Source organism: Micromys minutus (genome assembly GCF_963924665.1).
Source record: "Micromys minutus genome assembly, chromosome: 2".
Taxonomy (NCBI): Eukaryota; Metazoa; Chordata; class Mammalia; order Rodentia; family Muridae; genus Micromys; species Micromys minutus.
In genome coordinates, this window is record NC_137971.1 from 98349384 (window position 1) to 98421472 (window position 72089).

Below are 72089 nucleotides of genomic sequence, written 5' to 3' on the forward strand. Positions count from 1 at the left end.
ATTTATCTGAAGTCACACTGCAAGTAATTAGCCACCTCTCTCTGGATCTCTCTCTGTAGCATTTTGGGGTTTACTCCTCCTAGCCAGGCATGACTCGCAATGCTTCATCTAAACTCTCGTCTTGAGAAACAGCCATCCTTAAGGAAGGAACATGTAACTCCATCTTTTCAAAACCAAGAGCCACTTTTGGAAGTGAATGCTTGATTCCTGTTTCAGATCACAAATGAGACAATAGAATAGAAAGGGCCAAAGCCAGACTTGACACAACTATTTCTGCATGAATTTTTCTAAGTGGTTTTTGTTTGTAGTAGTGACAAATTGTATTAAGTATGAGCGTTCCTTTACTGATGATCCACAAAGAATGGTTTTGATGTTCTCTTAAAGCAAGGTCAGATACTTCCACCCAGGGTTCATGAAGGTACTCAGGCAAATAACACTCAGCATATGGTACTCTCCTCCTATGTACTCGCTGCCAATAGAGGATAATAAATGAGGACTCTTGAAGACCCTTTAATAATCCACAGACAATTGTAATTTTATCTCATCTAGGTTCACTTAAAAAGAAAAGCATTCAAAATATCACAATTTTTTTTCTGACATTTAATTTTTATTAGATATTTCCTTTATTTACATCTCAAATGTTATAGCCTTTCCCACTTTACCCTACAGAAACTCCCTATCCCATCCCCCTACCCCTGCCTCTATGAGGGTCTTCCCCCACCCACCTGCCCACTCCCTCCCACCTCCCGGTCCTAGTTTGCACTCTCAGATGAATGTTAGTAAGGGAATGGCCCAGGAGAGAATTGTTCTTTTGTGCAAAGTTCCAGATGAAGCCATAGAAGGTTTCTTATTGTGAGGACAATATAAAAGCCACAGAAGACAGAGAATTAATTGCCTATTTAGAGAGGCAGGGAGCAGCGAGGCTAGGTAAAGGGAAAGCCCATGTGGGCAACATTCTTGGGAAATGCAAGTGTAGGGTAAGAAAGTTTGAATTGGCTGTCAGTATCAGACAGTGAGAAAGGAAGTTGTTTGAAATGAATGTGATTTCCTGTCTCCTATAGGTTTCGGTAAAATTAGGATGACTTGTTTTTGCTTTTGTTTTCTACTGCGTTCTGCAATGTGCTGTCAAAGTTGGCTGAAGCATATAAAGTCTCTAAACCTGTACACGTTCCATGGACAATTCTCTCATAGATTCAGGTTATGAGTGGGAAAGCCAAGGAAGTGACAGATGACATAATTCTACACAGGATTCTCAGTCTATCTCTGTCACAGCACATTTGCTGAGCTGGAACTGGGGCCAGCACTAGGGCTTGTGGTAGCATTCCTTTCTTGTCTGAAAGGTGATTCACAGACTGCTTTGGTGGGAAGAAATGTACAAGCCAGTGTGATAACAGCCATCATGAAGGGAAAGGAGATATAGAAAGTGGTGAGATTATATGTTGCAGAAGAGGCTTTGCAGAAGATGTGAGGCTTCAGATAAGGTCTTAGACCTGGTTCTGACAACGATGAAATAGAAATACATTCAAAGAAGAGCCTTTGAAACTGTATAGAGGTTGGACCACTACGGTGACTTTACAGGTGAAAGTTAGGATTACCTCTGACTTCTGCAAGTACAGATAAAACACAGCCTGCAAACCCTCTTTCTATATCACATAAAATGATACCAAGAAATGTGTGAAAGTATGTGATTATATGGGTTTGTTGAGAAGAGTTTGCTGTATTACTTTTTAAATATTTATTTCTTTGTTTGTATGGTATGTATAGAGAAGCTTGTGTGTACCATAGTAGGTGGTTGGAGGTCATTGGACAACTTTCAGGATTCAATTACTTGCTTCAACCATGTGAATTCTGGAGTTAGAATTCAGGTTGTAAACATGAGCAAATTAGTGCTTTTACTCCAAGACATCTCATTGGCCTGCCAGCTACTTACCTATGAATGTTCATTAAAATTTCTGATGCCTGTGTTTCAAAATGGAGAGCCCATTATCTCAATGGCAACAACTGTATCAAGATGTGAATGTAATACCCAAGAAACAATTCACAGAGCTTCTGAAGTTCAAAAAGAAGGAAGGCCAGAATGTGATGCCTCAGTCCTTCTTAGAAGGGAGAAAAAAAAAAAACACTCACATACATGGGAGGAAATACAGGGACAAATAGAGGGGCAGGGATTGAAGAAAAGATCAACCAGAGACTGCTTCACCTGGGGATTTATCTCATATGCAGCCACCAAGCCCACACACTATTGCTGATGCCAAGTAGTGCTTGCTGGCAGGAATGTGATATGGATGCCTCCTCAGAGGCTCTTCCAGAGCTATACTGATCCAGAGGAGGATGCTTGCAGCTAACCATTGGACTGAGCACAAGGACCTTAATGAAGGAACTAGAGAAAGGACTGAAGGAGCTAAATGGGTCTGCAACCCCATGGGAAAAACAAAATTATCAACCAACCAAACCGTCCAGAGTTCCCAGGGACTAAAACACCACCCAATGAGTTCACATGGAGAGACCCATGGCTCCTGTTGCATAAGTAGCAGAGGATAGCATTGTCTGGCATCAATGGGAGGAGAGGATTTTGGTCCAGTGAAGTCAAGTTTTCCCAGTGTAGAGGAAGGCCAAGGTGCTGAGGTGGGAGAGGGTGGTTGGGAGAGGGAGCACCTTCTTGGAGCAAGGGGAGGGGGAGAGAATGGGATGGAGGGAAACAGGATAACATTTGAAATGTAAATACAGAGAATATCCAATAAGAATGAAAAAATGTGAATGTACTCTTAAAAAAAGTAATGGCAATGAATCTGACACAGATTCAATTTTCAATAGAGACCATGCATATTGGGCAGATAGTACAAGAGTTAAAACAGCAAAATAATCAGCCCAATTAATATAAACATCTTGAAACTTATTCTGCTCTAAAATGATACAGCAATACATTGTTGTAATCTATGGCTTTCACATTTCTAATAGGGTAAAGTACCACTAGTAAATAATTTTATATTTTTGGTATCAGTTAAATATTCTAATGTATAGACACAATGTGTAGGTGTCATTCAAGTCCTCATTTATGTGCAATGTAATGAGCTGAGTTGTGTGTGTCTGTATGTGTGTGTGTTGTGTTGTGTGTGGTATGTGTACATGCTAATTTGAGTGTATGAATACTTGCAGGCTGGTAGGTGTGAGCAGGCATGTGAAGGCCAGAAGATGATTACCAGTGTCTTCTCTTGATGGCTCTTTTTTTTTTCATTTTGAGACAGGGTCTTTCAGTGAATTGGGACCTCTCGAGTTGGGCTAGCTTAGCTGTCTCTGTTCTTTGCCCCTCTACTAGTCTGCAGCACGCGGCTTAGTACTTTAGGTCTAGGGATCCAGACTCAGGTCCTCATAGTTGTCCAGTAGGCACGGTACCAACTGAGCCATTTTCCCAGTTCCTATATGTACACGTTGACAACAAAACGGTGGAGTTGTTTAGAAGCAAGAGCCCGAGTCAGCTCTCTAAACTAATCATTCTCCCCACCTATGGAGCATTTCCTTCTGCTTGGCCAATTAACCTTTACCCTTTCAGATTCTCCTCTCAAGTATGGTTCTTTAGGTAAGTGAGAGAAGGGAGCAAATTAACATAAAAATCGTCCTTTAGGAATGTGTGCTGAACATGGCAAATGATGGGGATATATTTTTCTTAGGGCTTGTTTCTGGAGTTGAATTTTGGGAGAAGCTGAAAATGATACCGATACCTTGGGCTGATGGAAGTGACATCATTTTAATAGATATTAAATGTCCTATGCAGGGAGCTGACAAGCCTAATTGAGTTTTTTTTCCAGATATTAATCAAATTAACTGATACGAAGAGGTTTTTAGGCATAATGAACATAGGCTGCTGTCCAAACCAGTTATGATCCAAATGCACGGGAGGATGGACAGGCCTGTGGTTGGGGAGCTGAGTGTTCTAGAACTGGAGGAGAAGGTCCGGTTGAACGAAGGACCTTGGGGTTTTTGAATCACAGCTGGCTGCTCACAGGATATTTGCTCCAAGCTGAAAACGATTTCCTAGACAGACCCTCCCTCCCGGGTCCTCGGAGTGCAGGATTGCTGGTAGAGTAGTTTGCCCTTTGGGAAGTTCTGATGAAAGAACAGTGAGTGGAAATGAGTTTCCTACAGTAATCTCAGAATTGGAAACTCCCCTGCAGCTTACATTTGTTACGCTCCTCTAGGCTGTTGCAGGGGGTAGACCAGGGTTATTTTTGTGTCTCCCATCAAAGTCCATGCTGGATATTTTGTGTTTACCACTGCAGATTCCCTCTCTATCTCTTGCTATCCCAGTGTGTGCTTCAGGCATGGATGACTCAGTGGCCATTACAACAACAGTTTTCTGTGTACTCTAATTCCTGGACAGGTTGTCCTAGGGATGCATAGGAAGAGAGTGAGAAGGGTAAGCAGGGTGATAAGCTCCTGCGCCCTGACGCCCTTCACTGAAGGTCTTCCTACATTGGTCCCTCCAGTGAGGAATCTAGGTCTATCCTGCTATCTGTCTCCATCTTCATTGCAGAATATTTCCTGGTCATTTCTCCTGCAGGCTCAAGGATGACAGTGTCGGCTGTTATCAGCTCAGCTTGTGACCATCCGTCCATCCCACTGAAAAGAGTTTCTTCATTAAATCGGCTTAGATAAGTTTAACATGCCACTTTTATCCTATTGAGAGTATTACAAGTATCAAGTCTTTAGACAGTAAAACATCCAAGGTTATAGTCAGGGAATAATATGCATTGGGATATTTCTTTCCGTGAGTAAACAGGTGGGAAGAAGGACTGTGATAGCAATTCCAGGGTGTCAGAGAGATAGGACTTAGCTTAGCTGTTGAAGGTACCAATATTATTTTTGGTGAGTGGGTTGTCACCACTCCTATCTTTGAGAATTTTCTTATCTATTTTCTCCTTTCTTTCTTGTCTGTTTTATTCAGGTTATCACATCTTCTGAGCAGGTTCTTGGTCCATTAGACGTAGAGTTTATTACAGGGAGATAGATAAGGATGAAATTTCATTCCTCTTTATGTCATTATCCAGTTTGACCAGCAGCATTTGTTGAAGATGTTGTCTTATCTTTGGTGCATATTGCTGGCCTCTTTCTCAAAACTCTGGTAGCTATAGGAGTGTGGGCTTCTATGTGGGTCTTTGATTCTATTCCACTGAACAATATACTTGCTTTTATGCCTGTAACATGTTGTCTTTATTACTGTAGCTCTGTAGAATAGCTTGAAGCCAGAGGTACTGATACCCCAGGCATTGGTTTTATTTCTCAGAGTTGTTTGAGTTATCTTGGATATTATCGGGTTTTTTTAATATAAATTTTGTGATTATTGACTTCTTCCTTTCCTATCTTCGTCTGATCTACCTCCTTTTCTTGTCTCATTGCTCTAGGTAGAACTTCATGCACTAATTCACAATGTACCATCATTTGGTGGATGTCATGTTATCCTCTTACTCATGAGCAAATCCATATGTGAAAAATCTTTATCTCCCTCATCCTATCTATATCCTTCCTCTTTGCCATTTCTTTGCTATCATCTCATATCATTCCTGTGATCCCATATGCTATAGAACCATATTATTCTACCCACTTCTCCACTTGAATTGACATTTACTCAAGAGAACAAGAACGTAATATAACAGGATTAAATGTTTGCTTCTCTTCACGAAACAACCAGATTTCTCTCCAGTCAGATTGTTAACCTAGTAATAATAATGCAACTCTGAATTTTATGACTTGATTTTGGGTTGAATAAAACAAAGGATTATTCAGAATCTGGATTAAATTTTATCATCTAGTTCACCCAGATTTTGACTCTAATGAAAAGCTTACCTTTTACCAGTGAACAGGCCAGCTATCTTACAGTTAGGTTTGCCTTTATTAGTGACCACAATGTTTAAGAGCTGCCAGAACAATCCCTGCAGACTGGAGAGCTGGGTCTGGCTCCGGTGTCCCACATTACTAAGCTCACAGTTGCCTGTAGCTGTACTTCCGGAGTATCTAATGCCTGCTTTTGTCCTCAGTGGGCACTTACAGATATGTGGGTAAAAACACAGACAAGCAGGCACCCACATAAACACATAAATAAAAAGGTAAAAGAATGACTCTGTAAACACTTGCCTTAGTTGACTTGAACTGTCACCTTGACACAGCCTTGTCATCTGAGGTGCGAATATCAACTGAGAGATTTCCAGGTCAGATTTGCCTGTGGGTGTGACTGTGGGGAATTATCTTGATTACTAGTTAATGTGTGCAGGAACAGCTCACGGTGGGCAGTATGATCCCATTGGCATGTTCTCCTCAACTGCTAAGGACTTAGCTGACTATGGGAGGACCAGGAAGTAGCATTTCCTTTTGGTTTCTTCCTTAAGTTCCTGTCCCTACTTCCGTCAATAATGGTTTGTGAATTGGAGTGTAAGGTATAAACTTTCTCCCCAAAGTTGGTTTGGGTTAGTGTTTTGTCACAGATACTGTTTATTTTCTAATTTACAAAGTACATTTATACCTTTTTGCTTCTTGTTTGGTTCCAATGTTACTACCAGGGTTATTCAAGATAGAGCCAAGGATTCTGATCCAGGCATTATGATTGCCTGTTATTTTTTTCTCAGATAAACTTTTGGTTTTCATCATTTCATTCTGCTTCACTAGAGTGACAGGCTTTAAAAATGGTGGCCCTTCAGTTGATTGATAGATTCAGTCCTCAACAGGAAGGCAACTTGAATTAGTACCATCATCAAGCCATTATGAGAAACAACATATTAACATAACATCAATACCTCATTTTAAAAAGCTCGAGTTTAATAGGCGTGCATTTAAGGCGCTTCATTCACTCCAATTCATGTTTTTCTTCTTTTTCTAGCTATGAAAAGTGAGACACTATCTTTGGCATACTGAAAAAAGGTTCCTTGCAGAGAGGAGTGATGAAAGAGAGCAAAACAGAGGGGAGAGACAGAGACAGAGGCAAAAACCACGATGAAGTCCAGGACAGCATCAATACACATTTAGAAAATTTGGAGCAATCTTTGGGAACTTCTACTTCTAAAGCTAGGACTCTTGGGTTTCATAAAATATAAGGGTGAATTTTCCTGCTTCTTTGGGTGTAAGCCTTGTGAGCTCTGTGATTAATCTCTATGTTTATACAGTGGAAACAGTAATGTATTTCTCAAGCTGATGTCAGTATTTAACATAATAAGACTTGAAAGTTCAGTGGTTGGTCATATTATAGCTGGAATCTTACAGGATCCCCACAATATGCCATATGTTACACACTGCTGAACAGGCAATGCTCTATAAACATGGGGAGCTGAGAAAGCTCTGGCAGGATCAACTGCTGAGCATCTGAGCATCCTCGTCTCCCACCTGTCCCACCCTAGTCTCTCCTAGGTTCTCAGCCATGACGTCATCCCTTCATGATGCATTCGTGCCTCCCTGGATGACACAGAACTACGACTGGGTCTTGGCTCTTTCTGCCTCTAACTTTTCTCTGTTTGCAAACACAGCCCCATTGTCAATGGTTTGAGACTCAGTTCTCTTTGATGATGTGTTCAGATTTTGGTTTGGTCCGGTATCAGTTTTAGCTTATTGCTCTATAGACTTAAAGTATATTGTAGCAGATATTTTGTGATAGTAGAATTAAAAGGGATTTATGTTTTAAGTTTTCTCAAACTTCTGATTTCACTTGATTTCTTTATTGATAATGCCCCATGTTGTGTTACCTGTGTCTGGTCTATGACTTTATCCAGATTTTCAGTGTTGTTTTGTGTTCATAGATTCTAATATTTATGGTAAAATTTAATCCTGATGAGGACTGTGTGGCTGCAAATGGTCTTCTATTCATATATATTTTAAATGACTATCTTTTCTTAACCAAAAGTAGATTTAAGACTGTCTGGGGGGGTGTCTTAGCATTACTGAATGTGACCACTAACTGTAACTCAGTTCTGTTTCAGAGTTTACCCAAGGTCTTTTCCTTGACCAATAAAATGAGGATATAAGAGATATCTTCTGGGTTTGTTATAAAAGTCTAACAAACCATTCATTGCTCAATCTTCTTTATCTCCATGATTCTCAATGGCCTGTTTTGATGCCGATCACAGCATTGAAGATGCAAAGGATGAGAATGGAGCCAGAATAATAAAAACATCTGGAGAGAAAGAGAACATCAGTGAGATATCAGGATTCCTGGAAAGATGCTCTGCAGTGGAGAAGTGTATGTCAGGTACCATGATGAGTGTTTATACAGACCATTCATCTACGCTGGATTTCATCATGATAGTGGCCTTGCACCCTTTGCTTAGTCACAGGGCAAAGTAGTGAAACCTCTTAGGGTATGGGGCATGAGGCTGGACTCCAAGATTGCTTTTCTCAACAACTATGTTAAGCTACAATATAAACCAAAAATAAAAGGGAAAAGATGTGTCAGTAAAACTTCTTAACTGAAGAACACAGAAGCAGCCAGTTTTAGGCGTCTGAATAGAGCAGGGAACATCAGCAAAAAGAGAATAATAGAATGTCTCCACTCTGTAGGCATCCCTACACAGTTTTGAATAGCAGTGGTACTTCTTCATTAAAACATAGCAACAGCATTTAAATCATAATCACTAATCTTGTTTAGTCATGGCTATTAAATAACATGCTTTTGTTAACTGTAACAAACTGCTAAACATAATTAACTTACAAAAACAAAAGGTTTGCTTTGTCTTACAGTTTTAGTGGTTTCAGGTTTTGCAGTGTATGACTGGTTAGATTCACTGTCTTGGGGCATGTAATGAAGCAGTACATCAATGCAGTACTGTGCACAGAAGAAAGATTAAGATCGAATCAGGGTCCTACCACCTCCTCTTTAATGACCTGAGGACTTCATGAACTTGTTGAAGGTCCCAGCTCTTATTTTTGTGTCACCTCCCAATAAGACATATCTGGAGCCTAAGCCTTTAACACATAAACTTTTAGGAGGTCTGTAAGATTCACACTGTGGCAAGAGTATAGCTTAGAACTGTTTAGGAACACTTCACAGACTGTGCAGACGAGAAGCTCCGTTACCACTCACCGTATAACCTCATCTGTACCCAGAAGGTGATAGGCTGGTCTTGCTCTTGGGTTTCTGAGGCTGTGGGCACTATCTGTTTCCTAGGGATACCCTGAAGGGCAAGCATTCTGAGAGATAGATGCTTCCCAGTCCTGGCCCTTGCTGTCTTACTAGATTTAGCTTTAAACATGGGGCTACTCACAAACTACATATTAATTAAATTTTATTGAAAACCCATTATGTTCATTCCAATGTAGTGTTCATAACACTTGGAGACTAAATTCCATGAGACTGTTACCTGATCCCTTAAAAAGTTGTCATAACATTATTTAGAGTTTGCTTGCAAAGAAATTTTATGAGGTTCAGGATTGGCATGAGTCAACTTAAAAATCTTTGAGCAGTTTAAAATCAATCTTTATCTTTCAGCTTTTTACGAAGTTGGGTAAAAACCATGTAAAAGAAAGGCATTTTCTTTCTCCTGCCCTCCTCCTCCTCCTCCTCCTTCTTCTTCTTCCTCTTCCTCTTCCCCTTCCCCTCCTCCTCCTCTTCCTCCTCCTCCTTGTTCTACTTTTCCTCCTTCTTATTCTTCAAGAGAATTATACATTTAATAAACTATAATTTTGTATTTCAGAACATGTGCCTATTATGAAAACATCCAAAATCAAACAATCCCTACAATTCCCATATAGTAATTGTTTTTTTTTCTACACATGTGTCTAAACAAAATAATTGGCTAATTAATATGAAAATCCCATGGCAAGAAAGAGATCTCATTTTCTTAATAGGCAAGAGACTTTCAAATTGTTTAATGTTTTCTTATCTCTAAAAATGTTATGTATAATATTTAAATTGACCTCTGTTATGTTTGTTTTGGTCCATATTTCTTTTTATATAACTATTTATCCAATAAATAGGTTCTGTTTTGTGGCAGTCTTTCATTAGTTTCTTCCTTCCCCACTTGGATCTGACTGTTTCTTCTGCCAGTTTTTCTTTTAAGTCTGGGAGTGTTTTTCTCCTTGATATTAAAGTTTCTTTCCTATTAAAAAAAGGCTTCTTAAAATAATGCCTTCTGCTTGTTTGGATCTGAGAGCTGTGGTGCCGTGCCAAGATTAAGCAAAAGGAAATTGTTGAGCCTTTCTGGATAGCAGACCAGAGGAAGCAAGGCTTCTATTTTGCTTGCTTTTCATTAGCTCTAGTTGACTTATTGCTGTGCTCCGTCTTGTGAAGCAGGTTGCTATTGGAGGAACTGTCCCCAGCTGATGGAATCTGGGATACATTTCTCTATCATTCTTCTCTTCCCAAAGGGATAACCTTACTCATGTCAGCCAACAAGAGTTCTCCATGTCCCCTGTATATGCAAATACCACATTTAAGCTCTGTGAATACATCATTCATCAAGCTGACCTGGTCCAGCCCTTGCACATAGAGAGCTCGAAGCACAGTGGCTCCCAGTTACATGAGGAAGAGTACAATTCTACTACCTAAGATTATACAAAGGACATAGAGTGATATGCATGGGTTATGCATGGCCTGTTCTCCCCTTCTTTTCCAACTCCTATTCTTCCACCTGTTTGGCTCTATGTCTGAAAACCTTCCTCTCTAATCTGCTAGTTTTGTTTCAACCCTTTTCTTGTAGGCCAGCCACTAGATTTTAAATCAATCCCAAGGCATATGCTTCCCTGACTTCAGTTTTTTTCTGAATGATGTCTTAATTACCTTACTGGCCTAGTCTGTTCACAAGCCTTAGCAACTATCAGTACATTTTACCTCTAACATGCACTTTTTCAAAGCCCAGAAACAATAGATAGTCTTTTGTCAGCATGTCTCAAAAACTGTGGCCATGTCCTGTCTGCCTAATCCTATTTGGCTGCCTTGAATATCAGTGACTGTCTACATTTTAGGGGACTTGACTCTTCAAGAACATTGCTACTGAAGTTGCTAGTCCATAGCATCTAGAAGCACCTGTAGAAATAATTTCAGTCTTGAGCCATTAGTGATAGGAACCCTAGGAAGCAGCTAAGTGGTTAGGAAATCCTTGTAGCATCATTGAGGCTCAATGAGAGTATTTGGATGAGTCAAGGCTGCTCAGAAAATTTCAGAATAGAAAGGATTCATGACAGACTTAATGGCCTGTAGCCAAGGCAGGCTCAGCAGATACAAGCACTCATAGTAGGGAGTAGGAAATGGTTCCTGTGTTCTGTGAGCTTTCATTCTGCACATTCTACAGTGCTGTCACCAAATGTATCCTCAACATCTGTTCTCAGTGAACTCCTACTGACAGCCTCCAGAAAGACTGTACTTTTCCAAAACCTCTCCAAATAGCACCACTAATTCCAGTGTTTGAGACCCTGGGAAACAGTCTTTATTCAAACCATCACACTCATGTTGGCCCTCATACCTTACACAGATTAACAAATAAGTATAGTAACTGCATAGCGACCTTAGGGCACTATCTGAACTAAACACTTCATGCTATTTGGTTCCTTCTGAGTACCTGGGCTAGAACTGGTCTATGGGACAGGCTCTTATCACCAACATGGAACCTATATTTTTTGTTGTAGATAACTTCCTGATGTAGAACAGAATGCCTAGCAATAACCACGTGCCACAAGCACTCCACCTCCTTCATAGCTGTGTGCACCAAAGCCTCCATGTCCTTGATCACTGTGGATTCCAGGGCATTTAGGAAATTTTTCTTATCATTTTAATCAGGAAGCATTCAATTTGAAGGATGGTGATCATTTCATCTCCTAATATGAGTTTGAACTTTCATTCTAACTGCTCCCTAAAGTTAAGCTACATTACAGTAGCAAAGGTATCCAGAACAGATTTCGATCCCCCACCGTCTTTTATCAGAACATGGTAATTAGGTAGCAGCTTGTTTCAGATAGTTTGGAGAGAAGGGATTAGAACCTCATTTAAGGGGGAGGTTCAGCTCTGCTATGCCATTCAGATCACACCAGTACAGAGCACTTAGATTATAGTAGGTACCCAGGAAATGATACAGGTTGTTCTACTTTGAGACAGGAATTCAGACATCCCTTGCTTAGCATTAACTCTACGGAGCCAAACATAGCCCTGAACTTTTAATTGCCCCGCCTCTGCCTTCTAAGGAAGTGTTGGAACTATAGGTCTGTACCACCATGCCAAGTTTATGCCATCCTGGGAACTGAACCCAAGACCTCACAAACACTACACCAGCACTCTGAACCAGATCTCTGGTTGCAGAAATGATAGTAGTTTACGGTGGCAAGCTAGAAGCTTCACCTTGTTCTATTGCTTCAGGTACATATCATTCTGACAGTTATCATTTCTTAGCTTCCCTGGATATCATAAAACACGTTGGTCGTACACAGGACACAAAGCACATAGGAGGCCTTTTCTCCACCTCTGACTCCTTAGCGCACTAGCTTTTTTGTAATTCCTGCTTACGAAGCATCCTGGTCTGGGGCCCCAGGCTTAGCTTGGTCGATTCTGTTGCAGTATGCAGACCAGAGGAAAACTCTCAGGCGAGGAAGAATAGAGTGAAATTAAGTGTAATGTCACTCTGTAACCCAGGATAGTCTCAGAACTCATATTTTTCAGGTTACCTGGATCTCTTAAAAGTCCCCTTGCTGCAGCTTCCAAAGTGTTGTGGTTAAGGTGTGAGCTGCAGGCTCTGCCTGGATCCACACCAGAAAGTTTTGGTCTCAGATTCTTACAGGGTGTGTGTTCTACAGCACTCCAGCTGGATAGCAGCCTGCTCCTAACAGTGCGCTTTACTTTCTCAGCACCCCTGAGAAAGTCCTAGAACTCTGTGCTCTTGTCATTGACTTGGGTGGATTGTATTTGTCCCCATCCTGTGCACTCAGTCAAATGCAATAACCAAAGTATCAGAGTCCAGCAGAGAGAGAGGGGGAAAGAGAGAGACAGGGAGGGACAGAGGGAGGGAGGGAGGGAGAAAGAGAGAGGGGGGGTCAGAGGGAGGGAGGCAGGGAAGGAGGGAGAGAGAGAGAGAGGGAGGGAGGGAGGGAGGGAGGGAAGGAGGGAGGGAGAGAAGGAGGAGAGAGGGACACTCACAGAGAGAGAGAGACAGAGAGAGACACACACACATAGATAGATAGATAGATAGATAGATAGATAGATAGATAGATAGATAGATAGAGAGGGTCGGAGAGAGGGAGGGAGGGAAGGAGGGAGAGAGAGAGAGAGAGAGAGAGAGAGAGAGAGAGAGAGAGGGAGGGAGAGAAGAAGGGAGAGAGAGAGGGAGGAAGAGAGGGAGGGAGGGAAGGAGAGAGAGAGAGGGAGGGAGGGAGGGAGGGAAGGAGGGAGAGAGAGAGAGGGAGGGAGGAAAGGAGGGAGGAAAGGAGGGAGAGAGAGAGGGAGGGAGGGAGGAAGGGGGAGAGAGAGAGAGGGAGGAAGGGAGGGAGGGAGGGAAGGAGGGAGGGAGGGAAAGAGGGAGGGGGAGAGATAGAGGGAGGGAGGGAGGGAGGGAGGGGGAGAGATAGAGGGAGGGAGGGAGGGAAGGAGGGAGGGAGGGAAGGAGGGAGGGAGGGAAGGAGGGAGAGAGAGAGACACACAAAGAGAGAGAGACAGAGAGAGACACACACACAGATAGATAGATAGATAGATAGATAGATAGATAGATAGATAGAGAGAGAGAGAGAGAGAGAGAGAGAGAGAGAGAGAGAGAGATCCTCTGTTAGTTGTTTTAGGTCTAGTAATACTGTAGGATAAACATATCTTATAGAAGCAAGGCAGGCACAGACTGCAGGACACCAACTCTCTAATTCTGTTGATTTTAGTTCTGTTCTCAGAATTAAGTTGATTCTCTAGAAAGAACCTTTTTTGGGGGGAAAAGATAGTCAATCTGGCTGAGAGCATTATGTGTTTGATTTTTTTTAAAAAATAATTCTTTATAGAAGTCCTAGGCTGGGTATTCTAAGCCTGCTACTTATCAAGTTTAGTGCCTCAGGAAACTTTAGACATCATCTATTTCATTGACCTGCAAGTACTTGCCCTGAGGTTTTTCACTGGTGCTGCATCTTTACCTAGAAGCTCCGTAAGTCAAAGGAGACTGATATGAGGAAGTAGGAGACATCAGTCGGGTAAAGATCTAGGATGTTTGCATGTAAAGTCTAGCCCTGGGTACAGGCTAAGTCAGTCTGTGTGCTTAGAGATGATTTGCAGGTACCAGACTGCTACCTATGGGCTTCCAGTGTGTGATAATTTTATCCCAGAGAAGATCACTCCTTCACAAGCACATCAGCTTGGATAGTCATAACTGCATTCCTTCTACATGGCTCTCCTAACAGTCATATTACTGTGTGAAAGGTGGAACCAGCCTCTGGAAATAGCCTCTTAGTCTAAGTACCTGAGCTAGGCAACAGAGAAAGCAATCATCAACTGAGTCCTTTTGCATATTGATTTCATTAATCCATCTTTCTTCTCCTAAACATTTATCTGGGAACTGCAGAGGTCTTCTCAGTGAGGCCTGTTCTTCAGCCTGTCATGCCACAAGTGTTTCTTCGTCCTCGTCTCTGAGTCCTTGTCTCTGAGAGCTATTACACAACACTCACTGAGTAGGTGTGGATACGATAATTGCCTACGTCCATCTGCGAAATGCATGATGGCAGTTGGATAGAAGACAGAATCCTCCTGCTCAATAATAACACAGTAAATATTGTTTCTCCTATTTAGATGGAACAACAAATATTTTCCAGTTTTCAGATTAATACTATCAAGAGGATGTTGGCCGGCATGGGACAGTCTTATCATTTCTTAACCCAACAGTGAATGTTGAAAGCAGCCTGTTCAAGCAAGCATCTTTTCGAGAAGACAAATGTCTTCCTTAGGATTAAGGAAGCCACCCTGTGGTTGGAGTCTCCGGGAATGGAGATGTGTGGCAGGTACTTCCGGGACAAGGTGAAACACTGCTTTTGTGAAGCAGAATGGCAGTCCCCATTGACTGCTGCTCCTTCTCAGCCAGAATGACATCTCAGACACCCTTCTAACCCTACCTCAGCAGACTGTCATCTGGGCTGAAGCCTCAAAGGTGTTCCGTCAACAAGGCTGGGCTGCTCAGCTCCTCCTGTGTGTTATCTCTGAACTTCAGCACTGGGGATTCTTTGTTAAAGGAAGGAAGTAGTGTGGAATAATTTTATGAATCATTCGTTTGGACCTTTCTCCTTCTACTTTATGGACCAGTCGATGCTTCAGAACTTCAAGTCTGTCTTCTCTTGTTACAGATGGGGAACCTGAGACCAATCATTGATGAGTATCTGGTGTTGGGTGGAGGCGGGAATGAAAGCTGTGCTCAGGTTTCCTCCCAGTGCTTTTTGTCAGGCTTCATCTCAGCTGGACAGGAATGGGCAAGGCTTCCCGTGGCTTCTATTTTCTGGACACTACCCAGTAACCACTTGCAGTTATTTGCTTAATTTAGAGACATAAATCCTATGGTAAAAATGAAGGCAGAGGATCCAACAGATCAGTCACAGTAGTGACTATAGGAAAATATTGGGCTTTCTCTGCAAGTATATGTGGTTTTCCATGTGTAAAGGCGCATATACATGTGTGGATGTCTGTATTTATGTGCACAGTCATGAAAAGATCAGAAAAAAGACTCTATAGCACTGTTATTTAATTAATGGAATTAATTTCACTGGAAACTACCTTATAGGCTAGGCTGGCTAGCCTGGCAGGCCTTTTGTGTGCATCATTCTGTTTGTTTGTTTGTTTCTTTGTTTGTGTATTATGGGCACTGAGGATCAAACTTATGGTCTCATAGTTGCAAGGTAAGAACTTTGACAACAGATATAACTTCCTAGCCCTCCATTTTCCTGGAAATATAGTGTACACAATTTATTTATTATATTAATATTATAAAATGATATTTTAATATAGAAGATAACATTTATTCCTCACTGACTACAGATTATGTAATTCATATAGCATTCCTGCTTTGCTCAATTTGAGATGCAGTGATGTATATATGTGCACATGTGTATGTGTATATGGTTGGGTGTGTGTGTGTGTGTATGTGGGCCTAGAGACAACCCTGTTTCTGAGAAAAATGAAATCTAAATGTTTCTGTGAATGGACTTCAATGTGCTTTCTAAACCTTAAACAAATAAACCCCAACACAGCACCTGTACCAGCTCCTGCTTCCAAATTCTCATTTCTCTTTGAGTCCATGAATATTTCTTAACTGTCAGTATCCCTCTGAAAAAGCCAGGCAGGTAGAAAATTTATAGAGATAAAACCCAGAACTTCTCAGACCAGTTCACTCAATTCAAATTAACCAGCCAACCAAACAATAAGTCCATAAATAAAAAATCAACCTATACAAATAAAATTGTGGAATTTTGTACCATGATAAAAGATGCTGGATTTTTTTTGCAAAGGCATGACTGGCTATGTCTCTAATAGACTATATCCCTTTCTCCTTCAGAGCCGACCCTGCCTTACCGAGAACGTATTTGCTGGGGCAGCCATGGCGAATTTGCATGGGAGATGGAAGAATGGGAAGGCTGAAGATGAGATCCCAACAACTGCTTTGAGTGATACTCCTCTGGAACATCCAGAAGTTGCTTTATGTGCAGAAGGAAAGGGGTGTCCTTGTTAAAGTGGTACCCACATTGTCAAGAAGGTCAGTTAGAGATGCTATCTGAAGATAAGGTCTGTGGAGAGTCTATGTGCTTCATAGTAGTGAGCTTTTCGGTGAGAACTGCCAATCTCACTTGAATATACCATTGAACATCAGAGGGCAGGCATCAGGTTTTCATTCTGTCAAACAAATGAGCTCCTATTTTAAGGGGGAGCCACCCAGAGTAGCCTGTAAGGGAGGCTTATCAGCAAGAAGGGTAGAAGTTGCTAATAAAATACAGCTTACTACGGGAAATACATCTGAGCCAAGAACACTGCTTCACACATAGAATCAGGGGTGGCGTATGCGTTCATGAATGCCCCAAATCTGAGATCAGCTGAAGGGGAAGGCACAATGGCTCTTTGAGTTGTCAGATGTACTTTAGTTCTCACACCTAGGCTCTTGCTACTAAACGAGAGTCAGAGCGTCTCTGTGAAAGGATCCTAGAAAACCACTGCAAGTCCACTCAAGGGTGACACCCACCAATTCCACAAGTGGATCTGAAGGTGTTTTCCAGGGTAACGTTAACTGAACAGATGGGTACCTAGATTGTTTTTCTGAAGCAGGATGGATATGAGATGATCCTCTGAGGAGAGGAGCATCATGAATTCAAACAAGTGGAATTCCTCAGGGCTGTGTCCTAAGGGTCTACTCTTGAGTGGAGTGGTAGCCAGAGGGCTATGTAAATGATAATTAGGTCAAGGATGTTAATTCATTTTTATGTAACTATTCAATAAATTAGAGGAGTATTTAAAAATCTCTAAAGAGGAGGGACTGGAAGCTGTGATCAGCATATAAAGTAAATAAATTTATTAATGATAAAAAAAAATCTCTAAAGGGTCCAGAGAGATGGACCAGCAGGTAAGAGTACTTGTTGAGCAGGCAAAAGGACTTTAGTTCAAATCCTTGGAAGGAAAAAAGAAAGGATATAGTGTGTGTGTGTGTGTGTGAGAGAGAGAGAGAGAGAGAGAGAGAGAGAGAGAGAGAGAGAGAGAGAGAGAGAGAGAGAGAGAGAGAGAGAGAGAGAGAGAAACGGTGGGACCATGGTGACTGGCAGCCGAACCGCAGAGCTGCACATTCAGTTAAACACTGTTTAAAAGCAGTAAGATGGAGAGTCACAGAGTCACAGAGCCAGATGCCTATGTCCTCTTTGGGCTTCCTTGTGTGCACATGGGTGTGTGCACATATATACACATGCATGTACCACACACACACACACACACACACACACACACACAAACCCTCCAGACACAAGTGCAAAACTGTTAGTGTTTGAAACTATGCAAACTTTGTGTGATATGTTTTGCCAGGTGATCACATTGGCCTGTTTACATTTTCTGGCACGTTGACACCTTTATCATTCTAGGGTGTCTGTCTTGTCTCTCATGACCATGTGTGACCTGCAGTCTGTCACTCTGGCTTCCTCACACCCCCTGCTTGCTCGGTGCATTCTCTTTTGATCTTTTTATCTTCAATGTGTTGGTGTCATTATGTTTACACTATTATCTGTTATAAATGCGAGTAGTGACTTCTTGCTGGGTTTTGCTCTCTTTGAATGGATTGGTCAATCCATCTTCATACAGTGGTATTTTAACGGGTTGCATCCAGTCTGTCATTTGCTCCCTTTTCCCTAACATGTTCAATTCTTTTAAAAAAATGTTTTGTTCCTCCTTTCTAGTGTCTTTCTGTATTCAGTGAATATTTTCAATATTCTATTTAATTGTCTCCTGAGTTTTCTCTCTGTATCGCTTTCATATTTTTACTGCTTGCTTCAGGGATTATTTACAAATCTTATACCAGTCTAATTAGGTATTGCTTTAGTATTAATATTTCTTTTCCAAATTATGTTTGTGATTTTCTGCATGTGTGTGTGTAAAAAAGGATATGAGAGAGACAGAGACAGAGACAGAGAGAGAGACAGAGAGACATACAGACAAACAGACAGACAGATGTGGAGACGGAAAGGGAGATGGAGAGGGAGAGAGAGACAGAGACAAAGACAGAGACAGATCGGGAGATGGAGGATTGACCAATGGGAAGGAAGCTGGGTAGCTAAGAGCTCTCAGTCTTGGCCACCACCTGGACCTCTCGGCCCATTGTTAGAAATTGTCATTTCAGCCTGGAGCTTCCTGCCCTGTGCTCTCAGCCCTGTCTGCTGCCGTTCCTTCTCACTGAAATACTAGTGTGTGCTCCACCCTAAACACAAGAAACTCTGTAGAAGCCACGCTATGTCACTACAGACACTTGTGGAGAATAAGAAAGAGGTGAAGTGATTTTCTAAGTCTTATGGACAGAATGATTATGATAATACAGCAAGAACTTAAACCTAGATTAAATATATTTAATATAAGCTTATCTGAGTAATATTAATAAGCATAAGGCTATGAGGTCCTCATCAACAGGGGATGTTTAGGTAAGGATGCTATTTCTGAGGCCTGAAACAATGTTTTTCATCTTATTTTTCAGTAATTCAGTAAGTATTGAATAACTTTGACTTTGAATTGGCTTGGGCATATTGTATTAGAGCTCACCTTTTATTCTTACTGTTGCTTTTCTTGGGCATGCCAGGGACCCATGATTAATTAAAACTACCTGTAAACTCAGTATAATATCTGGCTCACCTCATGTGAATTCAAGGAACCCAGAGTCTTGTGTTGTTAATAATCTATCCTGTAGAAATAATAAACCTCACTATTTAAAAGACATTGGAGCACAGAAGTGTTATAGACCACTCTCTTGGGATAAAAATTATTTTCCTTCCCTTCCCTGTTCTTTCCTAGTAGCATTTCGTAAGGACAGTCATGTACAGGTAAGCAGGCTGCTCACAGATGCCTTCGGGGGATGCCTTTTATATTGTGGTCTCTGTAACTCCTAAACCCTGAAGTTATTTTTCCTCAATGGTTTGGATAGCTGTTCTGTGTTTCAACACAGTAACTTGAGCACAATATGAATACAGAAAATATTTTTAAGTGAACAATTCATCATCCAATAAACTCATGAGTCATGGATCACAGGTGAAGTACTTTTCTCTGCAGTTTGACCTATTCCAGAGACAAATTTTAAATGTGAAATTACCAATTAAAAAACTAATCTTATAAATCCACAATTAAATACATGCTGGGTTATATGGTAAGCTTCATAGGAAAGAGGAAACTAAATTAAAGCATGGTTCTGACTCTCTATGACCTAGAAACTTCCCTTAGGCTTCTCAGCAGGGCCTTGCTTACCTTCGCATGTCTTAGTTATCTGCTGAGTGTGGCACTGGGGATTGTTGACTAAATATCACTTCTTTACCAAACCCCATTCACTACTGGTTAATCTTTGACTGATGAATTCAGGTTACTGAAGTCATTCTGTCTATAATTTCTTCTTAAGTCACTAATTCACAACATTGGCAGGATGCTGAAAGCACTTTCATTTAAGTGTTCAGACTAAATGTGGGAACCATGAGAGAAGAGCCAGAGGACGGGGCTGAAACATTGCATTTTTTAAAGAACTCCCCAGGTTTTTAACAAACCTGACCCACGTGTAGAAAAGATTTAGGATGCATGCCTGTGCAACCTAGGTCTTCCACAATTTGCATACATGCGTAGGATTGCAGCCCTAAACCACCTCACTCACTCCAGCAAGAACATTGCCCTCAGCTCACCGCGCACTGAGGTGACTTATTAGCATTAAAGCTTGTGCACAGGTTTCAGTTCTAGTAAAAAGCCTGTGGGGCCCTCAGGCAGGCATGTTGGAGCTACTTGAGCTTCTCATTGCTACCTATTTGCCACCACACAACCCTTGTCCTATCTTGGGGACAAGCAGACACATGGCTTATTGTTATTTTTTTTTCAAATCCACCTTCTACATGAATTTAGAGGTTTGTATATTTTATTACCTTGAACTTGGATGATTATGCTCTGTAGAGGATTGCATTCTATACAGATGAGAAAACCTTCCGACCAACAAGTGTCAGGCTGTAGACTCATGACTGAGTCAGCTTCAAGTTAAGAAGTGATCGATGGCTTACTGTTGCTTGTGTCCCTCTTGCTTCCCAGTCTAAAGGACCCCAGCAGGGGGCTGGACGGACAGCTCAGGGAGTAAAGTGGTTAAGAGTGTGATGGAAGTCCTCCAAAGCCTTACCAAAGCATTGTTATGGTGGTGTGAACTTAGTACCTCAGCACTGGAGAGGCTGACGCTGGTAGCAAGCCTCATTGGAGAGCTCCAAGCCAGGAAAAGATTGTCTCAAAAACCAAGGTGGACAGTGGCTGGGGAACACCAGCTGAGGTGAAACTCTGGATGTCACAAGCTTCTGCGCACACCTACACTTGAACATGCAGGTGCATCGGCACATACAAATTTATCCCACACAAACACACACACCAAGAAATCATATTCTTTTGAAAACATAGTCTTTTTTTTTTCAGTCAGTGTGTGACATAAAATGTTAGGGATTCTATATTAGGTTCAGATGGGGCCTTAGAGTTTTCAGAATTCAATTTAATCATGTTATAGACCCGGATTCCAGGGTCTTGAGAGCAAAAACTACTTTCCCAAGGTCGGACAGCTAATTATTGTCAAGGCAAAGACCTAAATTAGGTCTCCTATGAATCAAACGTTCTTCTCAGAACACAATGTCTCTCTCTATTAACATGGGTGATTTCTAATTATTCATTTTCCCCTTCAACTTAGTTAAGAGCCCTCTAGAAAACAGACTATGTGATTTTCAGCAGCATAAAATAATTATTTGTTACACTTGCCTGGCCATTTTTACCTTTAATTTGAATCAATTCGAATGGCCATTGCTCGCCAAGCTGCTTTAACCACTGAGCCCCTATGAGGTTTATTTGCCACTGAAGTCTTATGTTCTGAGGTAAATTAATGATGTGTTATTCCCAGGGACTTTATGGTGCTTATCAGTATATTAACTCACATCAAAAAATTCATTGGGAGCTATTTTTCACATCCTGACAAAAACAGCCTAGAGAAATCCTCAGGAATTGGGGGCTTTGAAATATAAATGCACATATGGATTACATATTTCTCATAAGAAATGTTTTCATTTTGCATTAGATAAAAGCTTTCTTTAATAGCTGTCGCCTGGGCACAAAAACATATTCATTCATTCATTCATTCATTCATTCATACATTCATTCTCAGTCAGGGTAGAGCAGACAGACAGATGGTGAGTGCCTCTGTTAGTAGGAAGCACACAGCACAGGCTGTGGTATGGTAGGATGTGATGTCCAGGACAGCCTGACCTAGATTTCAGTCTCCAGATTACTAGCCTTGAATCCTGGAAAAACTGTGTCTTGAATGTCCAGTCTCTCAACTCCCCATCCTTAAAATGGGAATGGGAATGCTAGATCATACTTGAAGAAAATGAGTGGTGTCAACAAAACCTCTTCAGCGATCCTGTCCAACAATAAACAAGTGTCATATTTTTCCTCTGAGAAAATTTCATTTGCTTCCATTATGGCTTTAAGGTCCTCTGTCACTACCCAAGCAAGTCTTCAAAAGTTCCACCCTATTCCCTGACTTCCATTCAGTAAGCCATCAAGCATTCTTAACTGCATGTTGGCTGTGACAAACACCGAGCAAGAATCTCAGTTTTCAACTCACTTCTAGGAGCTTGGACTCCAGTACAGCAGACAGCCTAGCAAACGGGAGGTCACAATAAAATTCACGGAGGTGTATGATGTAATGTCAGGCATGGCACAATCCAAGGGATTTCTAACTAGGTCGTCCTTTTCACAACGATTTCCTGGAGGCAGAAACTGGCTAAATAGCTGGTAGTTCAGCTCTGTCTGGCTTTGAGAAACACTGGCCTGTGAACTTGGTTACTAGGGGCTGACAGAGGCCTATTGGTGTCTTATTTAGGGTTTTATTGCTGTGAACAGATAGGAACTCTTATAAGGACAACATTTAACTGGGGCTAGCTTACCAGTTCAGAGTCCCTGTCCATTATCTTCATGGCAACATCCAGGCAGGCATGGTGCAGGAGGAGCTGAGAGTTCTCCATCTTCATCTGAAGACTGCTAGCAGAAGACTGACTTCCAGGCAGCTAGGATGAGGGTCCTAAAACCCACACCCACAGTGACAAACCTACTCCAACAAGGTCACACCTACTGTAACAAGGCCACACTTCCTAATAGTGTCACTTCCTATGTCAAGCATATTCAACCCCTCACAATAGGGTTTTTCTTATTGAAGACAAGACAATATGACACTACAGATGTTTGAGAAGTTGTGATGAAGTTCAGACCCCACCCCCCAACTGAAGAGTAGGCAATGAGGAAACAGAGGAGGAGTTTAACCTTCTTCTGTGTAGATGTGGGAGGGAGAATTGGTGACCATGAATTTAAATTCATAAACACAAAGTATCGGGAACTCTGCCTACAATTTTTCCCTCCCCCATAATTTTTTTCATGTCCTCTACCTGCTCTTCTTGCCTGCTTCTTTTCTCCTCCTTGCTTCTCTTCTAGCTCTCTGACATTTGTATGCATTTGCACATGTGTTCCATACATATGTGTTCATGTGGATGGAGGTCAAGTGTCTTCTCCACTGTCACTCTACCTTTGTTCTTTTAGATAGGGTGGCCACCCCAATGACTTGGATCTTAATTGCATAGACTAGACAGGCCTTCTACTGTCTCTGCTTCCCCAGTGCTGGAATTATAGTCACTATGGTTACAGGCTACCATGCCTGGCTTTTTATAAGAGTGCTTCATACCTAAACTCATGTCCTCCCGTTGTGTGGCTTCAGTTTACTGACTGAGCTAGCTCTCCAGTACCTCCATGCCTTTTAAAATTTGAACCCTATGATGACCTATGAAAACTACCTTTATCTGTACTTTTTCCAGAAACACTGAGTCCTCGAAAGCTCAGTTTCTTTGCCCAGGGCCACAAACTAAGCAGTAGGTTAGATAGGACTTTCAATGCACTCGGACTAGTTCTAAGTTTTGCATACTCTGCTATCTCTAATTGGTCTAGGTCACAGTTAGATTTAGTGGGTAAAGAGCAGTTAATCCCAGAGCCCATGCTTGTGACGGTCAGAGCAGCCACCATGGCACAGTGCAATGGTTTCCTTATAGTATACAGATAGTTTGAACAGCTAGGCTACTCTGCCTCTGGTCAGAACTTTAAATAGGGTGGGTAGGTTGTTACTAGCTCAAGGAAGTGTGAGCCCCTGGATAGGCAGCCACATCCCTGCCTTGTGCTGACAGTAGGGCAGAAGCACTGCAGGGCTCATTCTGACATCCCACAGCCCATTAGGACAACTGACCTTAGTCAAATTGGCAGCAAGTCATCAGTGGTAAAAGGGATTAAAAGGGTTGTTCTTTATGTAAAAGGGAGGATAAAGTTGCTGACTGTGATACGTGGGGATAATGAGAACAGTGCCTAGAATAAAGAGAAAATGGAGTTGGGATGGAGAAGGTAGTGAGTTGCTGAATCAGCTTAGAGTCAGAAGAGAATTAAAGGGTTTTCTATCTGTTTCTGACAGAATAGATGTCGAGCCCTCTTCTTAAGCCTTTTTCCCTTATTCATCTAAAAGGTTCTCTTTAGAAGCACAGTGAAGTAAAAGTGCCAACTAGGAGATCCTGACACAAGTCCGTTTGACAAGAGAAATAGTGGGAAGAGACAGGCGTTGGACTTGATCTACAGAGGTGAAGTGTCCTCGCCAACCATGAAATGGGATCCCTTTGCCTTCCCGTGCCAGGGATGAACCTAAGATATCCCAGTTTCTCCTGTAGAAGGGAAAATGGGGGGGGGGTTAAGATCGACAATAGACCACCAAGGTGCCTAGTGACAAATCGTCATGTCACCTTATCCCACAAATGCTTCCTAGATTGAACCATTTCACAGAGAAGGAATGTCAGCTAAGGAGAGATGGTCAAGGGTCATGAGGAAACAAGCAACAGATTTGGGATGGAGAGCTGGGATAGCTCCGCTCCTGGGATTAGAATCTGTCCCAGGGTCTCAGGCGCAGGTGGATACCCTCCTGTCTTACATCAGGAGTATCTAGAAAAATAAAAGTTGGGCAGCATGTGGCCCACAGGTTTGGATCTGATTTAGAGGCAACGAGTTTAGTTGCTCTCCTCAACAGTAAGCTAGAAATTTATTTCATATCCAGAGATTTCTTAATTTGTCAATATTAACAATCCCCATGCTTCCCCTAAACAAAAATTCTAATATATTTGATGCATATTCTATTTATCCACTTACCTTCTGACATATTTGAAAACATATGTGACATCATTCTATGCAATAGGCAGAAGTTTCCCTTTTATAGAGGCACACTCTTAGAAAGTGGGAAGATCAGAGATCAAATACCATAGAGCATCATGGAACCATAAGTGAAGGAGTGCATTATGGGTGATTACAGAAGAATGTCAAGCATTCTTGAATCCAAGGGAAGAAACAACTCACACAGCCTGAGGAAGCGGTGAGATGTTGGGGACGGGTGTAGTTGAATGTGCTTATGATTCTCAGCATTGAGGAGGCAGAGACAGATTCCTGGTGTTCCAATTCTTACTGCCATGTTCTAGGCCAATGAGAAACTCCACCTCTGACAAAATAGGGAGACTCGCTGAATACTTGTTGACTTTCTCTTGACAATAAGATACCACTGGGGAATCTAGACTAGCACATGTCCTGATTACAGTTGCATTTTGGGAAGATCTTGTCAATATAGAATAAGATGAGAGACTTTGAAATAAGGTAGAAGTACTCTTATTTTTTTAAATAAAAAATCACTTTTATGCATTCATTTCCGTCTTCAAATCTCAAAATATGTCTAAGAAGATAGGAGGTAGAGTAAGAGGATGCCAGGTGAATTCCTCGGGTATGAGTCCTGCCTATATACCTGAGGATGGGTCTCATGAACTACATCATGTCAACCATCCTAGCCAAATCCACCTCACATTGGTTCACAGCCAGATACATGCAAAGCACTTGAGTGAGCACAGCTGAGCCTGGTGCTGAATCACTGAACTCTGGACACCGATCACGGGAGTCGAGAAAGAGATACATGGTTAGCATGAGAATGACAGTTTGGAACACTGTACTACAAGCAGCAGCATGGATGGGGAACAGAGGGCGGACAAGAATGAGTCTCAGGCTCTTGGTTTATACATCTGAAAGATATTGGAGTCATTCCTTGAGATGAGATGAAGCATTTAATGGCTGAATGAGACGTCCATACCCAGGAGTCTGGGGTAGGACAGCTTCCTATCTTAGGACATTGTGTTATGAGACAGACATCACATTCTGAAGACTGAGTTCAGCCAGTTCAAATCGTACGCAGCTCTCGAACTATTTGTTTTATCTCAGCTCCAATGGCACATGTTTAGATTTTAGCTCCCTTTTTGTGTGACTGTGGCAAGTCAATTAACTCGCTTTCACTTACACTGGAAACTAAAAATGCGGCTATTGATCTGCAAAGTTTGTGTAAGGGTTTCTTAAATGGTTTTTGAAGCGTGGACCACACTGTTTAGCTTTTCCCCGTGTCCCTAAATAGTTACAATGATAATATAAATATATCAATATCTGTTCAGTCTGTTCTGTGTTTACTGGAATCCCCTCCTCTGCCCCTTCTTCCCCTTCTGAGACTTTCTATGTTAAGTTGGGTCTAGCTTCCTTAAATTTTTAAAGTCTTTTGAAGTTGTTTAAAACCCCTACTTGATTTCACTGTTCTGGGCATTGGAATCTGAACGCTTCCACCTATCACACACTTATCGCACACCTACTATGTGCTAGTCACTTAGGGAACAAAGCAGTGTTGTTCTGTTCTGCTCACGAGACACACATAATTCATATTCTCATTTAACATTTTCACATTATTTCCAGATTTCAAATTGTTTGCTGATAAAGGCTTTACTTCTGTTTAACGAAGCCCTGTGGTAAATCCACAGGGAAAGCCCGCCTTGCCACCACAGTGTGCCGCAGGTCACTGGATCCTGCGCCTCACTCTCTTGTCATGCCCCAGACAACTGTACTGCACTTTCTCTGTGTTTTTATTTGCTTCTTACTGTGTGTGAGGATCTTCCTCATTCACAGTGAGTCAGAAGCAAACCTGCCCTTAGAATGTATTTGTCCTTCCCATCATCTTGGGGTTTTTATCATAAATTACCATCCACTCATTTCATTTTTCTGTGGCTGATGTTCAAAGGGAGGCTTTAAACGTCTTAAAGAGGGGAGTATATTGAAAATATATTGGATTAACATTTTGAGAATTCCTCGTGTGGTATATTTTGAATATATTAATCTCCTTCTTCCTCCTCAAATTCCTCCCAAATATATTTGCTACCTCGACCCACTTCCAACTTCATGTCTGTCTTTTTATTTATTGATTCTACTTTTTGCCACCCACAGACTCATGAGTGCGTGAGGAGAGGAGAATATATAATGAGAGCACTTCTTAAGAATATTTTAGAGCAGTGGTTTACAAATTTTCTAATGCTCTGACCCTTTAATACAGTTCCTCATGTTGTAGTGATCCCCAATCATAAAATAATTCTGTAGCTATTTCACAACTATAAATTTGCTATTGTTATGAACTGTAAAGCAAACATCTACGATGCACATCCCATGGCAGTCGTGACCCACAGGTTGAGATCCACTGCCTTAAACAAAATCATATGTACACGACCTCAAGAGCAAAGGTTGCAGTCAGTAAATTAGGATTTGGAATTGCAATTTAACCATCATTTCATAGTTCACTAATAAAATCTGTTCGTGAATGAAAAGAAAGGGGGGCAAGAAAAGAATATTTACTGAACACGTGCTATTTATATAAAGTATAGAGTGTCAAAATCCACCATATAAGAGGTTAACGTTAACTTCATTTAAAGATGAAAAACGTAAAGTTCACAGAGGTGAAGTTCGTTGTCCAGGTAAGGGATCAGGCTGCAACTCTAGCTTAAGCTTGTCTAAACTTATTGAGTGCTTGTTTTTTTCTGACAAACTCCTGATGGGAAATGGACTGAGTGAATGGATCAACTCTTATTCACCATCTGTAACTTTCACTCTGGAGGCTGGGTGTGTGGCTTCTTTTGGGGGGAGCTGTCATTTCACGCAGTGACTCTGATTAAGAATGGGGTGATCCAGCTAAAAGCCCTAGAACAGAAGGAAGCAGATATACCCAAAAAGAGTAGACGGCAAGAAATAATCAAAATTAGGGCAGAAATAGACCAAATGGAATCAAAAAGAACCATTGAAAAAAAATCAACAAAACCAAGAGTTGGTTCTTTGAGAAAATCAACAAGATTGATAAACCCCTAGCAAGACTAACTAGAGAGCAAAGAGAGAGTATGCAAATTAACAACATCAGAAAGGAAAGTGGGGACATAACAACTGAAACTGAGGAAATTCAAGAAATCATCAGATCCTACTACAAAAACTTATACTCCACAAAATTGGAAAATCTGGAGGAAATGGACGAATTCCTAGACAGATACAAGATTCCAAAGTTAAACCAGGACCAAGTAAACCATCTAAATAACCCTATAACACCTAAAGAAATAGAAGAAGTCATCAAAAGTCTCCCAACCAAAAAAAGCCCAGGTCCAGACGGGTTCAGTGCAGAATTTTATCAGACATTTATTGGGGATATAACACCAATACTCTCCAAACTATTCCAAAAGATAGAATCAGATGGAATACTACCTAACTCATTTTTTGAGGCTACAATAACCCTCATACCTAAACCACACAAAGACCCTACAAGGAAAGAACTTCAGACCAATCTCACTTATGAACATTGATGCAAAAATACTCAACAAAATCCTTGCAAACCGAATCCAAGAACACATTAAAACGATCATTCATCATGACCAAGTAGGCTTCATCCCTGGGATGCAGGGATGGTTTAATATAAGGAAATCCATCAATGTAATCCACCACATAAACAAACTCAAAGATCAAAATCACATGGTCATCTCACTAGATGCTGAGAAAGCATTTGACAGAATCCAACACCCCTTCATGTTAAAAGTCCTGGAAAGAACAGGAATCCAAGGTCCATACCTAAACATAATAAAAGCAATATACAGCAAACCAACAGCCAACATCAAACTTAATGGCGAGAAACTTGAAGCAATCCCACTAAAATCAGGGACTCGACAAGGCTGCCCACTCTCCCCCTACCTATTCAATATCCTGGAAGTCCTGGCCGGAGCAATTAGACAGCAAAAGGAGATCAAGGGGATACAAATCGGAAAAAAAGAGAGAAAAACATCACTCTTTGCCGATGACATGATAGTGTACTTGAGTGACCCCAAAAATTCCACCAGAGAACTTCTACAGCTGATAAACAAGTTCAGCAAAGTGGGTGGATACAAAATTAACTCGAACAAATCAGTAGCCTTCCTATACTCAAAGGACAAACATGTGGAGAAAGAAATAAGGGAAAAGGTACCCTTCACAATCTTCACAAAAACTATGAAATATCTTGGTGTGACTCTAACTAAGCAAGTGAAGGACCTGCACGACAAGAACTTCAAACCGCTAAAGAAAGAAATTGAGGAGGATCTCAGAAAATGGAAAGATCTCCCATGCTCATGGATTGGAAAGATCAACATCTTAAAAATGGCCATCCTACCAAAAGCAATCTACAGATTAAATGCAATCCCCATCAAAATTCCAACCCAGTTCTTCATGGAACTGGAAAGATCAATGTGCAATTTCATATGGAATAACAAAAGACCTAGAATAGCTAAATCCATCCTCAACAACAAAAAAACATCTGCGGGAATCACTATCCGTGACCTCAAGCTATATTACAAGGCAATTGTGTTGAAAACTGCATGATACTGGTACAGAAATAGGCATGTGTATCAATGGAATAGAATAGAAGATCCAGAAATGAGCCCTCATGTATATGGTCACCTGATTTTTGACAAAGGAGCAGTAAACATTCAATGGAAAAAGGACAGCCTATTCAACAAATGGTGCTGGTCCAACTGGCACTCAGCATGCAAAAGAATGAAAATAGACCCTTTCTTATCTCCTTGTACAAAGCTCAAGTGTAAGTGGATCAAAGATCTCCACATTAAACCAGATACACTGAAGCTATTAGATGAGAAAGTAGGGAAAACCTTAGAACACATAGGCACAGGAGAAAATTTCCTGAACAAAACACCAATGGCTCAAGCTCTAAGGTCAAAGATTAACAAATGGGACTTCATGAGATTGCAAAGTTTCTGTAAGGCTAAGGACATCGTCAAGAAAACAAAACGGCAACCAACAGAATGGGAAAAGATCTTTACCAACTCCACATCAGATAGAGGCCTAATATCCAAGGTATACAAGGAACTCAAAAAGCTAGACACCAGAGAATCAAATAACCCTATTAAAAAATGGGGTACAGAGCTAAACAAAACGTTCTCAGTTGAGGAACACTGAATGGCCGAGAAACATCTGAGGAAGTGCTCGACATCCTTAGCCATCAGAGAAATGCAAATCAAAACAACCCTGAGATTCCACCTCACACCAGTCAGATTGGCCAAGATCCAAAAATCAGATGACAGCAGATGCTGAAGAGGCTGCGGAGAAAGAGGAACCCTTCTCCACTGTTGGTGGGGTTGCAAACTAATACAACCACCCTGGAAATCAGTCTGGCCATACCTCAGGAAATTGGATATAGTACTACCTGAAGACCCAGCTATTCCACTTCTGGGCATATACCCCAGAGACACTTTAATACACAACAAAGATATATGCACCACAATGTACTTCATAGCGGCTCTATTTATAATAGCCAGAAGCTGGAAAGAACCCAGATATTCTTCAGAAGATGAATGGATACAAAAATTGTGGTACATATACACAATGGAATACTACTCAGCCACCAGAAACAATGACTTAGCCAAATTCTTAAGAAAATGGCTGCATCTAGAGAATATCATCCTGAGTGAGATAACCCAGTCACAAAAGGACAGACATAATATGCAGTCACTGATATTGGGATGCTAACCCCAGAGGCTTGCACTCCCCCAGAAACAACTCACAGACTGTATGAAGTCCAAGAAATAAAGAAAACAAAAAATATATATATTTACAAAACAAGAAGACTTTGACTATTTCCATGTTGTGTTTTGTTTTGCATGTACTTTACGCTCATGGTAACTATTAGGTTTTCAATGCATACCGTCAAGCCCTTGAAAAAATCAAGTACTGACTAAAAAATATATTCACATAGTTTTATGTAAAAATTATTTTAATGTTTGAAAAAACAGTACTGACAAAAATGTATAATTTTAAGCAAGAAATGTTTAAAATCTGTACATTTATCTTTGTTTTGTAAAATAAAGTCGTTTAAAAAATATAATGGGGTGATCATTTCCTATGATTGTTGGTAAGAAATGCCCAAAGTGAGTTGACATTCCCCTATTGGTGCTTATTTCTCTGTTTTTGATAATATAATTGTTTTAAGTCTCTCGAGATTGATGAGATGAAGTGTTCAAAAGGAATCTGTCTGAGTTACTGACCCTACATTCTTTAGTTAATAAATTCCTTTTTTGCTAATTTCACTTCAAAGATGAAAGCTTCATAATTAACCATCAGAGGTTCTCTGAAGCAAACTGTATTAAAATCATATTATGACTTCCTCAGGCACTCCTTGAATATTTTTATTAAGCAATGCTATTAGAAGTAAAGATAGGAAGGTAATCATATCTACATATAATAAAGATATACTTATTCATTTTCTATTCTAATCCACATCACTGCCGTACTGAAAAAAAAAACTGTAATTACTTTATAATATTTAAGAATGCTAATAAAGTGAATGTTATTGCGCCAAATTTTGTTAACTTTAGAAATGAGATTGGAGAACATCAGGGCTGGGAACATCACAGCTTAGTTTGGAATACAACTGAGTTAATGTTTGGCACAGCAAACACAGTTGATTTCAACATTTATTTTCAGATCCCCTGCCGGAGACTGTTCTTCCCAGATTCCGAGAAAGTACCAAGACATGGACCCATCCCTTGGTACAGCCACATCTTCACAGGAAGATCAGTTCTCTTTCCTCAGGAAGCAGGAAAACCAGCACACGTGCTGTGACTGAGGGATATGTACAGTCTGAGTGCAGTGAGAATCTGTAGTTTACTCGTGCAGAGCAGAAGGCTTGACTTGTTATTCCCTGTGGTGTGAATAGTTCCTTAAAGTTAAGCCCTTTATCTAAAGGACCTCAACAATAATTTTTATATGTATTTTATATGTGTATATGTGTGTCTATGATGTATATATGTGAGCGTGTGCACGTGATGTATGCACTAGTCCATGTATGGATCTAGAGACTCATGAGTAGGTGCATCAAAATCAGAAGATAATTGCAGGTGTTATTGTGCAGGTACCATTGTGTTTGTTGTGGAGACAGGGTCGGTCATTAACCAAGTAGGATAGACTAGCTAGCCAGTAGGTACAAAGGATTCATCTTCCTTGAAACTATTATTACAACTGCATACCACCAAGCCTACCTAGCCTCCAACTTTCTCTTCTGTTCTGTTATCTTCTATTCTTGTCTCCTCTTCTTACTTCTCTCTCCTGTCCTTTCATCTTCTTTCTCTCCTCCTTCCTTCCACTCCTTCTTTCTCCTCTTCCTTCTCCTTCTCCTTTTAATCTTCTTTTTATATTTGGAAATGCTCTTAGGATGGAATTCAAGTCTTTGTGCTCACAAGGTAAGCACATCCCTAACTGAACAATCCCCTCAGTCTTTCTTTCAATGACTTACACATGAGCTTGCAGAGTCTGGAAAGATAGCTCAGTGGTTAAGGACACTTAGTTTTCCAGCAGAGAACCTGAGCTCAGCTCCTAGCATCCAGAACCATTGGCTGGCAATCAGCTACAACTCTAGTCCCAATGGGTCTATGTTCTCTTCCAGGATCCATTAGTACTTGCACTCAGGTATATCAGACCCCTGCATGTGACACCCATGAACGTCAACTCAAACACAAATTTACAAAACATTTTTACCATGTCAGCTTGCAAATTTCCTGACACTTAACACTGGACACTCATTATCCACTGTCCGTGGTGAGCTTCAACAAGTCATTGGATGTATGGAAGAAGTGAAAACTACACATTCTGCCTGAAATGGAGCTGGAAAGACTCAGTTGAAGGGATTTAGGTAGACCTCAAGGGTACTAGACGGTGTTAGACAACATAAAATAGGAAGCTTTATGAAGCAGAAACATTCTGTGACACTAAGACGCCAGTGCCTGGATCATGTGGGTGACCAGGCTGAAGTTCTAGAAGGTGAACAGAGAGTTGAGAATGTTGTACATTGAACTAAGAGTTACAATTTATTCTTTCAGAAAATGTGGGTCTGTGCAAGGGCTCTTCCCACCTATTTGATAACTGTTGTATAATATGCTTGTGTGTCACACATTTTTAAGAATGAGAAAAATCAGTTGCTCTTACAAATGTTTTATTAAAATTACTCAAGGACAAAACTTTAAAAATAAGTATGCAGTTCCATTACAGTGTTTGTAGAATATTCCATCACATGGAAAGGGCCCAATGTGCAGCCATTTTTAATGCTGTTTGCGGTGCTTTATCCAACTGGTACTCTAATGAAAGCTTGGTTTTTTCTAGACTCCTTTAGTCAGGACATGTAAACATACATAATTTTATACTTTTGATAAAAAGCAAATCTTGCAGAAGTAAATGAGCAACCCTCTTGCAGTGGTTGCAGGAATCCCTCCATTGCCCTGTCTGCTCCATTCCTTTCTCTTTGTCAGATTCTTTTTTAAGCCATCTCTAGCACAGTCCCTTAGAGACACAGTTCCAGTTTGTGACAGTGAAGGTGATTGACACAGAAGGTTGCTGGTTACTCCAGTTTTTTTCTTTAGGATATTACATTTAGTGTGTGTGTGTGTGTGTGTGTGTGTGTGTGTGTGTATCTCTCTGCCTCTCTGTTTCTGTCTCTGTCTCTCTGTCTCTGTCTCTCTCTCTCTCTCTCTCTCTCTCTCTCTCTCACTCGCTCTCTGTGTGTTTGTGTGTGTGTGTGTCTGTGTGTGTATGTGTGCATGTACACACAGCATGGTGTCCATGAGGAAGTCAGAGGATTATTTATAAGAGTTGGATGTCTCTACCATGTAGGTCCTGGGACCTATATACAAATCTTCACACTTCGTAGCAAGAGTCTTTATCCAATGAGCCATTTCTGCAGCCCATAACACATTCTTATTAAAAATGCCCTCTGTGCCTAGACTCAGGGCTGGAATGTTAAAATGTCAATTGAAAGTAAGCCAGAGAGCTGCTTTTAACCTCTGCTTAGTTACTATTAGTCTTATCCTATCTTGAACCTGGGCATGAGAAAGGAGCAATCTTTCTCCCTATGGCTGTTTCTTGTGAGTGTGTGAGAATTGGGGATGATTTTCTTTTCTGTGACTGATAGATAATGTTACATTATTGAAATTCTATCAGCAGCATATTTAGGAGATCTTCATAGCCTTGCTATGGACCATCTAATGAAAAGGAGAGGGGAAAGTGAAATATCCACCTTTTCTGAAGGATGTCTCAGTGAATTGGAAGTGAAACTTGAGGCACCATGGAAGAGCCGCTATTGATCACACCAAATGAGAAGCGATGGTACAGAACAAAGGTGGGCCCGCGGGCTGATGATGAAATGACCAGAGGAGTCAGGAGTGTCTTTAGACAATAGAGGGAACGGTTTGAGGAGAATCTGTGCAGTGAATAGAGGAAGGACATTACAGAGAATAATGTATGAAAAGGCCAAGAGCCTTCAACATGAATGACACCATATGTCAACTCAACTGAAAATTCTCAACTCAATGTGTGGAGTAACACACATGGCTAGATCTGTGCTATCCAAAGCAAGTTGTACTGTAGGGCCAACACAGAAAACCCAGGAATCTAGGTAAAATGGGAAAAGCGTAAGAGGGTTCTCAAGTAACAACAATATAGACAGGCAGACAGACAGACAGACAGACAGACAGACAGACAGATAGATAGATATAATGAGATAGATTGGTGTGGCCTGGTGTCTGTTAAGATATGGTGGCAAAAAGTGAAACTAGACAGTTTTTTGACTTCTTGCTGCAGTGGTAAGATGGCTGATGAATATATCAAAAGGCAGAAAATAAAAAGAAATGATTGTCATGAGTTCAGCTTCAGATTTGACGCTTTCAAGATACAGTGAGATACCCCGGTGAGCGAGCGCAGACAGCAAAAGCCAATGTCACTGATAGTGCCGAGGATTATGAGGAAGCTGTGCCTCACAAGACAGTAAAAGGTTAACCATTTTTAATGTCCCATTTTTTTTTCATATCAAGATCACAGCTTGTATCTTCTCCCATGTAGGAGCCAGAGGCGAAGGAACTTTGGAACTTCACAGTTGGGAGCCATGGCTTTTCTTATCTCAAGCGGAGACCCGTGGAGCATCTGGAGTCACTGCTGAAAACTCAGTATCTGACATCTCCTAATTAAAGATCACCACCCAGCGAGGGATCACTAGTAGCAGGCACGAGGTAAAGTGCATTTATTATCAAACAAAGCCCCATGCCCGTACTCCTAGTCATTCTGACTGAAGTGGAAATGTTTGTCGTGATTGGCTTTCATTTTCCCGTGGAGAACTATATTTTGTAGGAAAACATCAGTGGTTATCCTTTCAGCTTAGATGTTCGGATGAAACAGATCCATGTGGTAGTCATTCTCTCGTTCAACTGGCTTTAATGAATGCCCATTATTGAAGGTTCAGGTTACTTTCATTTGGGAGAAGTCAGAGATGAAAAAGGTTAAAAGCAACATATGATACAATAAGGGACGATTCCAGATCTCCACATACAAATACATGATGTTTTTTTTTAAACTGATGTAGTTGTCATGATATCCATTAATTCATAAAGATAACAATTTGTAGTTGGTTTTGGGTTTTTAGAGTAAAATCTTATCTTTGGATTGTGTGATAAAGGGCATGTAATGTTGGAATAGACAACCCAGCTTTGAGTTTCTCCAACCAGTGGGAAATGCTCTACAGAGAAAAGAACCTGTCTCACCTACAACCATATACAGGGACTTGTTTTATGCAGATCACAAGATTCAGCCTTTTGGATCATGTCTTAGGTCATCTTCCTGCCCTTTTACTAGCACCTTGGGAAGTTCTAGAGTACATAGTTTTTGAAGGAATCTTCAAGAGACTTTGAGTAGAGTAAACCCACCAGGGCTCGGAGGACTGGCTGAGCAGAACACCAATTCCAACAGTACCCATGGCAAAGCCACTCCCTAGGTTTTTATCAAAATGATTTAAGTGGAGAAATGTTTGGCTCAGAAAAGTAATGGATGATATACAACTAAAGGTGCTGTGTGTAAACAGTTAACACTGTCTTTCTGCCCACTTTCAATCTTTTCTTTCCTCCTGCCTCGCCTAATACTCTAATTAGCTCTGCTTTTTGTATTTCTAATCCACCATTTAGCCTTCCGTCCTTTTATCTGGATTCCTTGTGTACCCTTTTCCCCTTATTGGCTTTATGTTCCTGGAGGATTTTATATTTTTAGCTTTAGATAAATTGTCTTCCTTGGGAGACAATCTCCAGCAACTGTCTAAAGATCTGGAAGTGGCCGCAGTGACCAGTAACACCAGCAATGGAGCAGAGAGGGCTTGGGATGGCATGGAGAGGGGAGACTGACAGGCTTCTTGGCCACTAGCCTAGCTGAAGTTTTACTGTAAGATTCTGTCTCAAAAAAAAAAAAAAAAAAAAAAAAAGTGGAATGTGATATAGCAGGACACACAGCGTCCTCCGCTGGCTATGTCACGCAGGCAGATGTTTACACTTGCGGACACAATGTGCTTACAGGTCCCTCTCCCTCTTCCTGTTCCTCTCTCCCTGTTCCTCTCCCAGGCTTTCCCTTTTCCTCTCCCTCTCCTCCCTCCCCCTCTCCTTCCTCTCCTCTCCCTCTCCCTTCCCCTCCCTTCTCTTCTCCTTCCCTCCCTGTTTCCTCCCTCCTCCTTCCTTTCCTCCTCCCCCCTTTCGCCTCTCCCTCTTGCTCTCTCTCCTAGGTCAGGTAGGCACCCACTACAGTGGCTTCCTAGAAGTTATCCGAACTCTTCGGATTTCTATCTTTAGTTTCTGCTCCTATTTTAAAACGTTATTGATTAGCAAGATTTATATCTCGAAACTCATTAATTTTCCTTTGTCACTTTGTAGCCTGATATATTGGGAGAAACATAAGGTTACAGATTTTGAAATTCCTTAATCAGAAGAAAATGCCTCATCTAAGTCAAGAAATGACAGAATCCAGTGCTTGCCTGGATAACTCCCTCTTGTGTGCTTTGACTTCACACTGACGTAATGACGTAATGACGTAGGTGCCGGTCTTGAGGCTGGAGTGCCTATTGAGTTCCTGCTTCTGTTTATTACTTCCTCGAACTCTTAGTTCTTTAAAATGCTGCGCCGGATTTCTCTGTTAGATAGCATGGAGATGAAATGAAAACAAAATAAACCAAGAAAAAACAATTTTGTGTTCAAAAAGGCCAAATGTTTGGCTACTGTGTGGGAACTAGTGAACAGGTCAGATTAGCCAAGGCTGGCCCACACTTGTGCAGAATCATAGGATGTGGCAGGACTTGATCTGTTGTATAGGAGACATGGGATCTTACTTGGAAGTCATTTTATCCATGTTGAAAGCTTCAAGGGTATAGCATAGTATCTCAACATTGTTTGTATTATTTCAAATGCACATAGTAAAATCCCAAGTCTTGTGGAGATGCTTATAAACATATGGGTTTAGTGATTATGAGTGTAGTCTGCTCTTGAATGGAATTGAGCTCTCATAAAAACGTAAAAGAGAGAGCTGAACATTTTGATACACACCTAGGATTTGAGAACTTGGGATGTAAAAGCAAGAGAATTATGAGTCCAAGGTTATCTTCAGCTGTTTAGTAAGTTTAAACCCAGACTGCGTTATATGAGACACTGTCTAAAAACAATACCACTAACAAGTAATTAATTACCTGCTTTGTGAGGTGAAGTCACTGTAAGAAGGGGACTGTCTATAAACTGGCAACCAGACTTAAGCAGCACTGAATATGTTGGTGCCTTACCCGTATTTTAGCATAGTGACCAGGATGATTTTATAATTTATGAGCTAGCTCCCTAATTTGTACAAAAGTCTAGGTGTTCTGAGTTCAGCAACAAGTCAAAGCAGTGGCAATGTCTCCCAAAGAGAAGCAACAGTAACCAGTGTGGAGAAGACAAGATGGGTAGACATTATGTTCACTACAAGTAAGTGGGTCTGTCAGGTTGGAAGGAAGCTGGTGGACTGGCAAGGGTTATAGAAAGCTTCTTATCATGCTTAAACATTCAGTTTGTCATGAAAATAAAGGTAATCTATGAGAAAGGTTTAACTATCACTGTGATATCCTTACAACACCAATTCTAAGTTTATATTGGAAGCTTTCTTCTTTTTACTTATAAGTATTGTTTCTACAATTAAATAATGAATAGTTTTTTAGGACATTTAAGCTTAATCTTCACAGTCACTGGTGACTTGAGCGTCTTGAAAATCATGATATCCAATAAATGAATATAATAAAAATCATCGTCATAGAGTGAAAGTACTTTTATTTCTTTTCTTGTTTGTTTTTACATTTCCTTTTTAAAAATTGGATATTCTCTGCATTTACATTTCAGATGTTATCCCCTTTCCACCAATCCCATCCTCCCTCTGACTCCCACTGCCTCCATGAAGGTGCTCCCTCTCCCAAACTCCCTCTCCCACCTTGGTGTTCCCCTACACTGGGAAAACAAGCCTTCGCTAGACCGAAGTCCCATCCTCTCATTTATGCCAGAGAATGATATCCTTTCATTTGCACACTTTTTAAAAAAAGATCACTTCAGGACGTTTCACTCTGAAATAGCTTCCAAACTGGGTATGGCAGTAAATACAAGACCTTGGAGGTTGAGGGATTTGAGTTCAAGACTACTCTAGGCCATGTAGGGAAATCTGTTTAAGATATTAGGGATCATTTTCTCGTTTGATCCTCCCTTACTCGGTCTTTTCTCAGTTTCCAGAATATTGACTGATTGAGTGTGAGCCATTGTGCAGTAATATGTACCAAGTGGTCCTCAGTCCAGTTTGCATATTGATTGAGGAGACAAGTGCAGAGAATAAGTTTTCTAAATATCTTCACACAAGTACTGAGGTTAATGGAGAAGAAAGTTGTTGGGTCAAGAACCAGAGGGGAGAGAGGGCTCTAAAAATGTCTTGCTATGGGGAGGTTCTCAATGTGTTTTCCATAATTATTCTCAGACAAGTATAAAGGTACTATGAACACCATTATTATTGTGTTGCTTGAGAAAATCAAAGATGCTTAAACAAACACCATCAAACCAACTAAGGCACCTATCACCTTTACAAAGACAGCTTCTTGTCTTTTTTGCTATGAGTTTCAGTATTTCACAGTCTATAAGGCCAACTGTAGTTCCACATGTTCCAGAGAGAATACGGAGAAATAATTAGTGACTTTACAGCTGATGGTCATGAAACACAGACCTCCCACCTGCTCTGGGGCTCTCTGAGGCCTTACCATCATCCCACCTTTATTTCTCTGTGATGCACAGCCAGAGAAAGCAGAGGAAATTAAAACTCAATAACTGCCTAGTTCAAGGGCACTTCTTGTTGAAGTGTCTAAAGTACTTTTCACTCCCACACTCCCAATTTTTCAATATAATTAGAGAAAGCAATCACTACAAACCAACAGCGCAAAGGTTACATACAGTGAGTGACAGAGAAATCCTCAATTCTTTCAGCTCCAGCCGTAATTCATTGGACTGACAATGCCTTTGTCATGACCCACAGGCTGTGGCTCTGGAGTGCATACTATACAAAATATGTGGCCTTGCTGTGTCTGACCATTTACAGGAACAAAGCCTCCCAGCCACAGAGCTGAAGTGGACCTTGAAGCAAGACAGTTCAGGAGCTGCATTTACAATGCAATTTCGACTCTACAGACCAGCTCTGCAGGTTGGGAAGAAAATCAACTCCTAGTCTTCCAGTTTCCTCATCATGTCAAATCAAAATAGCAATGGAACTACCCTTTAAGACTTAAGTGATGATCACACATACATACACAGAAAGAGTAATTGAATGTAGTTGAAGGTAGTTTACAGGCATCCAGAAAGTGGACAATCCATGGCCTTTTGGAAAACCTAGAGTTCTTTATGCCCTCCATAGAAGCTGCATGGTCTATGACTCATAAACTTGCACAGGGATTCTGGTGTCTCAGTTAATGAGGAACTATTTACAGTCTTTGGATTCAAGCATGGCAGTATAGACCCAGCACACAGAAAGAGTCCAAGATCAAGGCCTGTTTGGACTACAAGTGAAACTAGAACTCAACAACACTCAAAAGTCATCTCCTGATCCCAATAAAATGACCACCAACTAGAAAACATGAGAGCAGAAAATGCAATAAAACTCTCAAAAAAAGAAAAGAATAACTGTTTTGCTGTTGCAGGGGCCACAGGTTTGGGAAGACAACTGTAGTGCATGTGCTGTGTACTTTCTGCCTTTTTCTTTCCCGTTCTCTAAATTCCAGAAATTGGGTATAGGTACATTTTGAATTTACAGCAGCAAAGGCGTGTAGTAGGTACCTGATGGGTATTTGAATAAATCTCTTAATCAGATTCCTCATCTGTCAATCCACAGAAGGAGACTTGAGCTTTGAAGAGGAAATGCTTTGAGGGTTCATCTTATGATAGAATAAGGATAGGTGCTGGGCTGAGGGGAACACCAGTTGGCAATGCACCTGTCACACAAAGTAGGATCTGAATACACAGACAAAGCTGACTCTGGCAGCTGTGGCTGGAAAGGTACTGTTGGATGTGTAACAGAGATTGGTAGACCTTGGAGAGCCATTGGCTAGCTCACCTAGACAAATAGAATAGCTTTAGTTTCCATGAGGGACTTTGTCTCAATAATAATGGTGGAGAATAATTAAAGACAGACACCTAGTCCTGACCTCTGGCTTCCAGGCACACAAGCATGTGATATATACACACATGTAGAAATAAACATGCATGCTAAAAGGTATATATATATCACGGAAGACAACACATTTTATGCACACTAAAAAACAATAGGCAGCTAATCGAAAGAGAAGAGAGTAGTTAATTTCAGAATCTCCCTGCAAGGAATTTATACACAGCTATTTGCTTTTGTCATACATGAAGCATGCCAAATATGATTTATCTCCTTGAGATCCAGAACTGCTCTGTCCTAAATGATGACTGTTTGCCAGTCCTGCTGTCATCTGTCATCGACTCAGACGTTTTCTGTCCTGCATTCTGTATCTGTCTGATCCAACGTGCATCAGCTTTAGTGCAGAGGCTGCCAAAGAGAGTGCACACCAAGGTGCTTTTGGAACATCCCTGCCTGTCCAGTTTGGCTCCTACCAGGCTTACTAATTCTGATTCCTTTTGTGGGTTGCTTAAAATGTTTTGCATGCTGTTCTGGATGACTCTGATGTATTACTTATCAACAATGTCTGTCTCCCCAGTAACTTAGTTTGAATTCCTGATAATACCATTTCTGTCCAATCCTGGACATCACATCAAATGGTTCAACTGTTGCCTATTCACTTATGTTCCAGAAATGAGGTATCACTCGGTCCAGAAATGAATTAGCCCTGGTGGGGTCTCCCTGACACATGGCTCCAGGAACTCATCAGTGAGATGTCAGTCATTCCTTCCCCTGGCTCTTGATGTCTCACAGGTTTTCTGACAACAATTAGAGAGACGAAAACCACTCATAATCACAATCACACCTGCCTTCCTTATCGGGTCACAGGCTATTTCCTTCTCTCGGGTCTGTCACACAGCATATCTGGGTGTTACTTTTCTAAACTTCAATTATAGACATTCTATCTGACAGCACCCCTGGACATTATCCTGCACCTTATTTTCTGATATTGATCCCACATGTTTGGGTAAAAACTGTAAAAGATCCAACGTGCGGTCAGCCATCCATATGTTTGGCAGGATCCAGATGTGTGGTGCACACAGATAGCTCTGGGCTATGGCTGGGATGCCGTGAGCTTTGCGGTGACATTGAATCTAATAGAGGTTTTATACTGCTTGCCTCCTATTGTGCCTGTGACTCATTAATGTCTCTGTTCACAGGAAAGTCTACCTCTACTCTCTGCTCCTTAAGCTGCGTGACCAAGATTTGAAGTTCCACATCATTCCTTTTTTCCTAGTCATTTTCTATCATGCTTTTGATATTTATTTTCTATGTCAGTATGACTTTTAGAAATAATCATTGTCATCTTTACATGAAGCCACAATTCTTTTTCTGGTTCAACACACCAACTACTACTATTGATTCTAAGAATCTTTGATGTTTTAGGCAGTAGCCAGCCAGGAGCTACAGGTATCTGTGACATTAAACTGAGTCATTTGTTCCACACTGTCTCATCTGACCCTTGCTAAAGAACAACTTGTGATTTAGATATAGTGATGCGAAATGAGAGCTTAGTCATCTAGGCATTTATTTCAGTTCTCTATTTCTCTGTATGTGTATATATGTTCATACATATGTGTGGTACATGTGTATGTATTCGGGGAGGTAGAACATTCACATTAAGTGACTTCTTCAGTTACTGTACATTTCTGTGAGAAGGAGAAGAAAAGACAAGGGATACCTTTATCTTTGGAGTCAGCATCCCTCATTGCTGGCCAGCAACCCACGTGGATAAACTTTTCCTTGTCAGCTCCGGGATTAGAGGTCCATTAGTGCTCCCAGGTTTTTCCTTTTCTTTCTTTTTCATCTTTACATGTATTCTGGGTCTCTGACTCCTCATGTGTCCACAACAAGCATTTTCCCAACTGATCTGTCTCCCCAGCCCCTTTGATTTTGCACTTTCTAAGTCTACATCTCCGCGAGTTTCTTCTTGGCCTTATTATTTATTATTTTTCTCCAATTAAAGCACTGCTTTTTGTCAATGCCTCTGCTATTTTCAATTCAGTGCAGTGCAATACATGGGATATATCATTTTGATTTATATAGACAGATTAAACAGATGTCAAAATTCTATGCTGGCATTTACGCTTGGAAGGAATCCTTTCTTAATATTATTCTTATAAGATTCTCTTTTTCGTGGGGTGTGCTCAGAGCAGGGGGCCTGAAGAATGGCTTCTCTGTTTACATCATACCCAAGAAGAATCTGGGACCATTGTAATGAGGGGTACAAGCAGTTTCCTCTCTATGAGTGGATTCCCTACATGTGTAAAAAAATAAAATAAAAAAAAAAAAGATTCTCTTTTTTGTGGACACATTAGGCTACTTTGAGACTTTCATTTCTCACGTGTTAACAAATAAGCTGGGGCAGACAGGCTCCTGGGAGCCTACCTCCTGCTCACCTCTTCTGTGCTATCTATGTCTTGCCAGACAATGACTTATATATCTGTGTACTCATTTATAACATGGACAATGGATTGCTCCTGCTTTCAACATGCCTATGTATAGGTAGTATAGAGACATGTAGCATTGATCATATACTGAAAATACCTGTCACACAGCAACTGTTCAGTTATTGCTACATTCTGCCCTGGATGACATCATTCACGTTCAACTCTTGCCTCTACTGTATCAGTATCTGCGGTTTCTTGTTGCTTTTGCTCTGAACATGATGCTAATTAACCAAGTGCCTAACATCTATTGTATGTTCCTGCTTTATCCTCACCTATGTGTTTTCTTAATATTATGTTATAAAATTAATGTTTGTGACAAGTTAGTATTCAAGAAAATTTGCCTCAATTGTTTAAATCAATGTAAAACTTTCCTTTATAAGTATTTAATCCTTATATCCTTATAATAATGAATAATGATTCATTATTCGGGGGGGGGGGCAATTATCTCCCTTTTAGGGATGAGGAATCTAAAACCAAGGCTAGCAATGAAAACCTCCTGGGTAAGAAAGCTAATGATTTCCAGATCCCTGGCTTTAGATCTGGACTTCCTGTCTCGTACAAAATCCCCTAGTATTTCTAACCCTTTAGTAACTATGTCTTCTTTAGAAATATACCTCAAATGCTTTTTATATTTGTTTTAATTCTGTTATTTTTATTACACATTTTGATGTTTTAGAGAATACCGCATTCAACTTGTAGAAATTATTGAGTTAAATATGGCATGTGTGATTTATGAATAATTTTGATTTTTTGTTGTTACTTTTGTTTGTTTTCCATTTCCTTAAATTTGGGACTTGGTGGGTGCCCCCCACACACATCTCCTTTCATCCTGCTCTGGCCCTTACCCATTTCCCTTGCCAAGCATCATGCCTTTATGAATGGTTTATCTTTATTTAGTCACCGTTTAGAAAACACACACAAGTCCATGTTTCCATAGACTACTGGTCTCCTTGTAACCTGGTTATAAATAAACCCTCAGTGTGGTGGAGCCTGGGGCAGATCAGAAACCCACACTTGAATATTAATGAGTGGGAAGTGGATGCTTTTATGATTCCTGACCTTTCCGCTTTAATCCATTAGGGAGTATAGATTGGTTAGTAGTTAGCACAACTGAGCAAAAGCTGGCTAAGTGGAAAATTGATCCTGGTAAGAGCACACATGGTGGTTCCACCCTTTAATGCTTCTCGTTTGAGCATTTTAAACTTTTGGTTGCAGTTTTCTCAAGTCTATCTCCCAGTGTGCCAAGCTGAAGAAGCAAGAGATGTGGCTTGAGCTGACAGAATTGTCATTTCTTTACATGTTAATTAAAAGGATACTTTAAAGAGAAATGGCATGAAATGCAGCAGGTCAGCACTGGGCAGGGGAAGTAAACCCTGGGGCTTCCTAGTCTTTAGGTCAGCTGGCCTTTATTATCTCAGAAGGTTTAGCTGCTCCTGGCAGGTGCTGAGCAGACTACTCTTTTCCCATCAGAAGCCTAGGTCTAGCCTGGTCTAGCCTGGTCTAGCCTGGTCTAGCCTGGCTATCTCCATTTCTCTGTAATGGCCCTTTCAAACAGAGAAAGCACAAGACGTTATGATGGAACATGAAAGGCAGACCAGAAACCTTGACCAAATTTCACTTCTTTTATTATATTTTCCTGGGCATTGACTTCTCTTTTGCTAAAGTTAAAAAATGTTGAATGGGGGCATTTTTTAAATAGCAATCCTCAAAACCTATGATATGCTTACTACCTATTCTAGCTTACATTTCCTTTCATGTCTTCTTTGACACTAGCTAAAGGAAACAAACTGGTTTCATTTCAAGCTTTAAATCTGATAAATGTTAGTATATGAATAGGGATCTTTGTCGAGGGATTTATGAAGCTATATCTGACCTTAGAAGGTTAGGTCTCACACAGTCTCCCATGGAGATGAGAGATAAGATCATGGTGGATTGCTCTATGCATTGCAATCCACTTTCTTGTACTCTGTTAAAAGCTCATGTTATTTCATCTTTATTTTCCTGTCTGCTTGGTTAGGGCACCAAAGTAAGGGAAGCTCAATAGATGATAAAAGTTCCAGTCCAGAAATGAATGGGCTGTATCCATCCATCTCTAACATATCCTGTGTCTCAAGGACATGGAGTATTTGTTTGGGTCCCCGTAGCTTCCAGTGATAGGATGAAAGTGTGGTGAATGGGTACATTCTATAGACTCACATGCATAAAGAGTGGACAATGACATTGCTTCTGAAGGCAAATTCCTTGTTGAAATCCAAGTTCCCCAAATTTTCTTCATCAGGTTCTCTCTCCTAAATGGACCACAATTTTCTATCTATAGAATAAGGGCAATAACTATGCCAAAACTCTCAGCTGCAGAAACAACCTAGCCGTATAGCAGTCTGTGATAGAGTACCTGGTAACAACTTATTAGTTATAGCTACAATTATAAGTGTCTAACTGAATGTTGTACTGTGTTTTATACTGGAGCATAATGTATTTCATATTAGTCTTTGACCCAGGTTGACCTGTTGCCTCAATGTTGTATATATTTTTACTGATTATGGTCCTTTCATCAAACCTGTTTAACACATCAAACCTTTAAAACATCCTACAGAAGAAACTCAAAGAGACACAGATTGTCCAAGATTTATTTTCTGATGTATAATTGTTTGTATGTACATTAGATACATATATGACAGACAGCATAGAAAGGGTACTGTCCAAAAATGTATTTATGCCTAAGTATAGCTCTTACCAGAAGGAAAGAACATATTGTTGCCTAGACCAGAAAATTGGCCAGGTAACTAACTGTGTTATTATATGTTGAAATGACAGCTGAGTTTGTGAATTGAACAGGATGGTCAATATGATGGTCCCGTCCTCTCTTTTAGACTTTAATGAATGTTGTTGTTCTTCATACCTGGTACAAAGAATTATGTAATGAACTCAGAGCCTTCAGAATACTATAGAAAGGAAAAAAGAGCTAGAAAAAAGAGTCAGACACAATAATGTAACATCGACTTCTTTAGAACCAGAGATGCAGGAGAAAACTCCTTGAGTCTGTCTTTAATCCCTTGAGGCTCTGAATGGACCAACAGTGCATGGGTTTTTGTTCACAGTTAGATATCGTGATGTATGCTTCCTCGTTCCGGACCAGATTTCTCTTTCTGAGGTCTACATTCACAAGGAGTTAGAAAGATGTCCCAGTCTCCCCATGGTCTGGCTAGCTTGACAAATTGAGCTCATGTTTCTGAGAGTGACAGGCAGTGACATTCTGTTTGTCTTGTGTAAGGCCCTGTCACTTTCTCGGCTTAGAATTGTGTCAATGTATTGACGGCTGTTGTCAGGAAAATCCACTCTGAGGTAAACAGGGCCACAGCATGGAGAGAACAAACTTTCTTCCTGAGAATAGACCTCTAGTCTCAGTGAGATTTGGGGGTGAGCAATGAGCCAGCCTTAGGGTATTGATTCTTCTGCAGAAGTAGAGCCAGGTCAAATGGGATGGAATCAGGTATCTGTCCTGTGAGTTCTTAGTTAGGCAGGTTGGTAACTGCTTCAAGCTTGTCTTATTTAACTTCTTTAACAGAAAAACTATGATGATTCTGTCTGTTATGATGCTTCGAAGAGGTAATTAACATATAGAGAGTTCTCGGGGTATTTACTGGCACAGAATAGGTATTAAAGTGTGATCAATGCAATGAGTAGAAGGCTCCTGCTCCCATCATCTTCCTCAGCAGCATGTTCACCATTAATAATGCAGGGCAGATGTCAGGATTCCTATGTGCCTCTTGGGGATGCATGTGTGGGTTTCAGAAAAAGATCCTCTTTCTCATGTTTAAATATTTGCTCATCCTGGAGGCAGAGGAGAGCTTGCTTTAAAGATTAGCATGTGATCCAATTTTAAATTTCCCATGTTGGAAATAAGGATTCTAAATAATGACCTGGAGATTTGAATAGCAACATTCCCTGGAGAAGAACTAGCCAAATGGCATTCTCTATTGCTTTCAGCAAATCCAATTAAGGGAACAGCTCAGTTTCCAATGAATCATGGGAGGGGCCTGTGACAAGAGCACTGATGAGGAATGAATAGAACTATGATGGAGTCCAAAGAACACTCATAATTAATATTTGCACTACTCATGCAGTTTAAAGCACATTTCATATTAACAACCCTTGCAACAACCCTTTGGGCATGTGTTATTAGACTTTCCCAGAATCCAGTGCCTCATTGAGCCCTGCTGACTGTATGTCTTCATTATATCTTGTTCCCAACCTTCTGCAGAGCCACAACTCCCTTCTTGTCCAGACCAGTGACATCGTCTTGTAGTGAGATGTACATACCATGTAAATATATGTGTGTTTATGCTGTTACACTTGATCTTTCTGCATGATAACCTGTGGAAATCTATGCCTCAAAGTTAACATAACATATCTTCCCTCTTTTAACCTTCTCTACTTCTTCAGTGTGTGCATCTCACACACTCACACAATTTGTGGTAGTCACTTCTTTCCTGCTGTGTACTGGGATTAAACTAAGATCTGCAGGCTCAGAGGATAGTGCCTTCACTTACTTGGGCACATTCTTTGTTGGGCACATTCCATCTCAGGGTGTCAGATTAAAGCTGAGGTAGGCAAAGCTGTTTTAGCAGAGGCTAAGAGGACCATAGTGGCCTTTACTTGCCCCCTTCCCCCTGTTTCATCCCTCCTCTCTAATCTACAGTTTTTGGAGCACAGTTTGACATGTCAGTGGCTGGTAGGAAGAAGTTCAGCATCCTCACATAGGAAAGGAATCTACCTTCAACTCACGAGCTTCCTCAGTGCACAAGTAGCCCAAGTCACAAAGGCAACCTACAAAAGCCATGTCCTGTTGTACAGAACTGACATGACACTCTGTGGAGGGAGCCGGAGAAGATGAATGGAGAGCGAACATACCTGTCTTCTAACCCTCTTTTAAATCAAATGAAACCCCTGCTTTCTAAGTGAATATAGTGCGCATGCTCACATCACTGACTTTGTACAGGTTGGATTCTTTTTCATCACAGTATCAAAAATCTCATGTCTTTCTGTGATCTTTCTGATGTCTTCTTCCTTTAGGCTATCTATTTTATCTTATACAACCTGTCTTTATACAAATTTATGTTTAAGTCTGATAACCATATTTCACTACATACTGGCATTACACTGAGGGGGAAGTCTACTAGTTTTCTTAATTATCTTAAATAATGTACATATTTCTTAATTTTCTTAAATAATGCTCATATTACTTATTTTGGGATCACTAATTTATATTTGACACACAGTAGGCATTTAACAAGTATTTGATAAACTGAATGTGAGTCTTTATGTCACATAGGAATCAAGCATTGCCTAAGTGGTATGCTGAGTCCAGGACCTGTTGGACGTAAGTGTTTGCTTTCCAAATATCTGAATTGACACCTGTGTTTTTTAAGGCATCCCAGCATTAGAAGTGCACCGTTTCTTCATCAATGAAATATATTGGTTACATGCTGGTTTGCATGTTCATTTTCATGTCCTCATCAAAACAAGATAGTATATATGACGAGAGGCTCAAAGAAGCTTATGGAGTGGGAAACCGAACTTTCTGGTTACTGTAAACTATACCCATTGTTGTATGAACCTCAGGCCAAGAAAACCAATGTATAAGAATGGTCAACAAGTAATGGCTGACCAGATTGGTAATTGGATGGATCCCAAGAGAAGTTAAGTTTGATTGCAGACAAATCCCTGGTATCTGACCTTAAGAGAGAACACAGAGAGCCAAGATAGAAGGGTTCTCTTGCCAGAGGAAGTATAAAGGAAAGAAAGCTGACAGTGCTTTGCAATAAACCCCAGAAGAGATACTAAAGTCCAAAAGTACCCGTGCTGTAGGCATTAGAAGAGTGTGCTCTTCAGGGAGACAGAAAAGTTTCTTCTAACTTATCTCTAATGTAAAAATATTCATAGCCTTCTTTACTTTTTTCATCTGGTTCCTTTCTCTTGTTTTTATTCATTTGCTTAAGAGGCATGTCTAAACATTTTCATTTAACAACTACTTGAGTCAAATCAGACAGAAGCAAATTCACATTCCAGGATAGCCTTGATGGAAAAAATGGAACCCAGAGTGTGTGAAACTAGTGGCTGCCTGAAACCTTGCTCCTGAGATATACTCGTCCTGCTGGCCACATGCTCAGTTCTGTTCCAGGGAGCTGTGGCAGCTCTGTCTACATGGACACAGGACATAAGTCTGGAGAATAACACATCTGAATAGCACCTTCCACTGACCCCAAGTCTACATATCTTTGAAGAGATCATCCTCAGATTGGTGTTTAGCACAGAGGCCTAGAATAGATAGAAATCAGTTTTCCTAGCCCACCGGAGCATCCCACTAGCATGCTTTCCTGGACTCTCTCCCTTTCCTGGCCCACTTCACTTTTCTCAAGGCATACTTTCTGGGATTATTTACCCATAATTCACTTATGCTTAAATCCTGTTTCCAGGGCTTGTTTAAAAATAGGGATCCAAACTTTGTGCTCTCACCTTTTTTTTTCTTCTCTGAACACAACTGTAAGTTATTAGGGTTTCATAATATATTATATGCAAAGTCATAAGCATAGAACCTGGCACATTTAATTACATAAAGCTCGTTAGCTAATGATTATATTGGTGTTGTTAAGGGATCGGTATGGCCTGGATAGTGCAGGTTCTTTTTACAGGCTATAGATTAAAAAGGTAAATAGCAAGCTACCCAGATCTAGTAAATAGAATTTATAATCTCATTAGAATAGGTTAGGTATAATGCTACAGGATGTTATAAGAAAGAGCTTTTGTGACATTGTAGGTGCATAGTGTAGAACTCCATTTAGTTGAAGGTCTCAGAGAATCCTTCATTTAAAGCTACCATTTACAATATGATAGAACTTGGTTAAGCAAATGGTGAAGGTGGGGTGCAGGCATGCATGTGCATGTGTACTAAAGCAAAATACCCTAGAAAGGGATACACTGCATATGGAAAGATTCCAAGGCTAATAGTTATCTGGAACTCCAGTCCCAACACCCACAACCTAAAATAAGAAAGAAAGATGAAAGCAAGCAGAAACGCTGGAGAAAGACAGTGGAGGGTTAGGGAGAGGAGACACAGAGAGAAAGAGGCGATAGATTGAAGGAAAAAATAAAGCATCATGTATTTTGATTATCTGTTACCAAGTCAATTGATTGGCCAACTGATTGATCAATCTCCAGTTTTTCCTTAGTTTGTTTGGTATTTGGTTTTCATACTGAAGAACAAGGCAGAAGCCTAGCAAGTAAAAAGGCACTTGAAAGCGTGTTCTTGCTTCTAATGTGAGTCCACTGATTCTTGCTTTGTTTTGTTTCAATTTACATCTTCTGATTTGAAGCAAGATCAGACAAGGTCCCTGTCATGGCTACAGATTAAAAAGGTGAATAGCAATGTTGAATACCAAGGAAGACAGAGTTTACGTAGTTACAGCACTGAAGGTGCCACCTTGAGGCAGGGTCTGTTCACAGGGTGCAGCCACCCCTACCCGCTATGTGACTCCCTAGGTGAGCATTATGGTGAGGTGTTCTCTTTACCCGTGTTCCAATCCTACATCAGAGTTCAGCATATGCCCTGTGCTCAATTCCAGATTTTTTTATCTGTCTCCCCTATGGCAGGAAATGTACCCTCTCAGCAATTTACACAGCCGAGACCACGGCTGAAAGCCGGAGCAATCTTCCACATCCCAGCATGTGCTCTGGAAAAGCTATAAATCAGATGGCGGTGGTAGAGGTGAATTAACATTACAGAGAACAGTTCTTTGAACCCTTAGAAAGGAAAGCACTCAATAAGTGCACATTATTATTATTGCTTCTGGCCATAGACACGGCCATCTGAGAACCCTTACTTTCAAATGGTTTCTCTCTCTTTTTTAGTGGTTGTAATGAAACCTCTCTGCTTACAGTTATACCATGGCTCTCCACCTCAGGTTTCGTGTTGAATAACTTCGAGAGCTAATGACCATTGGACCCGCCATTGTTCGGGCATCATCAAGAAGACATATGTTTGCTTCTTAATTGGGTGCTATAGATTATTTTTCTCTTCGGTGTTACTGGAAAGGGGGTATAAGTGGATTTTCCAGAATGGTGTAATAAAAATAAAATTTGATTGATTGACTCAATTGACCTGGCTGGGAGGCATGTCACGTGCCGCAGTGAGGAGGAAATCCAGGAAGCTCTACAGGTGGAAGCAGCCGAGGGAGGACCTGAGAGCCAGGGGCTCTCATTAGAGCAGCTCACTGCGAAGCTTACTTCCAAGCAAAGGGCTCATTTTCTTCCCAAGCTTCATCTAGGGAGTCAGGACCAAGAAGTGTCAGGAGATTTACAGAAAATTGAGTTTTTTGTGTTTTGTCATTTGTTTGTTTATTTATTTACAGGCAATATTTAATACCTGGATACAATGACTCGATCAGCAGTCCTTTGTGATAGGCAGGTGATCTTAATTATCATCTGTAGAACAGGTGTTGGATGCATATTTCTGTGTTTCCACAATAGTTTTGAAAAATGGGATACTGTTCCCCACCATGTGCTCATGTGTCCTACAGATCTGAGAACCAGTACAGTGGACAGGTTGAACTGGAAACTATGTTATGCTTTTCATATGTTAGGTGAGCCGAAGGTGACTGACCTGAGATGTCATTTTCTCCCTGGAAGCAGAATTACCTCAGACTGGTGAGATTTTCTAAAAGGCATTAGAATCCTTTTCCCCCCAGAGGAGTTCAGCATGAACACATTGGGGATGAACTCCATGTATCCTCCTTTTCTAATGCCTTCGGATAATCACTCTGCCCTTGCAGCTTTGGCCTGCCTGCCAACCCAGAACCCTGGGGGCAGATCAGCACCTCTATTCTTGTCCTCCTTGTTCTCAGCTCCATGCATTTAATTATGGTGTGTACATTCGTACATTCGTTATGCATGAAGAAACAGGCAAAGTGATTTGCACTGCACGGAAAACTTAAAAACAAAAGTTCTTTAATCAGGTCTCAAGTGGATGCTATGAAAACAATAGGAGTTATATGAAGTCCAGCTCAGAGAGGGGGAAAAAAAATCACTGAATAGTTCACACAATGTGGCCATGTGTAGAATAAGATACATTAGCCTAGTGAAGTAGAAGGACACAGATTTTCTTTAACCAAAACATGCTGGTATGGGTGGCCTTTAGAAGAATAGCCATTAAACATCCACTGTTGGATAAAAAGCCCAACGTGTATACCTCTGAGATGTCTTTATCTAGCCATACAATAGTTCTCATGCCTTAAGACCAAAACTAGACTATTTGATATTTTAGGGATTTTCCCAGGAATATTTAAATTAATGAGTAGTATCTACAGTAGTGTCTCAAGCAATTCATCATAATGTGGAAGAGCAGGGTCAGGCTGATGGAAGAATTATGTGTCACTGATAATGCCTATGATTTGTTCTTGACATCACTTCTGTAGTCTCCTGGCTTCTAGAAATGTATTGACTTGGTGACAGGTCTCTGAAAACAGGATTATAGAAGTTAGCAGCTGTATCCATGTAACTCACAACTGGGGTATGACACATGCATGCTAACAGGAACATGAAAGAGCACTGTATGTAGCATGTACCATGGTTTTTGCACATCTTAATACAGCAGTGTGGCCTGAGTTTAGTTTTGTTCTTGAGAACATGAGTTGCAACAATTATTTTATCAGTCCACTCGTACCCCATTTGTATTCTGAGCAGAGCAGAACCAAGGACTTCTCATGGTATTTCAAAACATGATTTTCAAGGAATGTAGTTGCACTTTAAAACATAACTTCAAAGCTAGACAATGAAAACTAAATTGATTTGCATTTGGGATCAAATGAAGTTTCTTATTCTGAGCTCCCAATTTTTTAAAAGAAAAAAATTAAAGAGCAAATAAAAAGTTTCATAAATTCAATAATGCAAAGACGTATGCAGTCACAGCTGGAAATGGTAAAAACGTCTTCAGTTTCTAATCTTCCCAATCTAATGAAGGATAATCGAGTTTCAAAAGTTGCAGAAGGAATGGGAAATCAGAACAGACCAATAACCGAGGATCACAGATAAGTCTTTAAGAATTGGCTGTCCAAAACACATTAGATCCTGAGAGATTTAACAGTGATTTAATTCATGCATTCAAGAAACACCACATAAACACATTCATTATAATGTGTTCTGGAGACTGAAAAAGGCAGAACCATCCAATTTGTTCCACAAGGAAGATTTGATTCTGATCTCCCAAGGTGATGAAATATTATGCAAAAGAGAGCAAAACCAAACAAGAAAACAGTCCAGACCATGAGTCTGTGTTCAATGCTTTAAATTAACTGCATTAAACAACCATGCAAAGCCAGTCTTACTGATTAAATAATCCAGGAGGAATACACTCTGTTTCAATAGGACACAACTGAATGATGAATACAAGCTTAGCAGCTCACAATAATAATAAAAAGACTATTTTCATAGCTCCTGAAACATTTGATAATATTTAATAATATTTTTCTTTTGTGTGGAATAAAATAAGCATACGGTAATATGATAAATATTCTTATTTTAAGCTTCCAACAAAATGACAGTAGCTACAGATCTCTAAATCTAAGATAAAGCAAGTCTTTTTACTGTGTTCATTATTGCTTAATATTGGCCAAGTGGGAATAGCTGCTTGAAGTCAAATTAAAAAAACATACTCTTCCTGCCCCACCTCCAGGGGCACACACACACACACACACACACACACACACACACACACACACACAGACAGAGAGAGAGACAGAGAGACAGAGAGAGAGAGACAGGAAGGGGGAGAGAGAGAGATCATAGCAAATCAGTTTCAAAAAAATCTGAAGTACACATAATTCTGAATACAGAATGTTCTGAATTACTCATTTGATGCAAATACTGATTTGACTTGATGTAAAGCTACTAAGTATATTTTCACTGATTTTGAAATATCACTGTTTGACGATGTCTTCGTCTTCAGATCTTAATGATGATTGAGTTTTGTTGATTTTTTTTATTTTGTAAGATGTGAATATAATGTCATGTGATCATTTCAGATTTTGCATAAAAAAATAAATAGCCCATAGTAAATTTTGTAAAAATATGTTATGTGTGGATGGCATTATTTAACACCAAGATCATTTTGTAAATCAGTATTAGCTAGAACTAACTAGATCTTTAGAATAAAAGGCTATAGCCACAAAGCAAAAGTTGATCTCTCACATCACTCTTTGCTACAGTATTTATGGACATGGTTTTCGTTCTGTTCCTTTCACTGCCATTTGTGCTTGGAACATTGCATGACACAGAAAGGTAAAGAGGTATGTTTGAAAAAGTAAATAGGCTAAGTGTTGTGGTTTATGACTTTAATGCCAGTCTGTGGAAGGCAGAAGAAGGTGGATCTCTGTGAATTCGAAGCCAGTCTGACCTATGTAATGAGACCCAGGCCAACTAGGGATATGTGGTGAGTGAGGCTTTGTCTCAAAGAACAATAAAGTAAACATAGACATGAGAGATGACTTAAGCCAAGCATTTGCTGCACAAGCATAGGAGAGTGCTGCTGAGTGTGCTAGCCTGCAGCAACTCTGGCACTGGAAAGGTGGAGTTAGGGGATCCCCTGAGCAAGGTGACTTGTCTCCTTCTAGTGAAGTGATGAGCCATACTTCTCAAATAGGTGAGTGCTGTGCTCAACTGAGGGACCTTGCCTCAATGAAAAAGTAGAAATGTAATTAAGGAAGACCCCTAACATCTTGCTGGGTGAAAGTGTGCATGAACAAATACACACACACACACACACACACACACACACACACACACACACACACACACACTTGTGTGTATTCGTGCATGAAGGGAGGAACAGAGTGATGGAGAAGGAGAAACACAGACCGAATGAATCATACACACATGTATGTGCATATGTATGTATGTGTGCACATGTGAACCCCTGACACCTGCACACACACCTGTGAATATGTATACATATCACACAAACATACACATTCAATCATTTTTTATTTTATTTAAGAAAAATAACAACTGAATGTGAAAACAAGATGGCTGTGACATTTTTCTTTGAAAAGGAATGAAACGGACATTTCACACAGTTCCACTTACTATGCCAACAGGGGCGAGAGTTTTGTTGCCCTTTGTCTTCATTTTAAAATTCGAAAGGGGTTGAAGCAAGCATCTATTTGGAAAATATAAACAACGAGGAAAATCTTCTGTTCTGTTTCTCTCTGTGTGGCTCGCTTTTATCTCCTTCAGCCATTTTTTTTCCATCAAGGTATTGAAAATATATATTGAGTTGATGATCTTTAGAGCCTGTTGTAGATTTTTGGGTCTACTTGGGGGGGGATTGCTCTTGCATTATAACTTTTTCATTCCAATAATTAAAAACAGTTTATATATTTTAATCCCATGGTAAAATTATTGTAGAATTAAGCTGAAGAGGAACTCAGCATAAGACAAAATAATTTTTAGTAATGTTTGATGTAATATTGTTGATATTGATATCACTGAGAAAATGTAAAGAGGCTTGTTCCTTAAATTTACAGAAATTTCCTGGAGTGAGATTTTTTTTCACTGTATGAATGAGCAATCTTGTGTTGTAAAGAGGCCAAGACATAGTCAAAGTTTTGTGACTAAAATAAAGCTAAGGTTTAAATAGAACCCACTCTCTCAACTGTCTCGAGCATACGTTTTTCCATCCATTATTAGTATGAGTCATTTAGTAAAAACATGATGACAAATATAATGGATGGAGCCGAGTGTGCAGGAAATTATTGACACCTCTTCAACAATGAGCTATGGGACTAGGAGGTGGCGATTGCAAAACTGGGACAGCAGCTGTCATGGAGAAGGATTACAAAGAACTCATGATGAAGTATGTCAACCGTGGACTGAGTGGGTAGTCGCACAGGGCATGAGGCAGCTAACTCCTTTCCCTGTTCCATTGTCATGCACATTTTAGATGACTCCAAGGAGCTCAGATTCATTTCTTCTACCTCAAGATGATCAAAGGATATGAGTAATTCACTATTGCCTCCTCCCTCCATAAATGCATGTGGATCTCGAGAAGGAAAAGGGTTCTAATTCTGCGTGGAACCTAAATGTTTGCAGGAGACTCATCAAAATCCTCATGAGAGACTCCCTTTCTTTTCTCCCAGAAATACAGATTGGAGCCCCCCTTTACCTAGGATTCTTAGTTGGGGTTTTTCTTACTCTGATAAAACAAAAGCAAGTTCTGGAGGAAAGGGTTTATTCTGCTTACACTTCTAGACCATAGCCCATCCTTGGATGGAGTTAAACCAGAACTCTAACAAGGGTGGAACCTGGAGGCAGGAGCTGATGCAGAGGCCATGGAGGGGTGCTGCTGCTTACTGGCTTGGTCCACATGGCTTGCTCAGCCTGTTTTTTTTTTTTTTTTAGTAGCACAAATGACCACCAGCCCAAGACCAGAGATGGCACCATCCACAATGTGCTAATTGGGAAAAAATGGTTTTCTACTGGATCTCATGAAGGCATTTCCTCAGTAGAGTCTCCTTTCTCTCTGATAACTTTAGCTTCTGTCAAGTTGACACAAAACCGGTCTATTTTGATGCCCAACAGAGTCCATTTCCTAGTCTGCTGACACATTTATTCTGCCTGGTGAATACCCCCTTTAACTAATTCGTTAATTAATTAACCTTGTAAATTGAAACATAGTAATCACATAACTTTAGGAGTTATATTGCAATGTTTCAATACGTGTACATTGTACAATGAACAAATTAAAGCAATGTTATCACCATAAATACTTGTAGTTGTGAAACATTTGCAATCTCCTTTACTGTTTGCAGGTCCTATACAGTGTTATATTCGTTCTTATGTAGTCACTGTACTGCAAAATGGGGAACCAGCACTTTTCTCTTTTTACTATGGGCTTGTTCATCAGCTGAGCCTCATGTCCCTCCTTCTCTTCCCTTCTTAGCTTCTTCTGCTCTGTTATCAGTTTCTGTAAGAACAAAGCTACTACACAAAGGAAATAAAATCATTATATCAAGAGATACCTGCCTTCCAAAGTTTAACACAGCACTGTTCATTGTAATCAAGCCACGGAATCAACATAAATTCCTATAAATACATGACTGCATAAAGGCAGTATGGTATACGAACAAAAAGTAATACTATTCAATAGTAAAAATGTTTAAGTTCTGCCATAAGCTATAAAACAGATGTGTGTTATAAAATAGACAAATGGGCCTATAGGACACATAAAGTGATATAAGTCATGTACATGTGAACAAATACCTCATCATGCTGTCAGTCATATGAAGAAAGTGAAAAGTCGATTTTGTAGAAGAAGCCTACTTTTTTAGATTAAAGTCCCTGGGTAATCTCTTTTTCCAAATTGTTGGGAGCTCTTGATTGTTGTTGGCTTTTTCCCCGAACAGGCTGTAGATGGCATATATTCCTCTGCCAATTGCCTCTGTGCTTCCCCAGGCCACTTAACTACTCTACTGAGTGATTCAGTGCTGTGCTAGGTCGTAGGATGACGTAGAAATTAGTAAACAAGTACTTAGTTCTCAAGGGTTCCTGGGGATGAATACACGGCACTGCAATGTTTCAAGTTACAGAAAGATGGCCAGTGAAATCTATCAATGTGCACCCCTCTGGAGATGGTAAGATTGAAAAGGAATCTGAAAGGTACAACAGAGATGTGCTGGTGGAGAAGGCCGAGCAGAGCCCAGAGCCATGCTACCCTAGGCAGATGCCAACCAGCACGGTACGCATGAGAACCACACTGATTGTGTTGGAATTGCAACTATGATGTAAGCACAGTGGGGAGCTGACCGAGGTGTCACACTTGGGATGGTGACAGGGTCTTTCTGCTTTAAGGAAGCATCCCATCTCAAGATGGTAACATCCAGACATGTGTCCAAACATGGGATAAAACTACCTTTCTCGCAGGAACGTGCCAAGCATGGACCTGGCTTATCTCATTTGTTCTTTGGATAATGTCTACTTTAATCGCCTGCTGTCTTATGTATCACCCATCCCTACCTATAGTATGGTTGGATCAACAAGGTTTATGTCTGGTATCTAAATCCCAGACTCTCTTTAAGACCTTTTATCAATGATGTAAATTTTAAGAAGATTCCCTAGGGAAGCATGTGCATGTTAGGGTGTCCCTCCAGGCACTATGGGAGGCTCCATCTGAGTCTGTCTACAGCCATCACTCACACCAGACTCTGCAATGCCGAAGTGCAGAGATGAACAGCCAACCTCTGCAGATACACGTAGATTAATAACTCCACCTGGACCAGAACAGGACAAGTTATTTTACTGTGTCTTAGAATAATTTTTGAAGGTGAGTAGGGTGATTTTCATCACAAAGACAGAGGCCCAGAGAACGTAGAGCCATACAGGCAAAACATCTAGCCTCACTTTGTTTTTCCCCCAAAACAACAAATCTCCAATCTACTAGCCCAAACCACAAAGCCTCATCCCACAAGGGAAAAGTGCTCACCAGCAGTTAACCTCCAGTCTCACTTGGTGACTGGCATTTCTCCATCTCTGCCAGCTCAAATACAAACACTATCTTGCAGAACTAGAATTCCCCTAGGGCCCTGCTACCCTCCTCTTGCCTTTTTCTCTTACACAAATATTCTGCAGACAGATTTAACATTTCATGCTTCATGCCCGAGTACCAGATTCTGTCAGGGCCTCCCTATCTGTGCATGAGAAATCAAACAGCTGAAAGGCAGCCTGCTTTCAGAGACGGACTGGAGACCTGATGGATCCCACATAACTGCCTAACAAAGTGTATTTATGAATATCATTTGAACGGATGTCTCCCATAACAGCAGCCATCACCTTCTAATGTCACATCATAGAGACACTAAAAAACAAATAGGGTTTATAACCTAATTTTCTATCCGCTGGTAATGGTTGCACCTTCAACCAGCTTCCATTGCAAGACAGCATTATATGACTCCGGCCTTAACTCTAACTCCTGGGGCAAGAGGAAAAAATACATAGGTGTGTGTGTGTGTGTGTGTGTGTGTGTGTGTGTGTGTGTGTGTGTGTGTACATACACACATATATGTAATTATATATACATATATGTAATTATATATACATGTATATGTAATTATATATACATATTTATGTAATTGGGGCTGTGTTTATCTGGGTGATAAATCATGTATACATATATATGTATTCAAATATATGTAATTATATATACATATATATGTATTGGGGCTGTTTGTTAATCTGTGAAATAAATCATATATGCCCAGTATGTTTAAGGCTTTAGGTTCAGTCTTCCTCTTCCAAGTAAGCAAATCAAAGTAAAATATTGACTTCATTAATTGCCTGCTTTTTCCTGATATGTTAGGTAACTAAGTACCTTGGTGGCCAAAGAGGTGCTGAAATGAATCATCAAGGACTGAAACACCTTAAAAACTGATCTCTCTCTCTCTCTCTCTCTCTCTCTCTCTCTCTCTCTCTCTCTCTCTCTCTCTGTGTGTGTGTGTGTGTGTGTGTGTGTGTGTGTCTGTGCATGTCTGATTCTGTTTCTGGGGGGCAGGGAGGATTATAATCACTTTGATTTGAAAATTCAAATTATCTTTTTAAAATTTTGGTAACTTTGGGTTGGTCTGTTTCTCGTGGTTCCCTGTTCACTATCTCTTACAATATTCAAGCATCTTTCCTGATTGTCCAGCCCTTTCCTGCCACATATTCAAGCTACTGACTACGCTCTCCCTCTGCTCTTGGTTGTTATTGTGTTTGTGATTTCTGTTTACTTTGTGGGTGTGTGTTGTTTGTGCATGTGTATACCTGTATGGGCAAGAGCATGCGTTCATGAATGCAGGTGTGTACATAGCAAATCTACACATATGTGTGGAGGTCAGAGGTTGACATTCTTATGTGTCTCCATCACTCAGAGCACTGGCTTGCCAGTGAGCTTTCAACATCTATTTGCCTCCATCTTCCTCATGCTGAGGTTACAGATTGCACTATCATACTAGCCTTTTCCTTTTGTACCTTTCCCTACACCGTGAAATTTTGGGGACTATGAGCAGCCTCTGTGGTTTCACTATCAAAGCTATCACAAGATACCGAAAAGCACCATGGAATGAGATACATTTCTTAAAATGAGACATCTCCTGATTGTTTCCATCTGAACTGTGCCTGAGAACTGAACTCCTCTTAGCTTCTGTTTGTTGGAATGAGAGGACAAGTGTTCAAGCCCAGCTTTTCAGGATAAAAGATGGTGAATAGAACCGAATTGTTCAATCTCGTTTATCTTTAATATACGGCATTAAGGGGGATTGGCATTCTTTTAACAGTGCATATTATTTATTGATGAATTTTTATTAACTGTGAAGCATTTACAGTGTTTGTCTGGGGATCTCCGTTACCTCCATTGTTTAAACACATGTTTATATCTTGCTGCAACTCTACGATCTATGCTTTCTTGAACAAGGCAAGAAAGAACACAGGTGTGTCACCTAATATAACCAAGGGATGTGTAGTTAGGAATAGCTCTTTTAACCAATAAATATGCCCTCCAGTTGAATGGTGTGCAGTCTCTGGGAACTTGATAGGGAGGCAGGCATTTAAGGCAGCTCACGGAAGGCTGGACCACATCCTTGCTACACCCTGTCATGCTACATCCATCGTATTCGTTTAGGAGTAAAGATGTTATGTGATGTGACCAATGGGATCAGAAGCAATAACAGCCCCTGTCAGCCTGTGCCTTGCTGATGACTCTGGGAAAAAAGAGAATGCCTGCTAGCAGTCTGGGTGAAGGGGATCTGGTGTGGAAGAGTAGAAGAGAAGGCTACTCTCCCTAGTTTGTAAAAGTGGTGTATGATTTTATTTCCAGAATTTTATGAATAGAGGTTTGCATACAAGCTGCAATACCTACAGACTTGTTTTAAATAGATCAGGCATTTCACCCTGTACACAGTGTTCTGGGAGCTGGACACTTGCTCTTGAGAATAGAGCTAGAAGGGAAATTGTGTGGTGCCTTTGTTTCCTTGGTCTTTAGGAGGGATGGCTCATCCGTTTTGCATAAAGATAGGGCCATGAAAAGCAATTAGAGGTTGAAAGTACATGGTACCAAGTTAGAGGCGATTGAATCAAGCTCTTGCCTGTTGGCAGTGGGTCCCTGGGTGCTGGCAACCTATAGCAGATGAATCACCTATCTATGGCCATTGTGAAACAGATGGGGCTCAGCTCTTTTGTGTACCAAGTGTGAATCACTCTTGAAAATGTCTACTAGCACTGATTTATATGAATAACACTTGAAGATATTTCAAGAAAAAAAACATTCAAATACCCAAGTCTTCAGAGAGTCTCACCTCCCTCACTTAGAACTGCAGTGCATACCATATCCGCAACTGGGCATTGCTGGTGAATTTGTAACCACTCCCTAAGTTTTCTCTAACCAGTTGCTCTAGTTAAACCCAGCTGACAGATACTGACCACACACACAGGACAAACAGGTACACTCAAGATGTGATTGGGGGATACAAGCGCGATATTGGATTTTCCTCATATGTTCAAGACCAATGTCAAACCAGATCCTTTGAAATTATAGAGGTGATGGAGTGTGGTTGCTGAGAAAGTCTATTGCTGAGCCATATGCCTGTTTAAATTCTCGCTTCTTAAGTTCCTAGCTGTGTATGTATAAGTTTATTGAACACTCTGTGCACCAGATTTCTTATCAGCAAGAGAGCTTGACATTAGCATCCATCCTTCAACATTATATATTATGCATAAATCAAGGGCAGCTCCTGGAACATGGCAATAAATGTTAGTCCTGTGACTTTTTTTATTTTGTCCTTAAATAAAGTCACACATTTTCTATGACACCAGCTGTTTATTTTGGGGAATCTAGGTTTCATGACACCAACAGCATCTCTGAATCCAGACTAAAATTTTACTGTCCAGTTGTTCCTTGGGGCAGGACAGAGTGTGATGGGAAACTGAACACGGGCCATCAGTTTGCGGGTCTTGGCCTGATGCATATCTTGGCTTCTTACTCCTAAACTCTGGCTATGTTACCTAAAATGGAGAGTTCTGAGATGTTCTTCCTCGTCTGTCAAAAGCACATGACAGGTGCTCCAATGAGTAGCTTTGAACAGCTATCCTGTATCTATGGCGACTGAAGTAGTTGTGAAGGATCTTGAGCTACAGATTCTGTATTCTGGGTATCAGGGCAGACATTTGCCCTTTCCTGCAGATGGGTTCCCTAAGAGGGACGTAGACCTGGTAAGCATCAGGCACAGTCCACCACATTCTTGCTGACTTGAACTCACCTAATGCATTTCACCAGATCCGGGTTACCAATAGGCTGTTCCACTCAAAGCCTTATCTGTGCCTGGTAAACAGGGCAATGTACCCTTTTATCCTGTATGCTTGGATTCTTCAAGAAATCACCCAGAATAAAAAGCTTTCAGGAAACAGAGTCGGCAGTAAGAAATATTCCAGCCATGTCTGGAGTCACATATGGAAACTATGACCCTGCGTGGTGGTGGTTCTACAGGACACCTGGAATCCACAAAACACCGCGATCATTCACAGCCTCAGCATAAAGTCACACTTAATCCCAGTCACTGAACTAGGTGAGAGGTTTACAAGCAGAAAATATGAGTATATTGCTGGGTATAAATGCAGTTGAGAACCAGAGCAAGTATCCAAACCTGTATAAAACCACACATCCTAGCTGCAGCATGGCTGACCATCAGAGACATTCTTTCCATTACTGTCACCTGGCTACTTTCTCATGAATTTGGTCATTGGCAGGTGCACACACAAGACCAAATAAGAAAGTCCCAAACTCCCAAGAGAAGATGTTTGAAAATGAGAAAATTTCATATATTACTGTGGCAGAATAACACTGACATGTTTTGATTTTTAATAGAGAAATGCCTCAGAAAAAGTAAGAAAGGGGCAGTAGTTTTGCCTCAGGTTAAGTAAGTGCTACTAGGAAAGAAAACTTATCCATTCAATCCCAGAAGACTGGCACCTTTAATACTGGTCACCTCTCCACTGGAGGACAGAAACCTACTGTGAGAGATGTGGTGAGAAAGGCACTTTCTAACCTGCAGGATTTACTCAAGACAGTGCAGGAAAGAGCAGCCACTCTAGTCTGTTCTCTTTCATCCTGAAGACTGACACAGTCTTGAAAACCCAATGCATAGAAAAGTAGAAGGGATTTTAATTGTAAATATATTTTACCTTATTTAGACAATCCCATCAATGTCCAAGAAGAGCAATGTGTCTCCAGGTGTCTTGGGTCACGATCTTTCCCCTGGAAACAATGGAAGAAAAGACATCTGCTTCTGAATCTGTTGGTTTTTATTTATACAAGGGAATAGAAAGAGAAAGGGTTCTTCATGCCCCAAATGAAGGAAACAAATTGTCATCCATCTTTATCTACACTTATTCTAAAGATATTGGGTTATCTAGAGTGGCTTTTTTTTGGAAATTGACTCTGTAGAATGGGGGTCTAGAAGTGAAGAAATTTACAATGAGTAATAAAAGGTTTAAGGATAAAATGACTTGTTCAAGGAACTGGAGACAAGGCTAAAACTTAAATGTGTTTGTTCTTAAATCTTGAGGATCAGAGTTCAGATCTCAGAATACATGAAAGAAGCCAGACTTCCCAGTAAACATTTGTAGCCCCAATTATTCATAGAAAGAAACAAATAGAACCATTATGTTTGCTAGCTTCCAGCCTAGCCAAGAAAGGGAATGTCCCAAATTCAGGGAGAGTCCTTGTCTCAAATGAATAGACAGAGAAAAACTACCTGAACTCCTTTCAAGCTTTCATGCATACAAATATCTGCACACACACACACATACACACACACACACACACACATACACACACACACTTATATATACAAACACTAATAAACATATAACTGACACATACACACATGCATTCATATACTCACTTTCTCACACACTCACACAAACATGCATATCTGAATACATAGATACATAAACTAAATCTTAAAAAGATTTCAGCAAAATTATTACCATAGGCTTCTATTTCATTGCTTGTGAACTGAAGGTAAAAATAAAGACTTGTTTTATAAGACCATAAGCTTTTGGTTTATGACAAAGATTAGGTTGATGCACAGAGTGTCCCACATAGCACTCTGTTTACAGCCAACACTGCACACATGTTCCTGATGGTTTTCTTTAAACGTTCCCCCCATCTTTCCATTCATCCTCTTGTAAATGCTCTCAATATCTCATCGATGGCTTAAATGACAGCAAAAAGTGCAATGGGAACAAAACAAACAAACAACAAACCAGAAACCCTAACTGAACCAAAAACTTCAATGACTTCAAGCCGACTGCTTTAAAAGTGGGAGAACTAAGATGATGGTGTCATACTTAATTAAAAATGCCTAAATGCATTGAATATGTTTTGTGTTCAGTATATGCACGAGGAGCCACATAATCATAATGTTAAGCTAACCATTTCTTTCATCTTCACAGTAAACATTCACAATGGCTCTATTAGCAGAATGAGGGATGAAGATGTTAAGAACCCTTTGTCTAACTCTACAGCCCCTAGGTGGCAGAGCTGGTATGCTAGTGCACAGCGCCTGGCTTTCTGGATGTCCGTCACAGTCCTCTACAGCACAGGACTACCGAGTGCTACCATGAAGACTTCACAGTTCTATCCAGGATTGTCTGTTCTCTCCTTGTTGTCTTCATTCCTATCCCCCATCTCTTCCCATTCCTTCTATCCCTTTTCCTTTCCTTCTTTCCTGTCTTCTCACCTCTCTTTTTGTATCCTCCATTTCGTCCTTCTTCCTTGCTCCTTTGCTTCAACAATTTTACCTGTTTTATTGTTTTTCTTATTTTGTTCTCCTTTGTTTCTTGGGCAGATCAGGACCGACTTTGACCATTGTGGATACTGAGGTTCTGTGGTATGGTTCAGCACTTTATTTTAACTCTTTAGCTATCTCCTCTCGGAGGAGAACGTTGTATATTTTCTCTGTAAAAAATAAGTACCTTTGAAGATACTGAAAACCCTGCCAAGCTAATTATTCTCATAACTGGCTGCTTGGGGAGCAGCATTTGATCAGGACTTAGGTAGAACTAAGAGTTCAGATTTCTAGAGTGGTGAAGAAGAGACTTTTATGGCATTCTTTAAAGAGCTGTCAAATGAGGAAATTGAAAGTCAAAGATGTTCTATACCCTGCCTAAGGTCATATACAATAGGCACAGACAGAACTTGATACCACATACATGTCTCCCTAAGTCCGTGTTCTTTGTGCTATGTTAAACCTCCCAGAAAATATTATATAAAAATGGATCAACTCAAATTAAGTTCAATTATATGATATCTGACTCAAATTTACACTGACAATAATAAAAGTAATATGTGGTGTGAACTTATTTTGTGTTAGCCAGGAAAGTCAGAAATTTACATGTATTCTCTCTCTCTCCCAACAACACAGATGAAAGTCTTGTAATCATCATAGATGAATAAGTGGAGAATTTCAGACTCTGAGATTGACAACTTTTGCCCAAGTCACAGATCTTGCAAACAAAGAAACTATGGTTTGAACTAAAATCAACTAAACTTTTGATGAATCAGAAGCTGTGTGCTGGCATCCTGGTGTCAGGATGTATTTTAAAGGTAATAAGCCAAAGTTGTTGTAAATAAACAGTGGGAAGAAGCACAGACAAGGTTCCAGCCTGTGATTGTGAACCACAATTATGTCACATTTAATAGTTTACATACTTCAATATGAGTGAAGAGACATATCTTTGACAAAGATTTTCCATAGCCTGTTGAGAACCTGCCCTTTGGGTTGTTTCCCTGATAAGACCATGAGCTGAACAGCGGAGGTCCATGGACGCAGGCCTGGTGAAACTGTGCTGCCAGTAGCCAGGGCACAGAGAGATCTGTGCCAAGTGCACAGAAAGCACCCCCCCCCATTGGTTTAAGGGAGCAGGAACTCTGCAATAGGGACTTGGTTTCCACACGGAGGGCCAGTTCATGAGGACCAAACTCTCAGGCCATCTGCCACCAGGAACAGCAGAGATTCAGGGACATAGGCCTGGTGAGACTGCGCTGTGAGTAGCTGGGGCACAGAGAGGTCTGGGCTGAGCACACAGAAAGCACACCCCCCAATCCCAATTGGTTCAGGGGAGCAGGAACTCTGGGGTAGGGACTGGGTTTCCACTTGGAGGGCCCGTGCGTGTGGACCAAGCACTCAGGTAATCTGCCACCGGGAATAGCAGAGATCCAGGGAGACAGGCAAGGTACACTGGAGAGGTGGGAACCAATCACTGACAACAAGACCACATATAATCACAGATAATAAGATGGCAAGAGGAAAGCAAAAAAGCTTATCCAATGGAAACCAAGACAACCTGAAAACACCAGAACCCAGCTCTCCCATTACAGCAAATAGGAGAATGCCAAACACACCAGAAAAAGAAGACTCAGACCCGAAATCATACCTCAAAATGATGATAGAGATCCTTAAAGAAGAACGGGAGGAAAAGCATAAAGAAATAGAAGCTTTTAAAGAGGAAAAAAAAAAAAAAAAAAAAAAAAAAAAAAAAAAAAAAAAAAAAAACACTCAAAGAAATCAAAGAACTAGAGAAAAACAGAACCAAAGAGATGAAGCAATTGCAGAAGTACTTTAAAATGGAAAAAGGAAGAATAAAGAAAACACAAAAATAGACAACCCTGGAGGTATAAAACCTAAAAAAGAAATCAGTAGTCACAGTTGCAAGCATCTCCAACAGACTACAAGAGATGGAAGAGAGAATCTCAGGGGCTGAAGACAACATGGAAAACATAGACAAAATATTCAGAGAAGATGCAAAAGCCAAAAACAAGCCTGAGATTCTACCTTACACCAGTCAGAATGGCTAAGATCAAATATTCAGATGACAGTAGATGCTGGTGAGGATGGGGAGAAAGAGGAACATTTCTCCACTGTTGGTGGGGTTGTAAACTGATATAACCACTCTGGAAATCAGTCTGGCAGTTCCTCAGAAAATTGGACATAGTCCTACATGAGACCCATTTATTTCACTTCTGGGCATATACCCCAGGTACTCTCCAACATACAACAAAGACACATGCACTACAATGTTCATAGCAGCCCTATTTATAATAACAAGAAGCTGGAAAGAACCTAGATGTCCTTCAGTAGATGAATGAATTCAAAAATTGTGGTATACTTACACAATGGAGTACTACTCTTCTATCAGAAACAACGACCTTATGAAATTCTTAAGAAAATGGATGCATCTAGAGAATATCATCCTGAGTGAGGTAACCCAGTCACAAAAGAACAGACATAATATACAGTCACTGATAATTGGATACTAACTTCAGAAAGCTCCAAACACCCCAGAAACAACTCACAGACTATATGAAATTCATGAAAACAAAGGCCAAAAAAAAAAAAAAAGTCATTATGCTTAATCTTTACACACCATGAAAACTTTAACTATTTCCAGGTTACATCTTGTTTTACTTGAACTTTATGCTCCTTGTAACTAGTAAGATTTCAAGGCATACTATCAAACCTTTAAAAAAGCAGGTACTGACAAAAATGTATTCATATACTGTTATTTTAAAATGCTTTTACAATCTGTACATTTATCTTTGTTTTTTAAAATAGAGTTGTTCAATTAAAAAAAAACTCTGAAAATAAGAAAACAACAAAAAAGAAACAATTAAAAAAAAAAAGGAGACCAAGAGCCATTGTCATTCACTCTGACTATAAGTAGTAGATGACAAAGCATATTTCAAGGATCTCATTTGTCACTGAGATCCAGACACAGGATGTGCCTCATGCGCAAAGTCAGTGTGACGTCCTCAGCTCCTTTCTGCTTCTTGATCAGAGGGACAGTGAATTCTACAGAGAGAGAGAAAAAGAAAAAAAGAAAAAAAAAGCATAGAGCAAAACTAGGTATAGTGCCACACTTGTTTAGCTGTTCCCAGATTCAAAGAGGAAATGTCTCAGGTACAAATTCCTCAAAATAAAACCATCCCCATTATTAAAATGGAGAAAGCAGACAAGCAAATTGACTTCTGCAGGCGTCGGTTTGTATATCTGAATTGCACTACCATTTAGCTTTATTTCATCTAGAACCTGTCTGCCAAATGAGCATATTGATTACCTGTCATGGATGCATATTTCTCAATTAAAAGCCATCAAGTCTTATAAAATTTCAACGAAGTCAAGATCAGCTAGTGGATCAAATGTGCCAACGAGAGAAATCACATTTGTTACCTTATATTGAACATCAGTTGTAAGCCTGGCATCCAACATATGCCAACTCATTGAAGTGTCACAGCCCCCATCAAAGTAGACATCATTGTTTTTCCATCTTTTTAAGTGACAAACCAGGCTCAGAATGACTAGACTGATCAAGGCCATGCAACTAGAAAGTAGTGAAGCAGGATCTGAATCCACACTTTCTATTCACACTGCACAGAGTAGACTCTGCAACTGAATAGGAATGGAGTTCATTACCACACAGTTTGTTTCAAAGAACCAGCTGTATCCAGCACAAACTCTGAGACACAAAGGAAAGTCCTTCACATTCCATGCCTCCGTTTCCTGTTCTGCAAAATCATGGAACCAATAGCTCATAGGATGTTTTAGATTTCCATGAGACCTAACTGTACAGCATTTAGGCTCAACTCTGATAGAAGGCTGACCTATTATTTTTTCATCTTCTGATCCTATGAAGGAGAATTTGTAAATCTTTGACCTGAAAAAACTTGCTGTAGGCACTGTGTATTTTCAAAGACTTTAAGACAATTCAATTTTTCTCGAAGCAGCTCAGTGCTCTAGGTGACAGCACTGCCTCTCACTCTCCAGCTGAGATGTGGGGAGCCACTGTGCTAAATCAGTTCAAGGATGCCCAGACACAAGTTTCCTTACTACTGCAAAATAAACAGGCAACACAGTAGGTTTCCATTTATCTATGTGGCTCACCTATCTTGAGTCTGTTCCTTACATCTCTACAGTCTCGAGATTGTCTTCACTTTACAAGTAAATGCTGTGCTGAAATTCAGATGCTTTGAGCTCATATCAATGGGCCTACAAAGTACCTGGGATTTGAACTTAAATCTGAATGCCTCCCAAACTTATAAGCTTATGCATAAATTGTTATATTTGCCCCTAATTCCTCCTTTCCTTCATCATGAATTTTGAGACTCTACCTGAAATGCATCCCAAATGTCTATTACCTTTGACTTTTACTCATTGAACACATAGTTTATAACAACATTTTCCATATGGGCACATGGGTGTACAGATGTTATATCAACACAGATGAGAACAATCAAACTTGGATTTCTGTTGCCTGAGGTTCACAGCTAAAGGAAGTTCAAATAAGCACATACCCTGTGTGTGTGTGTCTTGCCAGAACTAATGAGGATTCTAGGGGAGAGGAAATTGAGGGCAAAGGGGCCAATAGATGGCATCAAGTTTCTCTTGTAAAATGACACTTAAGGAGAGATGAAGGATGGGAAGGAAACAACATGACAACAGAGCAGGAGGGGACCACTTGAAGAGCTATGTTATCATTCTATGTCATGCCATCCAAATAAACATCCTATGTTTATTTGAAACCTTCTCTTTCCAGGCTATAAACTGCTTAGGTGCCTACCCCTTGCTCAGGCCTGAGAGCACATTTGGTAAATGGAACAAGTTAATAAAGGAGTGAATTGTATCTGTAACACTGTAAAGTTTTTTAGAAAATGTATTAAACAGTAAACACAATACAAAGACTGAGGTAAAGAAACTGATGTCTTTATTCTTGGCTCAGAATAAAGTCAGTCCAAAATAGTTATATGTATTCCAGTGAAGGGCTGAAGTATCTCTTAATAACAATTGTCAACTTTAGTGGATTTGAATGTGGTTCAATGATTCACAAGCAATCTAATTTAAATGACAGGCAACATGCAGCAGTTACTGTTAAATACCTTTTAATAAGAAAAACAAAGCAAAAAAAAAAAAAAAAAAAAAAAAAAACAGAGCCTTAAAATCATGTACCAGAATATAAAAATAACACCTGGGTTTTCAAGATTTTCATCCAAGTCTTCTGTTTGAAGTTACATAGAGGACAATTGTGTATGTGCCCTCCACATATGTATCCTATTTAAAAAATTTTAAAATTCAACACTCAGATATAAAAGAAATAGTCTTTGAAGAAAGATGTGTGATAGTAAACAGCAAAATAGAAACACTGAGCTTTTTAAATTAACATGAGCGAATTCACAAGAGTAAACAGGGCTTGACAGAATCCCATTAATAATGGTCAGGAGACAGTAAAGATAGCACTCAAATGCATTAGGGGGTGTTTGGAGTTTTAGTTTTCATTGTGTTGCTTGACTGTTACAGAAGTGTTAGGACAACTGAGGAAGCTGTAGGTAGTAGAGATTCTATATAGTACAGTATAGATTCCTAGAAACAGCAGACTTAACAATATTGGTAAACAAACCAGTTATTATATTCCTTATACTTTTCTCATTTACTAAGTCAGGCTGACTGGATAAACAAGGCTCCTTTCTTCTCCATGTTGTCTGAATGATTTTTTATTCACTGTTTGAACACCCATAGAGTTCTTCACTTGGGGAATATCGTTTTTCAGGAATCCTGTTGAATGCCTACTGTAAAACCTTCCTCTTCACCTTTATAGTACCTTCACTCTTATTTATTGCTTCAACATAAAAATTAAATGCTATACCTGCTGAGCAGGTAATAGATGGTGGCTGGGCATTTGAATATGTTAATTATTCTTCCCATTTTCTATACATACTCAAAGCAAATGCTTCTAGGTAGAAGGAGAAGGGAGTAGAAGCTGGAGGTCTGGGAATGACTTGCCCAGTTATGATCAGAGACTGGTTGACTGAGCAAGGCTATTTCATCAGAGTCTCCTTCAGTGTCTTGCTTAATTTCCCTGTTATAAGTACAGTCAAAGAAGACCTTTTTATTATATATCTATATATATTCAGACTATGGGTGGGAACTCTTATTCCTGAGAGAGATGAGACAAAATCTGAAAGCACAGACCATTGCAAAGGGTGTTTTTAAAATACCCATGAGAAGACAATTGGAGTTTCTGAGGAGAGCCTGAGGTAAATCTCTCCATGCCCCATGCTGAAACAGCTGGCTTCTCCATGAGGAACAAAGGGAGCAAGAAGCAGGAATCATTACAGGTCAAATACCAGCTCTTCTCCCTGTATGTGTGTGTGTGTGTGTGTGTGTGTGTGTGTGTGTGTGTGTGTGTGTGTGTGTGTGTGATTCTGGGCAATTTACAAAGTCCTTGTAGAGTCTGTTTACTTACTTTTAAAAAAGAAATGACCAGAACAGTTTTCACCTCATGGGGAATTATGGGGATAAAAGAAGGTAACATCTGTGATAGATTTCCTCCTAGTCCCTGGGACTTAGAGAGCAAAACATGAGCTATTATTCATCGATGTTTTCAAAGAGAAGTATGATCCTATGCTAAATCATAGGTAGTGCCCGTGGGACAAAGATAATTGGGGTTTGATCAATAGACAGTGATGGTCAAGAGAGACACTGTTCAGGTGGTCAGATACCTGCAGGTATCATGTCTGTGGAGAAGAGAACATGGCCTTCTCTGAATTGTGTGCGGAGGAGGAGAAGCAAGCCTTTATTCTGTGCTGTTCTGGGAGTAGAGTGACCACAACACAAAGGAAGAGCCATGGCCCGACATGGGAAAGGAGTTTGGGTCTAAAGTGGTTACTGTGGAACCAATATATATATATAAAGGTATTCTTGACTCTTCATTTTTCCAATTTGTAAAGTGAGTACAAGATATTCCACTGTCCTTAAATGTTTGAAGAATAAGGTTACATACACTAATTGCTGGTAGCTGGTGAACATGTGTTTGCTCCTTTCATTTATCCGATTTTTTTTCCCAGCAATTAGAGCTGTTCAATAATGCAGTGAGAG